Source organism: Cupressus sempervirens, chromosome 4, assembly GCF_028749045.1.
Source record: "Cupressus sempervirens isolate cs-2001-9-10 chromosome 4, ASM2874904v1, whole genome shotgun sequence".
NCBI classification, from domain to species: domain Eukaryota; kingdom Viridiplantae; phylum Streptophyta; class Pinopsida; order Cupressales; family Cupressaceae; genus Cupressus; species Cupressus sempervirens.
Window position 1 is genome coordinate 38,431,858 of NC_143121.1, and position 72,089 is coordinate 38,503,946.

The window sequence follows — 72,089 nt, forward strand, 5'->3', positions numbered from 1 at the left end:
TCCTCTCCTTCTCTCTTTTCTTCCCATGGATCATTAAGCACAACACAACATGCTAACTTGTTGGATTCATGGTATCTCTCTTCTTTTCGTGCTTTCATAGTTATGCTAGTGGTTTAGATCATAAAGGTTTCTTATGCTAGTTGTTTTGAACTTTCTTTTAATACTAACTCCTTTTGGGTGTTATCTCTTTTTCTTTACTTTTATTTTTCTTTGTTTTCATGCCCTTATGCATAGATGTGCAGTTGAGATCCTTTGTTTGAGGGATTGCATCCTTGAACTTAGTGTTGTCTTACCTCTTTACAATTTCCCATGATCATCTCTCTTTCATCATCCTTAGTCTCTTCTATCTCATCCTTTACCATGAGCACAAGCTTGTCTCATACTCCCACTAAAATGGAGGCTAAATGTATAGTTGTAAAGTGTAAGCACTTAACTTGGGCTCAATTTGAGGATTATTTTGTGCCTACTTTAGTGTATTTTCTATGGTAGGACCTCATTTGACACTTAAAAGATACTTAAATTCAAATACAGATCCTCCAACTCCTTCAATCTTGCTTCAACTCATGGTTGGTCATCATTTGTAGGAATGATTTCTCATTTTCCATCCAATCCCATACCTATTCATTTACTTTTGGTTTTCATTATCTCCCATGGCCCAAAAATGAGTTGTTCTTGTTGAAGTTGATGAAATATCAACCCCACAACTCCCAATAATCACCTGCATGTAAACACCTATCATAGAAAGAGAGAAACAAAAGCTACAAAGGTTGAAATTCCCAAATCCATAGATGAGACATTCTTGACGAGGAAAAAGAGAGATTGCTATTATCAAAAGTGAGTGAATGAATGTCAAAAAGAGAGATCGTCCTTATAAAAGGAGATCAACACCCTAATAGGTAAAACCTAGGTTGCATGATAATAATTAATAAAAGAAGTAAGATATGCCCAAAGTTTAGCTTAAGTAAACTAGAGATAATAAGTAACTTAATAATTAAATCAATATGATTTAATTAACAAGAAAATACTTTATTACTCTAATAGCCCCCCTTAAGATAAACTTAGGGAGTAGCTAAAAACTTACAAACTACTACTAAAAGTATATTTGGGTCTTGAAAACAAGGCCTGATGAGGTACCCAAGCACAACCAAATTTTTGAAAAAAGGAGAAATAGAGAAAACCACATGGGAAAAACCCCACTCCAAAAAGAGATGAAAAAAAGCTAAGAAAACTAGTAAAGGATAGAAAAAGCCTCCAAACTAGGGAATATCCCAAAAGTTAGGAACAAAAGATGATCATGAAGAACAACACTGAAGCATGAAACTGCAAACACTACCAAATTGTTGATCTGAAGAATCTCCACTGTATAGAATATGACCAAGTAGAGAAGATTAAGTCTGAAGACTTGATCAATCAAAGATGAAAGATATCTTCATGGCCTCCAAAAATGAGAATGAAAGAATGTCTATATGGTAAATAACCCATCTTACCAAAATGCATAGGTATCCAGCCACTGCAATCACATAGTACATAGGATCAAACACTGAACACATAGCTCACTCCATTGAACCAAGAAAGCAATAAAACCAACATAACCCCATATATGCTAAGAGGTAAGAAATGAACACTAAAATTGAATGCAATATCTCTTACAGAAAGAAGAACTAGGAACATCGGGAGTGCAAAAGAAGTAAAAACACCTATAATGACATGTGTCATCGACATGTCATGAGGCTAATATCGTGGAAGGAACACTCACTTGACCAAGGAAGATGACAAATATGACCAACATGAAATCCCCCAAGACAATTTATCGTGTAGTGCAAGTACAACAAAACACAAAGATGTGCAAGATCTTGAAATGCAATAGAGTGACACTTTATCTCAGTGCGTTTGCAAAAATACTACAAAAGGATGTCAACAAAAATCAAAAGAGACATAAGGCTAACACAAGAGATAGTACAACCCATGAAAAATCATCTGAAGCAACAAAATTGATCTCTAGATCTAAAATAACCAAGATATCCACCAGAATGCAGAAAAACAAAAAATTGAATGGGATGTGCTTGGAGAAAAATCTAGAAAATAGAATGCCTCAAGATATGTCTCCCAAAGTGCAAAATAGAACTCCTTAATTTGACAACCAAAACATGCCACCAAATAGAATCAAAATTCTAAATAAAATGCACCATCATGATGGACTCATAACTAGCTTTCTAGCGATATCTCATTTGTGAAAAATGGAGTCCGGTTGAGCAAGTTATGGCCAAAAAAGTGTTAGAAGGGAAAAATAATTTTTACCACCTTGGGGTCCATGCCAAATACCTTAAAAAGTGTACCCACTAGTATTAGAAAATGCCTTGATTTGCATGCCAATTTTTTTTGATTTGCATGTTAAAAATATTGATTTGCATGCAAACAAATCTTGATTTTCATGTCAAAAACACAAAAGTGCCACCTCGAGAAACATGCTAGAAATCTCAAATTTTGAACAAAAAATCTCAATTTGCATGTCAAAAATTAGAAAATCGTCGCCTTAGGAAACATGCCTAATCTAGAAGCAATATTATTTTGTCTCAAATTCCAACTGTGTCCAAATTAGAATTTTTTAATATGAAAATAAGGATCTTTGGGCGCTTTGAGCTTAATGGTGAGGACTGTTTGGGCTCATAGTGCACCAAAAAATGGTGATCCCTTAGTTTCAATACAATGTTTTTTTTGAAAAATGAAACCCTTTGAAAGAAAAACACAGATGTGAAAGCCAAACCAAACTTCTCATTAACAAAATAGGGGCATGAAGACCAAGAGCTCTGATACCATGTTAAAGTTGATGAAATATCAACCCCGTAGCTCCTAAGAATCACCTGCATGCAAACACCTATCACAAAAAGAGAAGCAAAAGTTATGGAGGTTGGAATTCCCAAATTCATAGATGAGACATTCTTGACAAGCAAAAAGAGAGATTGCTATTATCAAAAGTGAATGCATGAATTTACAAAGAGAGATCATCTTTATAAAAGGAGATTAAAACCCTAACAGGTAAAACCTAGGTTGCATAATAATTAATTATTATATGCCCAAAGTTTAGCTTAAGTAAACTAGAGATAATAAGTGACTTAATAATTAAATCAATATAATCTAATTAATAAGAAGATATTTTATTACTCTACCAATGCTTTCTTTTCCTGCACCTACTCCATCTTTCACACCCAGTTCAAATTTGAGCCCTTATTTTATTTTTTAGGTCTAGCCTCTAGTACATGCTGACACACTTTCCTTTATATCATTTCATTTCAAGGTTGATTCCTAAATAAGGGTTTGCCTGAGCCATTTTCCTTTTTAATCTTCTTCCCTTATTTTATGTGTGTAGGAATAGACTATAGAGCTATCTAATATTTTTTCGGCAGTACAAGAGCTATAGTAGAATTTGTAAAATTTTCACATGAAAGTGTTGAGAATACATTGTCAATGTTGACTTGTCCTCAACTATTATCATCTTTTTAGTGACTTTCTTAATAGATCAACAATTTTAGTTAGACATTCTTCCACTTCTATCATTTTACATATCGAGGAAGAACATATTTTATCCACATCAAGAGCTTGAATCAACCCTTGAGCCTAGTGAGGATATCCTTTCTTCCTAACGTACAAAGTGCAAAGTGGGGAGTAATTTACATCATAAAATTTTTTCCCATTCCCCATAATTCATTTCTTATTAGAAGATTTGAACCTAGAGCCAAGAAAACAAGCCAATCTAATTGCTCTTATAATCTTTTTTTAAAATGGAATAATGAACAAATGTAATATCCATCCCTGTATTTGCATAAAAAATATTGTATGATTTTAGTTTTATACATTTTTTTTTTGTTAAATTTTTATATGTGGACTATTAAATAGATTAGTAGGAGATATTTCCCACAGAAAGTCAAGTTTGTGATATTGCCATTAAGATTCATTACTAATAATAAAAATAGACACACCCTCACACTCTAAATATAGCCATACATCCATAGGATTTAGGTGTGAGGACCCCACAAAAACAATCTAAAAGAAAACTACACATTTGGAGGGGAAATAATTCCTCTGGTTTGTCTCTGTGCCATAAGGTACACACAAATCGTTCTTGCGGATAAGCTTGCCAGCCTGGCTGCACGATAATTAAAGATAAAATATAATAAATTATATTATTGCGTAAGCCCAAGAATATCCATTTCAGGGGTCCCACGCACGCACTTACCTTTCCCGTCCCTTTCGGCATCTACTAAAATAATATTAAATTATTTTCTTCCTTTTTGTGCAAGTCTTACTTATCGTTTCTTACTAATATAAGCTACCCCACTGCATGATTTAACTCTCCGTGAAATGGTAATTTTGGGAGAGTGTCAATTTATTTATAACTATCTTGTCAGGAGTTTTACAGACCTCTTGCGGTATGCATGAGCAGGGTTAAAAAGCGCCGCCGTTCTTAACCCCCTGTTAGACGGTAAATGAAGAGTGAAAAATATTAAAAAACGAAAAATCTGAACAACTTGTTCATCAGCTTTTGTGCATATATGAGCTGAAAAAAGATCCAGTTTTTTATGGCGGGTACAAACGTTTAGATCGTTTTCAGGCAATTAAATGCACGAATGCTGCTTGGATTCCACCGCAGATTAATCAATTTGTTCTATTTGTCAAAATCGTAGAAAGATCTTTCAATTTGAGCTTGATATGGTGAAATTCAACCCAGACTTTGTCATTCTCGTAATGTATGCTGAAATTTCTGTGCATTTCTGACGTATCCGTCTCATCGTATATCCTGCAAAGCTTCTCGCACAAATCGTGTGGATTCGTGAAATTGGACCCTGATTTTGTGTTTTTCAGGGGTGCTCGAATTTCGGTCTGGATATGTCTTTATTGTCTGTCCTCGGGAATTCTGCATAAAAATCCTTTAAATTGACTTAGATTTTCTACATATTTGCAAAATTCTACACAGATACTGTGAAATTTTGCCTAGATTTCCATTGAAGGCTGGAGTTTTCCACGGTCCATGAAGATTTTCATCTCTTTGTAAATAATTCCAAACGTTTACTGACTTCCGTAGCAATACCTGCACAAAAACCGTCTTTTATCCCTTAAGTTTAGTCTAAAGAGATCCTGTACTATAGTACCATAGGGTTTTAACAAGTTGCATTAAGATCTGTCTATAAGCTGTATAAAGTTCTGCCTTAAATTGTCTCTAATTCTCCTGTTGTGTATAATTCGCGAAGATTTCTTTCTCTTTTTAGATTTCCGAAGTCTGAAAGGGTCACGTGTTCGACTTCCGTAGGTAAATAAATATTCTGTATTCTTTTCCGTTATGGCGGCTTTGCAGAGTCCTGTGATATGTCCGTCCGTATGCGTAAAGCAGGAGATGAATGTTTCAGCGATGCCTCCGAGAATAAGTTCTTTGAAGAACAGGTTCTGGGGATCCGTTAAACAGGATAGCTGCAGGACTGGGATTTTTAAGGCCAATTTCGTGAAATTGGCGTCTCATAAAGGATTTGTGCAAGTTCAGTGTAGGTCCAGTATGCCTTCTAATGACGGAAGCGGGAGCATGGCGGAGAATTTCAGTGAAAAAGATGAAGATTATATCAATTCTAGCGTTATTGAAGCAGGTTGGTTTTTCGTCTTTTGAATCCATTTTACGATTTGCTTGTTAATGCGATTTTAGGTGGTTTCGATTATTTTGTTATCAATTTTTTTCAGAGATTCCGTCTCCTTAATTTAGAGTTAATATATCTCTGAAAAAGATGTGAAATAATGACATTTTATTGAGTACCTGCGACGGATTTCTGTATATTGAAACTTTTGAATAAGTTTAAGTGGAGGTAATAATTCGAAAAACTAGAAGTAAACTGTCGGTTAAGTACAGGGAAAAAGGATATCGAGACGGATATTGTTAATTACTTTCTAAGCTAGGAATTTTGGCCGGAGATAATGATGAGAAGTTAGGGGAGTAAAGTGGTGGTTCCATGAGGCTGCTTGCACAGATGGCTTTGAGGTAAATTCTGAATTAAAAACAAAGGATTATGTGGAATATCATAATGGTGGAGCTGCTGGTTTGGGTATTTAAGTCAAGGTGTGAAAAATCAGTGAAAATGGAGGGAGGCTCAGGGTTGGTGGGGATGGAGGTGGTGAGATAGGGTGTATGGGAGAGGAGGGGATGCTGAAAGTATGCGGCTGCTGTATAACAAAGAATGCATTTAGGCACATGCGTTTTTTTCTCTTAGTTTTCCCAACATCTGCTTCCAAATTTCATCACAATTTTTTTTAATTAACACAAATAAAGATGCATATCTGCAATAATTAAGTAGAAAAATGAAAAAATTATAGAACCACAAGATTCATAAGAGACACCGTAAATTTGGGAAATGATCGTAAGCAAAATAAGCTGCACAGCTACATGGGATCTTGCCTCAGGCGTTGCCAAAAAAAAAGGAGTAATAGTAACAGTCTTTAGTGCCTGTATCTCATACACACACGCACACACAAAAGTATTGGTATTGCTGATGTTTTTGTGAGCTGGGATTTTTTTTTGGGAATAGTAATGTGAAAATTTGGAGTATTAAAGCCCCTGACCGTAACTGTATTTCTTTCGTTTTTTTGGGGGTTTTCTTTGGCTAAGATAGGGTTTTTCCTTTGAGATAAATAAGTCAGGCAAACAAGTTAATAAATTCCGGTGATTTTCTGAATTTCTGGAATAAGAGGTGGGTAGGCGAGTCAGCATGAGGTTTTGGGTTTGAATATCTTTTTCTCGGGTGTGAAATCTTTTTTTGGATCTTGGAATAGCACGGGGATGGCAAAAAATACTTTGGATATTAAGGATGGTGGGACTACTATCAAAATAATATTAAAAAATAATAGTTAAAATTTAAAATAAATTATTGGCTGGAAGCGAAAAAATAAGCTGAAGTTTAAATAATATCTATTATGTGTTTTTGTTTGTGGAATTCAATTGGTTCAACAATCCATTTGAATATCATAATTACATGATATCTTTTTAAATTGTAGTCACATCAGCGAAAGTCTCAAGGTACAAGAGAGTTAAAGCAATCACATTTGCTTTTCTTGGTCCACATCAATCTATTAGAGCATCCTCAATCTCTACATAGCAACATTATACCAGGCTTTGCTTGTAGTCAAGTGTCCTGTGACCAGTGAGACCCCATACATTGTGTACAGTAGCAATCTTAGCCACTTAAAGGGATCAATGGAGCTTTCCTTTTGATTCTTGTTATTAAGTAAACCTAAGCCACCACCTAATTGATCAGTTAAGCTTTCCTTTGGACTATTCATTTTCTATTGGGCTTTAATGAGGCCATTTTTTATTTCATTTTTGTCAAGGAGAACAACTTGCCATGTTTTTCAAAATGCCACATTTGATTCAATGCATATGCAACCATCTGCCGATGAGTATTCAATTTCTCCCACTTGGTCTCTCATGAATGTGGAATGCTGTTTGGTCAAGCTTGCTATCAATGAACTCATATATCACCCCCAAAGCTAGGATTGTCAAAAAACTTAAATATGATGAAGCAGAAAACAAATCCTACAAAAGATATGATGCATCTCACCCTTGACCAAAATGCACCATTGACCTTAAGTTACAAGGGCGTTTTGCAACTTAAGCATCCTCTTTAGTAGAATGGCGTATGAGGAAAGTTTGCTGATGGTTAGTTTGAGATATTCCTATACTTGAAAAGGTACCGTAGTTGCAAATATGTCACGTCTGCCACTGACTTTTTGACTAATTTGATTTCGCCAATATTCTTGAGTGGGTTATTTACTAAATGCATATATCAAGGGGTCATGTAGGTGGACTAAATCAGTTTGTAAGCTGCTATATAAGCATTTGTTGCATCAGTAACCATGTGTGTTATGCTTAACATTTGCAATTCCTCTGCATCTGTCACAAACATTTTGACTCGCTTGATTTTGCCTGTGTTCTTGAGTGTATAATTTGTGCAGTGCATGTAACAAGGGGTACACTAGACGAGCTTTTAGGCCGACTAGTTTGCATGCTGCCCTGTAAGCATATGTTGTGTCAATAACTATTTGTATCAAACTCTTCAAAGGAATCTCTTAGGCGTTAGGGTCTAAACTAAATATCAACATCCTCACATTTTTGTCAGCACTGAACTGCTCCAAGGGAGTAATATTCTCTCCTATATATGACTATAATCTTGATGAATGTGTGGTATTTAACGTTCATCTGCTCATCCATTATCGTATTGTAGCCATGTGATAGCAATTTGGTCTTAATGTCCTCTATAAATAGTTTAACCTTGGAATAACTTATATTCATGTGGCCCTCAAATTGTCCTTGCTAAGAGGCACACAAAGGGAATATGGAAAGGATTACCTTGACTTCCAGCTTTGCCTACATTAACCATATCACCCTTATAGTCAAGAGATCAAGCATTATGGCATTAGATAAAAACAATTGGCTATTTGCCTGATATGCTTCATGTCTAGTTAGTACATGAAACATATTTGTATCAGCTGCCGGCCCTACATTTCCCCTTGTTCTGTCGCTTAAAATGTCAGAATTACAGGCATTTAATCTCCATATGTAGAATTCTGAAGAAAGTAGAATCTCTCTATGCAAGTTAGATTTTTCCAAAAAAGCCAGCCCTCATGATGCTTTATTTCCAACTGTGTGGGTAGATGTTAGATGTCCAATGCTTAGTACTCTTTGATTTAATTGCCTTGTTAGTAGTAAGCAGCACTATAAATGGAAAGAAAAGGCTTTTCTTGTCAAAGGGACCATTGGCATATGATGCTGACATATTGGAATGCACTCTCAATCAAACTACTTTTCAGGTGCCCAGCTGCATCATTGTTGCCCTCACATTTTCCTCTTGCATCGTTGAAATTAAGGTTGCTCGTTACTTAAGCAATCTCATCTCGAGCATAAAATCAAGTAGTACAAAAATCAATAATATGTATTCAATACCAACAAATTCTTTAATGCTTTCTAGCAAATTTTAAGTGCAAAGAAGTAGAGTTTAAAATCTGTTCAGTGTATTATAAGTGCCAAAAGAAACAGATATTAAAGGTACTAGTGGTGCATAAAGCAATGTTTTAATGCAATGTTGATATTTGACCAATTTCAATCATAGCATTGTTGATGCGAGTTTTGTATCACTTACATAACATATTAGCAATTGAACATTTGATACAGAGTATCAAACATACAATTCCTCTCTTGAAAAGTTATTGCTCATGGGACATGAGTATAACTCCAATGTTCCTTACACTGTTGGATACTTGCTCAGTTTTATCAATGTGATTTGTTGATAATCACGTAGGCGGCCTTACGCTATTCTTTCGAGGATGACTTGGACTTTAGTGGGATGAATGTGATGGTGGCTCGGTTTGTGAAATGTGCAGGTGGCAGATAATGTTGATGTAGTGATGATGGAGGGTGTGTTTGCCGATGATGATGTTGATGGAAAGAGGTGGTGGTGGAAGGTGATTGGATGTATTCTAATACTTGACCTACTCTAACTTCCTTCTCTAAACTTCGACTACCTAGCTACTCACTATTCTACTCCTACTTCTATGAATGAAAGGTTAGCAAATGGACGGGGATCGAACCTAATGAGAGCTGACCAGCAACCTCACTTCCAGAGGTGCAATGATTCAAAGGAATAATAAACTAGTTTCCCACACAAGGCTTCCCAACCAGCCGCTAGGATGCTAGTGGTCTAGTATTGATCCCTATCAAACATTTACCAATGCTACCATACAACTATCCATCTTCTTCATTCTCACTTAAACAACTTAAAATAAAATTTGCTTCAACAACTTGAAAGGAAATCTAAGTAAGTGGAAGTAGAAAACATGCAATAATACCCAATGTTCTTAATCAACATGCAAATCGCAACAATGAAAAAGAGAGCAATTTTGGTATTATCTTCGCAACAATTTCTCCAACACTTTACAAATGAGAACAAATGGCCTTTTATAGGGGCCAAAAATACAACGGACGGTGGAGATCAAAAAAGATTAATGATCCAGATTGGATCCTCAAAACCCTAATTAGGGTTGCCACCCCATCGGCCAATGAGAAGCTGCCACCTCATCAATGGACCAATGAAAAAAGTCCAAAAAGTGGCAACCAATGAGAAGGCACCAAAATGGTGGCCAATCAAAAATAGACACTTGTCCTATTCTAGAAGAAAGAGGAATTTGCCACTTAGGCTTACATCAAATGATCTTCTAATATAAGTCTTCCCTTTTCTTTCATTTTCTTAGCTAGGGCAATGAACTTAGCTAGCCTTTCATTAACTTCTTCCATAGGAGGACAAGGTGTGTGCTTCGCCCTAAGTTCTGCTGACTTCGCCATGCTGCTCGCTGCTTGTAGTATCCTTTCGTGATCCTTCTCATATTCCTTCGCAAATCCGATAAAAGCATTGAGAGAGGAAAGGGTGCCCAAATGCTTTTTCTTGATAGCAACCTTTCCCAACTCATCCAACCTCAATCCAAAATCTGTCTTGTTGACATCCTCTTCTCTGATATCCTCAAAATCAAGTGCCACCCCAACGTTGCTCATCATGGTTGAAATGGAAGTGTTGACGCTTGGGTTGTGCCGTGCAATCTCATTATGTATTTTTTCAAGTGTTCTAAATTTGGTAGTCAATACAACAAACCAAGATTCAACTATACTCAATCCTCTCCCATCAACCAACCTGGCCCTTTGCAAATATGCCTCTGTAGCCCAATGAACGCCTGTAGCCTAGGAATAGCCAAATCTCTGATGGGAAGGAAATCTTTCCACTCCTCTTTGAATAATCTGAACTTCTCTAACGACCACTAATGACTAGAATGTCAAGATGAAGGAAGGCAAGAAATTTCGCCCATCCTGGATTGTATCATGGATCCAATCCCTAATTTCATGTAGCTGAGCTGATATCTCTTCTGAATTGCTCCTGCTATCTTGAGGAAGGGCTGCCTGGTGCAATTGTTGGATGGGCTGGCAATCTCTCCAATATTTGTTCTCGGCCTCCAACTTTTCTATTCTTTCATTTGCCTTCCTCAACCTTTCTCTGATTGATGCTATACACCTTTCTCTGATTGATGCTATACCTTCTTAGACCTCCTCACACTCCATATCATCAGTATTCCTTCCCAAGTTATGTTCTACTATCTCATATTCCTGGGCCACAATCTCATCCACTGCCTTGTTGACTGTTGGAATAGCAATCTGAACCTTTCGGTGATCATCACTGTCGCTCCTGATTACCCTTGCCACTGTTTTTGCCATTTGTTTTTGGTTCTCACTATCACCCTTTTCCATTAACCCTTGGATGTCCTCAACTATATGGGCCATTACCACATCGCCTCTTGGCATAAGCATTTGCCTTAACCACAGTGGTGCAGTGCATCTCCCTAAATCTGGATTTGGTTTGACTAACAAAGCATCATGATGGGGCCACAACCCAAGAACCCAAAATGGACACAACAAAAAGGGAAAATTATATTAACTGAGAAAATAAGCTAATACAAACAGTACAGGAAAATAAACTTCGAAAACCTGCCCTAAGGGCTTACAATAGCATAAATCTGGAGATAATTTCTCCTTTCAGTACCTCCTCTCAAACTCCACTCCGAACTGCCTTTTACAATGCCCGAAATCTCCTTAAATAGACCCCGAAGGGTTAAGGACTAGGAGTACATTCTAGAAAGTGCTAGTAGGCATCCACCGACCAAATAGAAGGTTCCAGAAGCTGCGTTAGAAGTCGGTGCAAATCTAGAAAAATTCAGAAACGGTAACCGAACTTCCGGGAGGCACAACTTTTGAACCGTAGCTCCGATTGACGAACCGTTTACATTTTCGGAAAGCTCTCGAAGTGATCTATAGCCTTATGGACAAGCTTCGCTCGTCCCCCATTTTTCGGCCCTTTTCGAGGTCATTTAATGCCCTTAACCTGACTTTGAAGCATTCTTAGGAGGTCTCTAAAACCCGAAAAACTGCAATAACTTTCAAACCGTGGGGCCTTTTGACCTGTTTTTTTTCTGGAATGCTCTAAATCACGATTACATTCATCTGGCCAATTCACACCTTCTAGGTCACCAAAATGATGGCCAAATTGCATGCTCCTATTTTTTCGGGATTTTCTAGCACACTGATAGTTGAACTGTGAGAGTTGGAACCTTTATTTCACCCAAATGGGTATCCAAAAATGAAAAGACATGAAACAAAAACTAAGTCTAAGTACATTTTTTTGGGTGACACAGGATTGCCCTTATACCTCTGGATGCTTCTGCATCACATCACCAACAGCCTCGGGTGCCTGACTTATTGCCTCGCTGTCGATTGGTCCATCTTCTTCTCTACTAGTTTCTACCATATCATTTCCTTGTTGGTTCTCCGAGAGAGGGGAGTACTCGATGCTTTCACTATAGCCACTTGATTCCGAATCAGAGCTCACATCCACCGTGGCCCTTTTATCACTTGAATTGACCTCTTGGCTTCTAGCCTCAATTATACTCTCTCTTGATGGCGCTGCGTGCTGTCTCTTAGCTGGAGGCTCTGGATGTTCTTTGCCCTTCTGTACCTCCCAAAATTTCTTCTTGCTATTTCTAACCATTTCTTGTTGCTGGCCACTTCCTTCATTCCTCTGTCCGACCAATTTTGCTTGTCTCTCCTTTGGCCTCATCATCTAATAGGTAAGGGGGATCTTTTGCCTTTGCAGCTTCCTTAGTCTTTATTTATACCACAACTCAGTATCTAAATCCACTGCCCTTGCGACTGCCTCCAAGGAAGGATCCTAATGGTCATCCCAATACACTGGATTCAATTCTGTTCCTTCTACTGTATCATAGTCTTCTCTCAGCACATTTCCATCATCCTCCAGTTGATCCAGAATATCAAGGCCTCTCCATTTGATAGCCCTCATCATATTCACCGATAGCCTTGAGAAAGCTAGCTTTCTCACATGAAAGTCATCTTTGGCGTTGGCCCAAAAATCTTCTATGGTGGGAACATGCTTGAATTCATTTCCATGAGATATCTTGATAAGACCCTTAGGATCAAACCCTTGCTTTGCTCTGTACCATCCTAGATGATACCATTCCAATTCTTTCTTTGTAGCTTCAAAGGAGGCCCGATTTGGGCAACTATCATTGCCAATTATGATTGAGAATGTAACGCCTGTTTTCCCTTCATTTCTCATCATTCTATCATAGTGCTCAAGTTGCCTAGCCAATTCCATTAAAACTACCTTGCCGGGTGGGTATCTTGGAAGCCTCTTAGGACAAACTACACTTCTTGCCACTCTAATGTATGTAAATTGAGGAAATTGGATGAACCAACTCCCATACTTCTTAATTCTTGCTTCTGCTTCTGGTGAAAGTCTCTTAGCAGGTGTCCTTTGTAATACCCTTACTGTCTTCATGGCGAATGCATCACAAAATATCTTGTAATCCTTGTTATTGTGCAAATGGAGCTGTGGATAGCATTCATGTACCAAACATTGCCCTAGTCCACTACCAACTTCTCCTAAGGCCTTAAGTCCCAGACTCTTGTACAATCTAGCAATTAGGTAGAACATATAGGAGCCCATGTAGAATTGCCTTTGGTTTTGCATGGTTCTGAGTTGCAATTCTAAGTTCTTGCTTATGATTTTAGCCCAATCAAACCTTCTTTTCACTTTTTTCAATCTCATCAATGAAGAAGTATATCTAGTTTTCAAATTGCATCCCTTGAGCTAGGCCCATGATTTGGCTGAGAAGAACAACGAGATCACCATATTCTGGTTTGAAATTTGCCATTGTGAACCTTGTTGATCTGCTAACACCTTTCTTTCCCTTGTGAATCCAATTTTGCTTTAGGTGCATGAAATAGGCCTCTTGGTTATCTTGAAATGATTTGGTTGCCTGATCCATCATCACAACCGTCATGCCTTTGTACTGGGGAATGTTAAATGTTTCTTCGATTGCTTGTTCGCCAATGCTAGCAAACACTCTCTTCCCTTCACAAAAAATGATGGATTTACTGTTTAGATCAAATTTGGATGCACAGTCTATGAACAAGTCTGGACACGACAATGTAGGAGGAAAAGCTACTATATGTACAATTCCACTTTTGTATATCCTCTTTCCCAAAGGGGATTGTCCTTCCTTCAGTCTTTTCTTCATCCGTATAATGTCCACTGTACCGATATTGGTGTTAGTTATTCTCTTCATTTTCGAGAAGAAGGGCCTTTTGGGCATCATATCCTCTTTGTTTTTCTTAGTGTTTATCCGCTTGGGATTCTTACTTGCACTAACATCCTCCATGCTCATTGCCCTATTACAGGATGGTAGAGTGGTGGACTAGAAGGCAAGTAGAACCAAGGGAAGCAATCCTAAGACTAGAACGAAAGAAGGATGTTAGATTAAGGACCCCTTGCAACGCTAGATGATGAAAATTCACCTTAACCAATAATTTTACAGCGATTTTTCGGAATTAGGACTTGACCATAAGAACTTCAAATCCTTTGCAAATCAGAAATTTAAACATCTAATGCTATCCTCCACTTATTCCCAAAGCAAAAATCAGACTTTCTCATGTATCTTCTTTCCCAACAAAAATCGCCTAAGTCTGGTATGAAAAAATCAGACCCTTACACAAATCGCTCATGGCATGCAAATCAAGTCTCTTAGCAAAAAGCGCCAAAAAATAGAAGAAATCTACCCTATTGCAAAGTCATCAAATGATGAGAAATCAGTCCCAAGAGGAAAATCGCCAAGGAATGGAGAAAATCTGCCTTGAAATTAAATCGCCAATCACCAAAATCTGCTCCCAAGGAAATTCGCCTAAGCATGGAGAGGAAGAAATGAAATATGAGGAAGAAATGGGAGAGAGGCCTCCTCTTATACCCAACTTCCCTCTCCCTTTAAGCCAGCCGACTTGGTCTTGGAGAAGAGAAAAAATAAAATTAAAACAAAATTAAGGCCCACAATTAAATACTTAGCTTAAAATTTAATTTTGCTAAAAGGGAAATTGCACTTTTAAATTGCCATTTAGCTCCAAATTGTAAAAAAGAAATTAAATGATGCCTTGGAGATGTTTAATATTTCCATTTAATGAGGATTTAGTAATTAATACGTCATTAAAATTGAATTTTGGCTAACCAAAGGCCATTTTTCAATATTAAATTACTAATTTCATTAAAAACTAAAAGTTTTCAAGGCAATTTAAATCTATTTAAAGCCAAATTTTTGCAATTTTTCTCCAAATTGATTTTGCTATGCCAATTAGAAATTTTTGACAAAAATAAAATAAAATTGCTCCTAGCGCCAAAAATTGACTTTTGCAATTTAGCCCCATTTCTACAAAATTAAAATTTTCACCAAAGAAAAATTTGAGATTTTCCAAAACTTAAGTCTAACAAAATTTTTTCTTTTGAAAGATTATTCAAATTTACACAATTATATCCAGATTTTCAAAAGAAAACGTTGAAGTACAAATTTACAATTTTATCCTGCCAAAAATTGCTCGTTTAAATTTTGTCCGGCCTAAGGATGAAATTGGTGGCTCTGGAAAATCAAGTGAAGCGGGGTGAAAATAAGCTAAGCCTCCCCACATTTGGTCCGAAGGTGCCAAGGCTCAAAATTTTCAAAACTCAGAAAATTCTGGACAACCCAAAAAATTCCCGAGGCAACTAAAAAAAAGGGGGTTCCCAAAGAATTTGGGGCGATGGTGTGAGAACCTGACAACAAGCGTATTATTGATTTCACTCATAGCAGCTAGCAATTGTTATTTGTACAATATAATATAAACAAATTGAAATGAAAAACAAAAGAAAACTTGTTACAAATGGTGAATACCATATAATTGTACAAAATATTAAAAATGAATCGATTGATTCTTTCAATACTTGTCTCCTCTTCTGTCTTCCTTTTCAGATTCCCTCCTTGCTTGTCCAAATAAATTGACAAGATGACAAGTGCAAACAGTGAAATCATAAATCTTTAGGTTATGGAGCCTTGTACGACTGTCGCCTTCACAAAAGTTTTAATTTTCTTTCTCTGCCTTGATGGGCATTGTATGGCATCAAGTCTATTAGGTATTGTGGATGATAAACCATCTACAAACAGTAGTTCAGAAAGGAGCATACCAGCCTTAAGAATTAGCACCAAAGTAGGGGGATTGTCAAATTTAGGATGTTCTTTTCAGTTTCTGTGCAGTGCTGCATTCGTGGAGGGGGATACATTTTGGTAGCCGCAGTGATGCATTCCTGGATGAGGGGGCATCTTATTAGGCTCAAAGATGCATCCCTAGGGTACATTGGGGAGTTTGGTAAGAGATGTCGAATACTAACATTGTATATTGTGCCTATAATTGATTTTTTTTTAATTGGTGAATTTGCCTTGTAGGTTAACCTTCATGGTTGAGAAGTATCCCTATTGTCAATTGACTCTGAACTTGAATTTAACCTTGTTCGTTGGGTATCTCACATGTAGACTTGGATGTGCTCATGTACTTGATTCAACCTACAACTTTTGTTAGAGTAAATAATTAATTATTTATTAATTATTTATTCTATTATTTAAGCTTACTTAGGTAAATGCATTTATTTAATATTTTGTATTTAATGCATGTAGTGGTTAGTTGTTGACAACATGGAAGTTTGTTCCTTTCTAGCATGTTCCACCTTTTGTGGATGTATGCTTAGTTGTCACACTTATCTCCTAGCATCTTCTAGCTTGTTCTAGAAGATTCCTGGAGCTCTTTATATTCAGGCTCCCTCATTGTATCACATATCACTTCTCATTGTAAATACATTTTCTCTTGTGTTTGCATACTTGTGGTCTCTCATGTCCGTTTAGGGTTTTTCCCTTGCTCCATTCTCTTCCTCTCCTTGGCTTCTCTTTGACAGGTTTTTGCATGCAGGTGATCTTGGGCATCTTCGGAGTTGGCTTTCATCAACTCCAACAACTTTCATGTGGTAAATCATGTAAAATGTCTCCCATGAATATGAATATGGGCCTTCACTATGAAAGACCCAGTCAACTTGATTTCATTGTGTTTGACAAATTGTAAGGATAAACATTGGAACAGATCCCATGGAGAACATGGGGGTAGGCCTGGATCCTTAGGATGTTTACACCTGACCATACTGCAGTGTGCCCCCATGGTGACATAGGGGGTGCCCCAAGTGCACACCTTGACATAACTTGTTACTTACTCTTAAATCAAGGTGACCGTACGGACACAACAAGGTGTCCCGACACTAGGAATGGAACTTGGTTTTGTAGTATGAAATTCATTATCTTTCATAACTTGTTCCAACGTTATTGAGGGTGACAGATACGGTTTTTCCTTAGGAATAATAATGCAAAACATTGAGCAATAAATTGTGGATAAAGATGTGCCATAATAAAACTGTATTTTATTTGTATCTGGTGTTATTTAAATTTTAATTTTTGGTAAGCTAGTACTTCATTTATTTATTATGGAGGCAATAATTTCAAAGACTGAATCAATATATTTTTGGGATAAAGCGTGAAATATCAACACTGTATATTAGTGCTTGTAACTAATTTTTCTTATTTGAATATTTTTCTTATATAAATCTTTGTGCTAACATCAGATCTAGTACCGAAAATTATAGGTCCAATAATTTTAATGTGAAAACATTAAGGTTTTATAATTTTATTTAAATTGAGCTTTCGCTTTATTTTATTTTTTTCAAGTAGAAGATTGTGCTGAAGATTGTTTGAATAAAACTCTACAAAAGAATAAGAGTAGTAAAAAACTGCATTTTTGTTCCTTTTATTGTTTTTTCGTAATTTTGTATGTATTGATGGAAAATGCAGGTTTGATTATTATTATGCAAAAATAAAAAAATCTGAAATTGTAGATTCCTTTTTGTTATTTTTCTCTTTGTTTTGGAAAAGTTATTATTCATACCTATCATAATTGTAATTTTTACCCCTAACTTTCATGCCCCTTTGAGCTGTTCTTGGTTATTCATGCTATTGCATTTTTTTTTTTGGATCGGTAAGAGGCCGAAGCCAAGATTATGTGTTGTGATTAATTATTAATATTATTTATTAAGCACAAGTAGATTTGAACCCAAGACCTCTTTGATAAGAGGCTCACAATTTACCATTGTGTTGTAGGCTCTTGCCTGAAAGCTATTGCATTTTTGAGGTAATAATATTTGGTCAAATTATTTGTGGATTGTTGTAATATATTTGGTGCCTAACTAATTGTTTACAAAGATTTTTGACATGTGAAAATCAATGCTCGGTTGCCTTCGTTACAAATGAAATGATATCGCATAAGAGGTTTTTTTTGGGTGAATGTATGGGGTTTTCTTGGAGCCGATACTAAAAACGAATTTCATATTTAGAGTTTATTTTTGGGTGAACTTATGGGGTTTTCTTGGGAAAAATATTTGGCACAAGATATTGACTAATAAAAATGTAACGTGTGCCTTAAACTGATTAGCTAGAAAAATGTTGGCATTCAATTTTATGGCTTTGACCATAACAGCATGATTCTGAATGAGGGATTAACTTGGTAAACCTAAGTATAAATAGAGTTCAATTCCTTGGGAGAACTTGGGAAATATCAGAAAACTAAAAAATGCTGAAATATTAAAAATAATGTGTTCATTTTGTTTCATACCAATTAAAGTGTGCATAGATAGATTTAACTGTTAAATTACCGCTTCCTGAAACCCATGACTCCTTATTTGTTAGGCTCAACTTTAGCTTACAATTTATTCTTCTAATTTTTAATTAGAGGTACTACTTCGCAAGGCATGTTACGATTATAAATCTATAATTATATTTCAGGACATTTTTGTGACTTCATTGAAAAGGATGCTTGCTGAGTGTCAGACTTACAAACAAGTCTCAGAGTCAAAATCAAAAGGTTTTTAATCTGCCACGACACAAAATAAATTAAAAATAAAATCCGAATAGGGTTCTAGAGATGGCAAAAACCCAGTAAGGTTGAGAGGCAATGCTGTCAAGCATAAATTAATGCCTTTGATTGCATAGGAATCTTCATGACATGTGCCATTTTTTATAATCTCACTGCTCCAACTACGCTTTAAATGCTTAAAAAAATTCAGGTTCAAGGCTACAGGTAGTTGGAATTTATTAATGAGGATTAACAGATTCTCGAAAATGATGCTCATTTTTTCAATGAAAGTTTGAATTTTGAAATGCACTTGTTCTGGGAGGAAAATCCAAATCTATGGTGTAAAACAGAGGGAACATTATTTCAAAAACGTATTTTATGGCCAATGTGAAATAAATGATGGATCTTTGTTTCAAACATGTCTAAAAAATTGTCTCCTTTTAAATGGGCCGATTAGATCATCTATACTTTTGGTTTGTGATTAATTGTGATTTTATCCTGCACTCTGCTTCTAATTTTGCTTATGGTTTTTTTTAACATTTGCATCTGCAGCTGAGGTGAAAAATGGGTCAGATGGCTTCTCAATAATTATGAAAGATGGCAGGCATCTAAAGTGTGTATTCAACAATCCCAGTGCTGGTATTGTCACTGAATATGGTCCACAGTCCGCAATTGTACTTAAGATGGAGGATGGAAGTGATCTTCTTCTTCCTATACTTGTTGGTATGTATTCATCATGATTGTTTAGTTTGTTTAACAAAATTTCGACTTAATAAATATTGTTTCCTAAAAAATCATGCAATAATAGAATTTACCCTACCAAAATCTCTTGCACTCAGAATTCCAAAAGTGCGGCGATAGGTTTAAGTGGTTGAAAGACATTTTGTGATTTAATTTGGTCTCTTTTCATTTTCATAGTATTCTCTGAATTTATCTTTGTTCATTTTGTGTACGTTTTAGAGCATTCAGTGTATTGTTTGAGTGCTGCTTGAATTCTGCTTCCTGCTTATCATTTGAGTTTGGTTATAAGTCAGTGCCCAGCTAATCTGAAAACTGTCATCGTACTGTAGCATAAATAATAAATTTTAGTTTCCTTGTTCATTAAATTGAAGAATGCTAATGTTTTCATTTCTATGCATTTAAGGATTTTTTTCAAATTTATATGGACTTAATTTTACAGTTTTTGAATCATATTTTGTTAATGTTAATTCAATTTCATTTCCACTTTTAGGTATGCTTGTAGCCAATTGGTGACTTCCAAAGAGGATCACTTGATTACATTGATGGGTGGATTCACTTTTAGTGGTTCTATGATATTATAGAACCTTTCATTGAGAATTTAAACCCTTTGGCATGATTTTTCTCATTTTTTTATTATAAAGGGAACACCAGGTGCTATGTGCTGTCATTTTCTAAAGCCCTTTCCTGATTTCTCTGTTCTGATTTATTTGCTTACTAATACTGGCTAGTGGCTATAGCCTATCTATAATGAAATTATACATTGATACTGTTATCGACAAGTATTTTAATTCTTGGTAGGAAGTAGTGATCATTATCTGACCACCACAGGGCTAAATTGTGAAGCAAGTGAATGCTTCAAGTGATTTCGAGTGCAAGCTATTGTTTACAATAAATCCAGTTGATATGATGTAGTCCAGGCAAGTGACAATTCAACAATTCATGCACACACTGGATGAAAGCAAAAACAGCATTGCTTGCTTAAATTCCAAAGTTTGGCTGAGATAGGCTTACATAATTCATGAGCGAAAACAAGGACTTCTCCTTGTTTGGGAGCAATGTGTTGCAAATTAAGTCCCCAATCCTGGATCCTTCAGTCTACCCTCTATCTGGCGCATCTACTTGTCTTGTTTTGGTTCCCCCTCTTCTTTGTTGTAGCAGTCTGTTGAGACAATTGTCTTATTTTATTTATTTTAAACATTTGAAGATGCTTCCTTCTCAAGTACTCTTTTTTTTAATTATTAAGAGTTATATATTGGCTCATCAATATTCCTCATATACCCACCCCTCAAGTCCAAGTTGATGTTGGGTTAAAAATTTGCCCCTTGCCACAAGCAACATTGTAATGTATGAGAAGAGTTCTTCCATTGGATATTTTTTGGTATGAGATAAATTTTTCATCTCTCAAGTTGTAACCACAAAAACATAAAGTACATGGAGATACACACACACACACACACACACACACACACATTCTGAATCAATAATGTAAAGCAATGTATTGGCATGTGCAACATAAATAATGACAAGAAAAATATTTTCAGTGTATGCTATATAGTATATACAATATGATAGCAAATATATAAGCATCGTCACAATAAATGCTTGAAGATCAGTTCTGGGCTCTATCAAAGCCATCAATTTGATTTTTTTTATGGTCCTATGAGCCAGAGGCGAGAACACAAAAAGTCTACTGAAGTTTGTCACTTGCTTGGAATCTGAATTTTTAAAATCTCTCAGTGATGTCACAATAAGTCATCACACCATTAGATTTAAATTAATGCGTCCTGATTGACTTGCACAAGGCTCCAATGTTTGCTTCTAAACATTGAAGGTTTTAAAAAGTAACTTGGTAAATTCATTTTGAGAATGTAAATCATAAATAGAAAAGCTTATGTAATTAACATGGAGCAATCTGAAACTGAATTTAGATTTAAAAGTCAAATAGCAACATAAATTCAGATACTTGCGACTCATCAGTTGTCTGATAAGGAGCTGGGCTATATCCATCTTTAGAAGTTTTAGAGAAGCTTAGGAAATTTATTAATATTCATTTTTATCAGTCCTGTCAGACTTAACACATTAGTTTTAATATGATTTATTTTTGAAATTCCAAGGGAAGAAAATGGCTCATATTCAGCTTACAAAATATGCTTGCATGACTTTATCCTGAAAATTATGAGAAGTAAAATTTAAATGCCTGCAATAATTTTGTACCATGCATTTGCAGTGGTATCTTGAGACACATGTTTCATTTCACTGATCTCTCTAAGCAATCCTTGAGGTTAAATTCTCTGCAGCATGCCTTGGCATTTGGATTCTTGAGAATGTTTACCATTCTGTTTCCAAATTGTTGTAAAATGTGTTCTAAAATTGAATGTTTTACACACTTTAACTCTTTTACAACAGTCGAACATTCCGAAGGCTTATGACGTGTTTGATCAATTTGTAGTAGAATATCTTTAGGCAATTCCATTCTATGAATTAGTCGATTCCTTGCATCTGACTCCTAATTGGGATAAAGTATGGAGTTATATTGTGCAGGTGGGTGATGGACTGTGTGAGTTGATTATGTCTGGCTATGGTTCTGTGTAGAGAGTAGGGGATGTGCAATGGAATACTATGAAGAAGTTGAGCTTGTAATTTTGTTTGTCAATATATTGCCCAATTTATATTACCGTGAACTGAGTTTTGCTGAGTTTTGAGGAAATGGAAGGTCTTACCAGAATATTATGCTGCTTCATTTTCAGGAATGGATGACCTATAATGTGGCTCTTTTTAATAATTTTCTTGTAGGGAACTGATTGTTTATCTCATTCTGTTCTGCAGTAGAGTCATCATGTGTGATGTTGATGGCAGCATTGCGCGGTGTACATGTTGTGAGTTCTACAGTCGATAGAATTTTCTTGCTAGCTTTGGCTGATCTCATGTTTATAAAAGTATTTGTTTATAACTTAATAGAGATGAACTACCAATTTGCTGCAGGCTAGACCTACTGTATATCATATTCTGAAAGACATGATTGACAAGATGGGATACGAAGTAAGTAATGAGGAGCATCTAACTGCGAGGGCCATGCATTTCCTTTTTTCATATGCAGGATTACTATTGATTTCCTGCTGATATATCACTAAAAACGGCATGCCAGGTGAAGCTTGTTCGAGTAACACAGAGAGTGAACGAGGCCTACTTCGCACAATTATACTTGAATAAGGCATGTGCACAAACCATTGATCATCTCTTTGTAAAATTTATTATATTGATTTCAGGAACTACAAGTTTCTTTTTTTCCTTCTGATTTGATGTTCCTGAAAATGCCAGATAGGAGATGAAACACAACAAGTAAGCTTTGACCTTCGCCCTTCGGATGCCATTAATATTGCAGTACAATGCAAGGTATTAGTGACCCACTTAATCTTTTTTTTTATGATGATTCATAATGTAAGGTTGAAGTTGTCATCATATATAACTGCTTTTGTGTAAAGATTGCTGTATTTTATGGAATGTTCTGGTAGGTAGGTTCAAGAATCATCTAATGCACTCCATGGATATGCGATTACGTTATTCATGATGTACTTGAAGTGGTGTTTGCCAAAAAGTGACATGTTTTATCTGTTATCATTGTTATAACTGAATCTGTATATGAAGCCAGTATCATTTAATAGTTTGCCAATGCATATGTAGAGAAAAAATTCAAAAGTACAATGCAGGTTAGATCTATCTGCTGCTGACATTGTGTAATTATAATTACCAACAAAAAGTTGGAGAATGTGAGTATTAAATAATGCAGCAAAGTGATGAATTGTGGAACTACATATGAGTAATGGTCCCAATATATAAGGTCTGGGGGCAAAACAAAAGACGGTATACTGCATTGCCATGAACAATCATATGTGACAGAAAACCATTGTGTTTACTTCTTAACTCTTCCAGTTACAGAAGCAAGCGGAATTACAGATCCAGAGCAATTATGTATTTACATCAACAAACAAAACATGCCATTCTTGTTCTTTATTGCTCAATGATATGCAGTGATTATGATATTCATGTCAGATTACCAGCTGATACTTCATGTTTATGTGCAAGTGAAGGTAATTTCCACTTTCCTTGAGTAGTAAAATTTCTGGTATGGTACAAACGAAGCTTTTTTCAATTTATCCTTCGAATTGGCTGAAGCAGTGTCACTTTGTGACCAGAAAACGAATATAAGATGTTTTAGTGGGAAAGGGGCATCTAAAAAATACATTTTAGGGACCTTTAAAGTCTCTATAAAGAAAAGAAGCGAAACTTGTTAGAACACATTTTCTTATTGATAAAAGAAATTAAAACATCTTGTCTGTCTGATATTTTTTATTAACCTTATAAAATGTCAAGATACAAGAATTAAGGTATTCATCTCATGTAAAAGATCAATATGAAAGTTCTAATATAATGCTTCATCATTGCATGAAATACTAAGGCATTTAGTTTGTATCGTAATATCCTGCATTGAGATTTTCCTTTTGTACTACTAATCCTCAAGGATCAAGAAACTTTTGAGTACTTCAGTGAAATAAAATCTGCAGAAGATCAGCAACAAAAATTTTCAGGGTCAGATCAAATCTGTACAGTTTTGGATCTGCACCTGCAGTATTGTCCCCGACTGTGACCAAATAGAATATAAATGAACAGGCATTGTTTCAATGCTTGTTCAAAGATAATATTTCTGAGAGGGATGTTCTTACACTACATTACTAATTTTTTAATGTCAGGTAAACAGTTTAAGCTTATCAGTGATGCTGGCATGGCATGCCTTCTGGTACCACGTGAAACGCTTTTGACTTGGAGCTATGAACTGTTTAGGTCACACATGAGGGACCTCATTTCCAAATATCAATATTGGGTCTCAAACTCATGAGCATATTGGGTCAGTATAAGTCGACCACCACCATTTAACCAACACACTATGGGATGAATTCCAACACTTCCTCTCGACTCAAATATAGGAGAGTAGGGATGTTTTCAAGAATGTGAGGTGAGATCGATTACTGTATTGTTCAATCAGATGCTCATATTTATTTAGAGACTTGACATAGTGGTTAAGGAATGAACTCAAGTTGATATGCAACTATTTTTTCAGTTAATATCATGCTAGACATTACTGCTTCCAAGCTGTTTTCTTTGCCTTGAGGGGTTTGGAAGGTAAAATTTTGGGTTCTTATTTTCTTTTTTTTCCATCATTTTGTCACTCTGACTTCAACAAAGTTACAAACATTAATGCCTCTTTAAATTTGTTATTTGATAACTCAAGTCGAAAAGTAGGAGTTTTTTATATTTTTGGTTTATTTTCTCTGCTACAATATGGGAATTTATGGATCATTTTGTTATCAGATTAGTATTTTCATTTTTTTATCAGATTAGTTTTGATCTCTGTGGAATTGTGGAAGTAATTTGTTGTATTCAGAGGTATATGGTACAGAAAGATAATGAGATTCTGCCTTGCAGCCCAGAATTTAGCTCTTACAAGTGGAACCAAGAAATCAAGACAAGATTTAAATGCATAAACGTAATATGAAGAGTGTGATGAAAAATCAACAATTGTTGGGCTACCAAGAAGAGCACAGATGCAATAACAAATATAAATAGCATAGGAACTGTCAGTCCATGCAAAATTTGGTAAAGGCTTCAGCTAGGAAATCAGGCACTGGAGAAGAAGAAGAAACAGTTAAAGAGGGATTCTTAAAAGAAACATATGAAGTAAATGAAAAAGAGGAGAAAACCCCTTTTAAAGTAAACTAAAATTGAGATAAAAATCATTTGATGGACAATTGAATGCTGAAGTTGTAAATTCTTGGATATAACAAATGGAGGTTTCTTAAAGAGGAATTCTTAAAAGAGACATATGAAGTAAATGAAAAAAGGAAGAGAAAACCCCTTTTGAAGTAAACTAAAACTGAGATAAAAATCATTTGATGGACAATTGAATGCTGAAGTTGTAAATTCTTGGATATAACAAATGGAGGTTTCACACAATGTACATCATACTAATGGTACATAAAAGATGTTTTTGGTATGTCTCAAGTTGGAGATTAATGCTCTTGTATGGTGGGAAAGCTATGGAGCAAATTGTGATAAGAGGGGGAAATTCTGTTGTCAATAATTGTCAAGAATTTAGGGATTTAATTTGTATACATTTCTATCCTGTTTGAAATTTACTGATTAAATAATAAAATACATGTACTATGGACAGAGTGTAGGATTATGTAGATAATTTTGGAAGCAAGCCATGTTGAATAGCATGGCATGGGCTTGGAAAAGGAAGACGTGCTCACAAAGTATTTATACTTATTGGCTTTAAAGAGAAACCAATGTACTATTAATTAGAGATTTACTTAGCTGTCAGAGGATGTCTTATTTATGATGGAGAATTATATGCTCTAGCTCAAGTGCAAGGTAAATGGAGACATTATTTGTTGGAAACAACTTATTCTGCAAAATGATCATCAAGCTGTGCAATGTTTGCAAGCACAAAATAGATTACAACAGAGGAGACTTATGCATGGATGAGATTCTTACAATGATTTTATATGGTGATCAAATATAAGAAAGGAAGCATTAATGCAGTGGCAGATATGCTCTCCAAGATAACTATTTTAGAACCAATATCAACAATGGCTATGGTGGTACAATTGGCGTCTTTTATTAAAGAGGCTTACATAGAAGGACATACTCAAGATGAATACCTTGGGAAGAAGTTAGAAGATTAAGGGGTTGCAAAAAGTGACGAGAACTTCTTAGAGAAGGGCTACTCTATAAGGTAGGAAAACTATGTATGCAAAGGGCACAAAGACCTCTTCTCATGAAGGTACATATGGCTTTAAAGTGGAAGGCCATTTGGTGCTTGGTTTTATTTACTGAGGTGTGTATTGGCCCAAATAGAACCTAGAAATATTAAGGCTTGTCAAAGGGTGCAAAATTTGTCGTTTTAGCTGATCTAAAGCTAGAAAAGGAAATTAGAAAGTGTTTGCTATTACACTAAGTAATTGGTAAAATATTTGATGTATTAACAACTGATTGAAGAGATCATTATAAAGAATTTTACAAATGTACAAAATAGAAAATTTTTTAAAAGAAACTGAAGAAGATCATAGAAAAAATCTTATCTATCTAAATTACATTATATATAAAAGATGACCATTAAAGTAATAAGATAATAATAGTCTAATACCCTTCCTTAATCGTTAATCTGTCCACAACACCAAGCTGTCCCTGAATTTAACACACTTATCTAGACCAAGAGGCTTGGTGAGAATGGCTGCAGTCTGATCCGCTGTTAACATACTGCAAATAAACTATCTTGTCTTCAACTAACTACCAAATGAAATGTCAATGAATGTCTACATGTGTGATTCTTTCATGGAAGACTGGGTTCTTGGCAAATTTGAGAACTAATTGATTATCAAAGAGCAAGGGAGTCAGGCCTATTTGAGATTAATGCATATTCGCAAGCATCAAACAAAGCCAAACTACCAAACAAGCTTCCTTAACAGCTCCTCGATACTTCTCTTTTGTAGAGGAGGGTGAGACTACATGTTTCTTCTTATTAGTCTAGGTGACTGCACCAGAGCCCAAACTGAACACATCCAAAATTTGACGTCTTATCATCAACTAAACCTACCCAATTGGAATTTTTGAACCCATTGAGTCTGGAATCACGACTCTTAGTGTAAAGAAGTCCAAAATGAGAGGTGCCATTTACATAACGCAACAAATTCACTAACACCCAATGATCAACCTTGGGGGCTGTCATGAATTGTGAAATATAACTCACTGCAAAATTGAGATCAGGTCTTGTGGCAGGGAGATAAATGAGACTACCTACTAGTATCTTGTAAGTGGTTTCATGAACAGGAGTAGAAGTAGGCTTGGCTGTCAACTTGAGTCCTTTCTCCAAAGGTGTGGAATTAGGTTTATAATCCCGTATACAAAACCTGTTAACCAAGTTCTTAGCATACATAGAACTAACCATTGTGTTGCCAAACCTCAACGCCTAAACAATAATGGAGAAGCCCCCAAATTTTTCATATCAAAATCCTTGCACATCTTGTTTGATTTTTGCAATCAAATGTGTTGAATTGCTAGTAATGATCAATTCATCCACATAGAGAACAAGGAAGAGAATATCATCACCAGAGAAGCAACATTGGAAACCATGAGAAACCAACTACTGATCAATCTTGATATACCAAGCTTGAGGGGCTTGTTTCAGTCCATAGAGTGCTTTCTTGTGTCAACATACTTGGTGGTCTTTTCCAACAACCTTGTACTTGGAGGCTGCATCATGTATACTTTTTCCCGCAACTTATCGATGAGGAAGATACACTTAATATCTATCTAATGGACTTTCCATCCAAATTGAGTTGCAATGGGGAGAAGAAGATGAATTCAACTTATCTTGGTTGTAGAAGCCAAAGTCTCCTCATAATAAATGCCCTCCCACAGTGTGAACCCTCGAGCAACTAATATGGCCTTGTATTTGTCTAAGGTATCATTTGCATGATACTTGACGTTATACACTCATTTGTAGCTAATGGGCTTCTTCCTTGGAGAAAGATCAAAGAGAACCCACATGTTCTTCATAAGACTTTGGTATTCCACATCTATAGCCTATTCCCACTTTGGAATCCTTTTTGCATCTTTAAATGTTTGAGGCACATAAATACTATGAAGGTTGGCCATGAGAGAAGTTAACTGTATCGACTGCTTCCCTTATTTCTAGAAGATCTACCCTCAATGTGTTCATTAGGGCGAATAATGTTGATGGTCTTAGCCCACCATTTTGGTTGGAGAATAGATGTGCCAACATCAGATGCAGGAGTAATAGATGGAGTTGGAGGTAGAAGAGGACCTGTAATAGGTAGAAGATTAGCATCATCTAGATGAAAGACGTGTAGTGCATCATCAAATCTAGATTCTGCATTATCCCCCCCATTAGGTGGATGTACCAAAAGAGGGACATACAAATTAGAGGGCTTCAAAGGTTGGTCCTTAGAATTTTTCTTAGATGAGGAAGAGAGAAATGGTCCAGCATCTCGACTAAAGATAAAATGATCAGTATCTAGATCAATAATCCTTATGGTTGTCATTATATCCTATAACCACGAGCTCTTGACTCTTGGAATCTAACTTGGAGCGTTGGGAATCTAAAACCCAAACATATGCTAAAGAGCCAAAAACTTTTAGATGGTTGATCCTAGGTTTTTGATTGGTCGAGGTTTCCTCAGGAGTCTTCCCCTCAACAACATGAGTGGGAGATCAAGGAGATAGAGTGCAGTAAACATTACTTTTGTCCAATATTTATTAGGAACATTTATGTGTTCAATCAAAGACTTGGCCATTTTAGTAATGGTGTGGTTGCAATGTTCTATGATGTTGTTTTGTTGAGGAGTGTATGGTGTGGTTAATTGACGTTTTATGCTATGTGTATCACAGAAAGTGGAGAAAGCAGAACAAAATTGCCCCCACTTTCCCCCTAATATTAGATGTAAGAGATATAAAAGAACAAGCAGAGTTTTTTCATACTAAGACCTTAAATTTTTGGAATACACTAAACATGTCTAATTTTTGTTTAAGAAAGTACACCCACATTTTTCTACTAAAATCATCAACAAAAAGTAAGAAATACATGCACCTAGTAACAAAAGGAGATTCATCAACATGGACCAACTGTAGTACCTTAGAGGCTTGCCGTGACTCACCATCCTTGATTGATTTCCTGTGCCTTTTTTTAAGCTTGACAACCTCCACAAACTTGTGATCTTGAGTTTGAGTTTCAGTAGACCAAGTACTAAATCATCTTGAACTAGTCGAGCAAGATAGTGAATGTTTAGGTGAGCATATCGCTGATCGAGAAGATGATTTTGTGGCGAAGGCAAGAATCATCAATATCCACAAGTATGTATACACAATGATTGTTAATGCCAACAACTACAATACTGAGTGTCGCACAATCAACAATTGAGCACTTGTGTGTATTGAATATTACATCAAGTAGAGGAGAATACTACATAATTTGACTCACTAAGACTAGGTTTAGTTCCATGCCAGGAACATAGTATACATTAAGGAAAATTGGATCCCTCCCACCAAATTGTAGCCCTTGATGACAACAATATACTCCTCACGTCCTCGAAATATAATTGAACTAGTAAAGGGAGAGAAAATTGTAAACCAATCATGCTTGTGAGTGAAATGCCGAGAAGCACCAGAGTCTATATACCAAGAAGAAGATTTCACTTGTTTGATAGGTCTTTTAGCCATGAAGGCATAAAAGGTAGATTCTTTCTGCTTTGTGCTCTCAACAACATTGGCTTCAGGTTGAGACCAGTGCAACACTAGTACTGGGGTACATTGGGATGCTAAGATGAGTTGTTAGGATGCAGGGAAAATGGGCCTCATTTTCAAGACAAAGGGGCAACCAGGGGCGGATAGAGTAGGAAGGGTGTTGTATAGTATACATTTAGAGGTTGAAATGCTATTTATGAAATGATGTTTTAGTATATCATACCAAATTAGAATACTTAAGCATAGTGAAATTGCAACATGAACTAGAACCATTGAACATTCAACATAGTAACACATTGCATACCCATTACTAACATTCAAAAATCAAAATTCAAATAGAAATTCAAGTACCCATCCTAGCGGCAACATGGTTGTGGAATGGCAGAGGTGGGCGTAAGTGGGTACTCAAGTCTCCGGTACGAGGATGTCTCGAGGAGGGGTACTTTGAGGTTTGGGAGGGGGTGTGAGTCCCCGTGTTAAACCAGTTGAGAGGGTCAAAAGCCAACCGATTGCAACAATCCTTGAGCAAATGGCCATATTTGTGATAGTAGTTACACTGCACCTACTTTGAACCATCTTGAGACTAATTGAAGCCCTTCTGCTAAGATGATCGATGAAACTGAGATTTTCCTTTATTCTCGTGAAAAGGATTTGGTTGCAAAAGCTTTCTCTAAGGAGGATGAGGTGGCACTGCTACCAAACTGTTGTTTCCAATGATCCTATTGCAGAAGTTTGGTGCGCAACTCTGGAAATTTCAGAATAACATTAGTAAAAGTAATGTTGAGAGTCTCTATAAAGTGCTCATAAGATTTAGGTAGACTTTCAAGGTAATGACTACCATATCGTCTTCCTCCAGTTTTTGACCAATAACTTCGTGCTGATCTTGAATGCCCTTAATCTTCGTGAGATGCTCTTGTATCAACATGTGTTCATCCATCATTATGGAGAACAATTGGTTCTTTAAAAAGAATGTTCGATGCTTGTCGCATGTCTCATTCAACTCCTTCATATGCTTCTAGATGTTTGCTACAGACTTGCTTGAAAGAATCTAAGGCAACTAATAATTTGTAATAGAGAGCTTGAGAAGCATGGCAACTTCTCGAATTCAGTAATCGAAATTGTCCTAGTGTGCTTGGATTATGGTCGAACAAGTCTTTGTGCCCAAAAAAATTGTATCAAGGTGGCAATATTCAAATATTGTTAGCATGCACTGCTTCTAGGTGTTATAATTTCTGTCGTTGAATTTTTTATTTTCCTCCATTATTACTTGACCTATGACACCACATTTCGTGTTTCCCAATGCATATAAAATGAGAAATAAGAAGAGGTGATAGCATGAACTTAGAAACACAAACCGCTATATGGAAAATAGAGGCAAATGTAGGTACGAAGTCTAGACCTCAAAAAAATAATGTATTGTTGGTATGAATTTTGAGAAAATTTTCCATTTGACGCAAAAAAATCTGAGAACCTTGGAGAGATCTCAAAAAGTCTAGAAAGAATCTGAAATCAAAATGAAACTTTGACTAGTACAAAATTCAAGGCACAAAAACTGAGTTACCCAAAAATTTCCGACGATGAACAAGTTGAGATTTGAAAAATCCATCAAGAATTTGGAAGTAGTTTTTCAAATGGGCATGAGAAAAGAGAGTTTCAAATGAAATGCTAGCCAACTGAAAAAACTTTTAAAAATGGTAAAATGCAGCAAAGATGGCTGTCTTTTTTTATAGAAGCGACCTTAGAGGAGGTTGAAAATGGTGGAGAAGGCCATCCGAAAGAAACAACCAAGTATAGGTCATCCATTCTTAGGTTTAGATCTCGTCCAAAAAATAGTTGCAGCAATAATGGCAACCATTGGTTTATAGAAAAATGCCCACAATGACATCATAATTGGACACCTAATGGAAACATAGGCTAAAAAGGGCACCCAATAATGGCATTCTTAGCCTCAAGCAGAAAACATGGATTAGAGAGAGTCGTCGAGCTGAAAAATGATGATAAAAGAAGCCCAAAAATGGTTGTCCAAGAATGGGTTTTCTTGTGGAAATAAAGGACACAAAAAAACCTCAAAAAAGATCCACTAATAGACAAGAACCGTGCACGTGATTCGAAGAAGTAATGGTGATCAAATAAACCCTTGTTGGATTTGTACTAATGCAAGGAATACATAGTTGTTTAAAAAATTTGAACAAATAATTTTGGTGAGAAAATCATAAATTTTCAAAAAGAAAAAATAGCCAAGGCTCTGATACCACATTACACTAAGTAATTGGTAAAATATTAAATGTACTAACAAATGATTAAAGAGATCATTATAAAGAATTTTACATATGTACAAAATAAAATGTTTCTCATAAGAAACTAAAGAAGATCGTAGAAACAATCTTATCTATCTAAATTACATTATATACAAAACATGACAACAAGGTAGTAAAATAAATATATTCTAATATTTGCCACTTATTATCCCTACAATATTATGGAAAGAATATCTATGAACTTTTTTGGAAGATTATGTATGACTAGGAATGATCATGACTACTTGTCTGTCATATTAGATAGATCTAACTTGATATTAATGCCAACTCTATGTAAAAATACTCTTACAAGGAAAGTGACAACTGAGATGTTCGTTCCTAATGCATGGGTGCCCTTTGATCTTCTCAGATGCATTATTTTCAACAGAGGTAAAGGATTTGGTCCACTTTGTGGAGTATGATGTAGATAAGGATCAAAGAAGTATTAATTTCCATTCATAGATGGATGGACAAACCTAGGTGGTTAACATAACTCTGGAATATAATGAGAAGTCTTCCAAAACTTAGAATGGATTTGATCGCTATGTTTAACACTCTTTTAATTGGGGAAATTATTCCTCAATGATTGAGTCCCCTTTTGAAGCATTTTTTATAGTATTTTCCCTCAATTCCACTTGATCTTGCTTTTGAACAAGAAGAAAAACAAGGACAAGGCTTGAGAGGATCATACATTGTTGGTGTAAATAATTATTCACTATTTACACTTGAGTTTACTTAGGTTAATGCATTAATTTAATATTTATTTATTAGTCACCTAGGAGTATGCGCATTCTTGTGAGTTGTCATGTTGACAACACTGGAGTTCACATCTAATTTATGCACATGGTGTCTACAACAGAGGAGTTAGCACACTAATTAAGCACATGGTTTCTACATCATCTCCACTTGAGATGCACCTTGTCATTCTTATCCTTTCATCTAGAATGATAGATAAGACGTGTGCTTAGTTGTCATGCTTATCTCATCTCCTGGCTCTTTCTAGAGACATTCTAGGTGCTTCCTGAGAGGCCTTTTTATACAGGCACTCTTAGTGTGTACGTTCATCATATACAATACAGAGCAATGTATGAGGACATACTCTGATAAATTGATCATACTCCTTTTTGGTTTACAGTTGTGCTTGTGTTTGAGTTCTTAGTTCCTGGGTGAATTTTGCCCTGAGGCAAATTCTTACATGGTATCAGAGCTATACCAAATTCTTACATGGTATCAGAGCTCTTGGAGAATTTCTCTTCACATAGCCGTTCCAGACCATCTTCTTGCTTCAACACCTTGGCCCGAATCCATAGTATTGCAATCATTGGGAGCATCTAGAACCAGATCTAACCTCGTCATTGCATCCAGAATGCTGATTCGGTGCAAATCGGCTATAAAGTTGCCTACCCTAGGCCAAAATTGATTGTGAAACAAATTTTTTTTGCAAATTGACACCCGAAGGACCGATTTGCAGAATTGGTATGATCATTTCAGATTTTCTTTTTTTTCCTCTACATCTCTATTATTTTTTTCAGATTTGCATTATTTTCCGGAAATTTTTTGGCCATCGGGCCATAGGAGAGATTTTTTTGCAGGTGAAGATTGGTGCTTATTGGTGCAAATCAGATATTTGCATCACATTCAGAAGGTCAAAAAACCCCCAAATTGGATTTTGTTTCATCCAAATTTGACATCTAAGGCAAAATCTAGAGCCATTTGATTTTTGGAGGCGCGATGGCGATTTAGAAAAAATAACGGCAGCAGCGATTTTCAAACAGCAATATCTCCCTCATACGGACTCCTTTTTGCAAGCAATTTTTTTTGTTTTGAGGGTAGAATTTCGTGACCTACACATTGGTGCAGGTGGTTTGAGATCTTTGTTCCTGAATTTTTCTGCAACTCGCAAATCCTGATTTTTGCCACTTAAAATGCTTAATACGGGCTCATCTGGACTCCAAATCAGGTTCCATTTGTTTTTTAAAGTGCATATTTTTTTAATCTACTTTTCAGATTTGTAATCATATTATAGGTTTCGTGGACAGAAATACTGCTTTTAGAAATAGGCCCTAAATTGGCAAGCGGCTACAAAGTGCCTAAATCATTCTTTGGGGGGGGGTTCTTTGATTCTTTGAGGGTTCATTGATTGATCTCATGGAGTTTTGTCAGATTTGTTAGTCTGGTATTAGACCATAGTTGACAACAAGGAACTATCATAAATGGAGTGCATTGATACTTGATCATCTGAGAGACCATCAATAATTGCTTCCTTATCTTTATTCATTGCCACCACATTTTAATTGGACATATCTTGTGCACCTTCGTCACTTTCTGTATAATAGTACGAGTAAGGAATCTTTTGCTCCTCTTAGAATGACAAGTTTTCCTTATGATATTTGGATGTCTATTTGGGAAGCATATGGAGATCCATGTGTTCCTCCATCTCCAGAGGACATTCTACATCCAGTCACTCCAGTTATGGTTTCTTCAATTCCAAATATGATCACACCTCTAGATGCTCTTGTTGCTTCGACTGATCCTATTCCAGCCATAGATGCTTCGGATTCAGTGCAGTAGGATGTTTTCCTACTTTACCTTCATGCAACGACTTCCTTCCAAACATTGAAGGTCTGTTCGTGGAGTCTCACATTGAAGATGTGGGAGACATCATTGATTATATTCCTCTTCTCTTTATTGAGGCGAATGCTTCATTCATTGCCACAGTGATAGATTCATGTACTTCAGGATAGCAGGGTACACCTAATCTTCCAACTCCAGCATTGAGTGATGACTTCTTGACAGATATTTCAAGTTTGTTCTGGAGTCACACATAGCAGATTTGTGAGACATCATTGATGATGTATATCTTCTCTTTGATGATGAAGATCCTTCTTTAGTTGTCACGAGGGTTCACTCTGACCCTCTTGTCCATTCTCTACATGATTAGTCTTCATAGATGGAAGTGATTGTGGATCCTTATGTACAACAGTTGCAGGAGGTCTCTTTATCATTTGAGGAGACAAATTGTTCTTTGAAACAGGTTCTACATCAATCCTTGCTAGATCTGCACTTCTTCTTAGCAGTTTTGGAAGGAGCCATCATCAGTATCGACATAGGGACACTTGAACAGGTTTCAGAGATACCTTACATCATCGAGATTCTTTCACCATATAGTGGACGCGTCTCACCAGTACCTTTGCCATTGTTTCTTCCAAAGGGGAGGAACATCATTCAACAGTCATGGATCAGCTTCTACATTGGAGCAATTCTCATTGGTCGGCACCTTACCTTTTTTTTTTGGGGGGGGGGGACTACCTTGTCTCTTTCTTCTCCTTTTTTGGGGGGGGGACTTCTTCCTCTTGGGGGTTTTGTCCTTCACCCATTTCTCTCTTGTATATACTCGATGTATGTCATAATGGGGGGGTCTTGATTACTCCATCCATCCATGCATCCTTTTTCATCTCTCTTTTCGGGGGAGGGTTTTTCCCACAAGGTTTTCCCTCTTTCTATGCTTTATGAGAGATTGCATTTTCATTATGTACATGGGTACCTAAGATGGCCTAGTAGTCGGGACCCATTATGCATTTCATCCTAGTTCTTGTGAACTTAAGTGCATTTCCCTAAGTTGCACTTAAGGGGGGGTGTTGGTGTAAATAATTATTCACTATTTACACTTAAGTTTACTTAGGTTAATGCATTAATTTAATATTTATTTGTTAGTCACCTAGGAGTATGCACACTCTTGTGAGTTGTCATGTTAACAACATTGGAGTTCGCACCTCATTTATGCACATGGTGTCTACAACATAGGAGTTAACACACTAATTAAGCACATGGTGTCTACAACATCTCCACTTGAGATACACCTTGTCATTCTTGTCCTTTCATCTAGAATGATCGATAAGATGTGTGCTTAGTTGTCATGCTTATCTTCTGGCTCTTTTTAGAGACATTCTAGGTGCTTCCTGAGAGGCCTTTATATACAGGCACTCCTAGTGTGTACATTCATCATATACAATACAGAGCAATGTATGAGCCTATGAGGACATACTCTAATATATTGATCATACTCCTTTTTGGTCTATAGTTGTGTTTGTGTTTGAGTTTTTAGTTCCTAGGTGAATTTTTTCGTAAGGCAAATTTTTACATGGTATCAGAGCTATACCAAATTCTTACATACACAAATCCAATTCACTATGAAAGATCAATTGGAGGAAACTCAAAGCATGTAAAAAGAAAGAAATGATTAGCATAGAAACATAAGCTCAAGGAGGGAAATAAGATATGAACTTCTTAGACAAGGAAAGAGTGCAAGGAATCAGAATATTGAGCCCCTCAAATATGGTCCATTTAACATCTTGCGGAGATAATGGAAAAATGGTTTTAGAATTGATCTACTGCCTTGCATTAAGATGCATTTGTCTTGGTAGATCGATGATGTTGTAGTTGTATTAAACAAACGAGATGAAAGCACCTTATTTAGATTTACAAAGACTATGTTCCTAAAAGGATCAATTGTGAACTAAAGACAAAAAAAGAAACTACTTAATACACTAAAGACTAACAAAGATGACCATTAAAGAAACATCATAATATTCTAATACCCTCCCTTAATCGTCATTGTCTAAATATTGTTTTTTGGTCACAAATTCTTCAAAACATTCGGTTATTGCTGAGACCCTCCATGGATCTGCAAAATGTTAATGACCAAGAAGCCAAAATCCATTCAAAAAAGAATAGAGAAGGGTGTCCCTTTCTGAATGCTTTACAACGAGAGACAAGAGCCTTCCACTGAGATAAGACTGTTACTAACCCTCCCAGAATCAGCAAAACATCTAACCAGAAATCATCAAAAACCTGTAACAAAGCTGCTCTTTCCTAGAGATAGAGACAAATATTGAGAACATCTAGCATGATTTTGAGGAAATATTGGGAAACCCTCTAAACTTCATGGATGAGTGCGATGCCCCAAAACAGAGTACAAAAAGTCATGGATTTTTAGGAGAAAAATCAAATACAATTTTTGGGGTGCAAAATCGACCAAATCTAGACAAAAGAATCTAATACGTGAATCAGAGAATACAAAGCTTCAGTTTTGAGGAAAAGCATTAAAACCCAACATATAATTTTTGAGGAAAAAATTGTAAACCCACAAAGGAACCCCATGCAACTTTGCGAATTAGAAATTTTCTTAGGGAAAAATAATGAAAACCCATGAGATAATTTTTGAGGAAAAATTATCAACCCACATAGGAATCCCATGGAACTCTGCGAATTACAAAATCATAAATTTTTTTGAGGGAAAAAATTATGAAAACCCATCAGGAATTTTTTAAAGAAAAACATTATGAAAACCCATAAGAAAAATTTCAAGGGAAAAAATTATGAAAACCCATCAGAGAAACCTTCATGTGGCAAAACATGAGACTTGGCATTGTAAAACAGCACATGCAAGCAACATTGAAGAACATGCAACTCACACACAAATACACGCAACCTTCGAAAATGAGTGACTCTTGCTGAAACCAAGAAATAATGTAATCAAAGCCTTCAACTAGGCTTGCGAAGAAAAACCACTAATTTTATAAAATACCTCATACATGTTTATTTAAAAAATTAAATAACAAATTTCTGGAAAAAATTCCAGATTGAAAGAGTCTCGAGTTAACAAAGAAAAATTCACCAAATTATATGAAATTCTATCGACCTTCTTTGATACCATGTTATGGTAAATCAATGATGTTGTAGTTGTATTAACAAAGGAGATGTATGCTCTTTATATAGATTTACAAAGATGATGTCTCTAAAAGAAACTACTTAATAAACTAAAGACTAACAAAGATGACCATTAAGAAGAAACATTATAGTATTCTAATAGCATTTAATAGTAAATTGTGAGTACTTGTGTCTTCATTAGCCTTTTAGTATTGGAGGAAGAAGAGCAGGAATGGTTGTGACTCCCTTTGAAGTCCAGAGAATTTAAGTGCGGATGGATAAGCATAGCCATACATGCAGAGGATGTAGTATTGCAGTGAAAGACAAGGAAGGCCAGGAACAAGATTCAGGAATCTTGATAAGGGAGACTTAAAGGTCAAAAGGTGAACCAAGCAAGTAGTATTCCAAGGAGATAGTCCGAAAACTGTTTCTCCACGCAGTGTCTCATTTATAACTCTTCATTTGATGCTCATAGAGAACCTTTCCTCCAACTACTACCTCGTTAAGCTTTTGTAGGACCAATAGCGTTTTTAAGAATAAGGGTGTGATCTTTGAGAGGATCAAGGAAATTCTATGCATGATTGATTAGATGCATGAGGAAATATCAGCAACAAAACTATGTAGAATTGAAACTGCACTTGCAGGGGGTTGGATCCACATTCATGGGATCAAATTCGTACAGGGTTGGATCTGGTCTTGAGGCATAGAACCCACACATGTAGTGTTGATCTTGATTGGTCAAATATAATCTCAAATAAATACGCATTCTGTTCACTTTCAGTTCCAAGAGGATCTGTCCAGGGCCCAAGAGGGATCCTCTGAGACTTCTTGCACTTGTAAGCACGAGATGAAAGCATTTTTTAAAGCATTAGAGGAAAGATTAATTGTTGTATTGATGAAAATGAGGAGAATTCATTTGTTAATAATATAGCCCAGATAAACTGTTGTTTCTATTATCTGTATTTGTTTTTCATTCAATTAGCATTGGGGTAGATCAACAATTCCGCTAGAGTAAATTTATTGGATTTTGTTGATTTCTTTCATTTCCAGTATGTTACTTAATGATTTTCAATATTATTCATCCCAACTAAATCTGTCATTTGATAAATCAAGTAGAACACTGGATATACAAGTTCTTTTTTTTATTGCATTTCGAGAATTTATGGATCATTTATGCAGAAAATTTATTTCTATTGGTCAGAAATTCATTATTTTGATTTAAGAATTTAAATTTCTGCCATTTTGCATAATATTTCTAGAAAAAACAAGAGCATAATCATATCTTATGTGTCAGTTATCAAAATCTTCACTGCAGTATTGTCCTCTGCTTATTACTTGCCCCAATTGGAATAACAAGTTTCGACATTAAATATTGGTGCATCAACAATTCATTCAAGATTTCCCAAAATTGTCAATTGTTTTAGGTAAAAAATTAACATCAGTTGAGAGTTGAGACACCTGCAGATGCTACTGGCATAGATATATTAAATATATGTATCTCAAAGATGCTTTTAAGTGTCAACCTTGATGCATTTATCTAACCTGTATAAAAAATTCATTGTAGTTCCCTTGAGACTAATGTTGCTCATAGTCTTCTAGATAGATGTTTTTGAGTTTCTGGGCTATTCATTATTTTCTTCCAATAAGATTTAATTAAAAGGATTCAGTACATCGCCATTTTTTGGCCAAAGCTAATCTTTGTTTTGAATTTTTCTGTTCTAGTTTCTTGCACGACATTTTCTCAAACTTTTGTCTGGTCTGTGTTTTTTTTAATCCTTCAGTAGATAGGAGGTGTCAACATGATTAATATGTTAGTTTCAGCTCCTGTTTGTTGAAATTGGCAAATTCACAGGGTATTGTAGGGTGCCCTTTGGTTTGAAACAATGTGGTAATAATCAATTTAGTTTTGTGCTTTTTGGATTATCTGAAGAATGTTGCTTTCACCCTCAATAGTGAAACTGAAAACTCATCATCTTATTATAAGCATGTGCCTGAAGCTTAAATCTCTTAAACAAAGTTGATTCTTATTTAAAATGTTCAGTAGAATTCTCACTAGGAAATTAGTTTTCGGTTTGCCTTAGGAAATGAAGGGCACCTGTCATGAAAATTTATCACCTCTGCCATCTGACTATGTCTTGGTAATTTTTTCTTTGATGCAATTTCACTCTCTAAAAATAGTCAAAGAATAAATAATATTCCTATGTGCCAAAAATTATTTTAAAATGCTGCAGGGCCCTTGTTTCTTTATTATAGATTAACATAGTCAACACTATTAAAGAGAACAAATTTCCACAATCCATTATATTGTACTGATATGTTTCTGGATTCGATTGTGTTAAGATTTTTACCATCAACGTTTCGAATCACACTACGTGATCCATCATCAGGATGAAGAGCAAGAGATGCAAAAAACAATATGATGATGGATCACGTAGTGTGATTCGTAACGTTGATGGTAAAAATCTTAACACAATCGAATCCAGAAACATATCAGTACAATAGTCAACACTGCTAATGTCTCTGTGACGTTATACCCACTTTTGCATGCAAGTTGGATCCTAGAACATATTTCCAAATAACAGGGACACATAAAGACAAATCATCTTGTTTTATGATTTTGTGAATGCCAAAATTGAATTGTAGGGAGTCTGAAAGGAGTTTTTAGACCCTTTGAATGCATGGGTCATTATTAGGGAGGCTAAATGCGACCTCAAGTTATATAAGATTCAACTATTTCCTTTATGGTCAAATTGTATAGCCATATAATCATCTTGATGATGCTCTTGACCATGAAAGTTTCCAAATCAGGTCTTATTTATTTTGTTTTCATTGTTCTGCCAAGCTTCGCAAGCCTTGCAATAATGCGTGACATCATAAAGATGTCTTGACCTATGATAACTGCATGAGGTGGTTGGTGCAGGTTTTGCCAGTCTGACCTTGCTGAGATGTCATTTCTAACAAGTATACAAGGCCTTATCCCCTCGGAAGTCCTTGGCCTATGTCATGCACTAAGATACCACTTGTGAGAAAATATTAATGGTTTTATCTTCATTTTTAGTAGAATAACATGTGAATCTTAGCATTTACATAAGCCACGTGTATGTTTCTTTAGCTGGGGTTTCAGCTTACAAGTGCCAAGGGGAAGACAACATTTGTCTTTTTGGATTATAGGATACAACTTACTTATATATGCTTCTGCATTTACTCTATAGATGTCTTTGATATGCTTAGATTTTATTTTTCTATAAATAGATGAAAGGAGGAAGTTCCCAACTTACTTTATGAGGGCATTATATAGTAATGCATGATGTACTTACAAATTTTGGTTATTCTTCTATGTCTAAAACCATAATAACCTATTGGCCGGCAATGCACTGGAAAAAATTATTTTGTATTTGTTCTGTGCATTATTGCTTCATGAACATATGGAAAGTTATCATTTCTGTGGTAGGTTCTCTTAGAAGGCACAGTATTAAAAATGGTAGCAAACTTGCTTTTATGGATTTGTTCTCGTGCAATTATTTTCAACTTACCGTTCCACTTTTTATTTTCCATCAAACATCTACACCTTGCTTACAAATTATTGGGGGATATGAGAGCTGGAGGCATGGAGCCAAGTAGATGAGTGCTATTTAGTATTTAGATAAGGGATCAGGCTTGCTTCCATCTTAGATCATTCATGGTGCCTTATAAGGAAGCTTTGGGTTTGGGGTTTTACCATCTCCTGTGGTCCTTTGTTGAAGTTTCCTTCAACTTCAGAAAGTACAACATTTTGGGACAGTAACAAATGTAATTTGTACTTTTGTCACCAATTTCAACTTGCCGGTTCATGAACTATTCTTGTATTCAATATTTATACCTGGTTGAGAAAATATTGAGACAACTATGGGGCCAAGATTATGGAGCCAAACAGATGCTTAGCATTAAAAAAAAACCAAAAAAACCTGGCTATTTTATGTACTTTACTGTCCAATCAGTAGTATATGCAAACTTTTCAACTTAAATGCAATTTAAATTTCTTAATCGTCAATCTGAAATCTGGAAGTAACTCAAATTGAAACCAAAAACGTTATACTAGATTTTACATGGAAACCTGGGTTGGAAGAAGTGAAAACCACGGTGAAAAATGCTGCTGATAGGATCTACTATCTTAATCAAGTCCTGGCAGTTGAAGAATATACAAGATTTTAGGGCACCAAAAAATCACCAATCCCCTTATATGAACACCAACTCAATCAAGATCACAATTCAATGATCTGAACACGAACTCAGAATTCTCAATGCACCAACTCTAAAAGACTTACAAGGGATACAGCTGATTACAAGTTTTGTGATTTTCTCTTCCAAAATGAGTGAATGATCATTTACACTTCAGTAGATTTCTGATGTACGAAAACAGTTCCAATTAAATCCCTGCAATCTAAAAACAATCTGAAATAGTAACTTTACTTTGTAAATGTAATTGCTCTCTGTTATCCAAAACAATTTTGTTGACATATTTGACAGAACCATAGTCAGACTTTACTGTAAGTATAGATTCAAAAAATAAATTCCAAAACAGAGCACTGTTAAAGCAGATTTAGAGAAATTGCCACTGTCATACCTGATATTTACGTTCAAATGAGTAACCTTCCTTTTCAACAGTATTAGAATGACATCACTTAATCCTAGATTTCAGCCAGCATACTGTATTCAGAATAGCACCACCAAAATCGATGCACACAAAGTATCTATCAACATTCAGCTCTTTCTAACAATCCGTATTTGATTCCTCAACTCCAATTGTTTCTCTGAATATTTTAAGCACATAATATTAAACACTCCATCCCTTCACATTAAAATCTCTTTCTGACTTTTGGAGCAACCCATCTTTACTTTCACCTTTTTATCAAACACTTAAAGACTCATATACCTCTCCTCATCAAACAAATAAAAGATTGTACAAATAATGCATCACGTGGATTGGCTAACTGTATGAAGTTGAGGAGTTATAAACAAGTTACAACCAACAATCTTACTACCGAATGCCCCCAACTTCTTTCCTTCGTGGCTTTCCAGCAGACTTATTTAGAAACTTATAGATGCATTCATTCGACACAGCTCCTGCCAATCATTACTTTCTAATGAATTCTTCTTGAAGTTGCACAATGATCTATTATGATCAATCTGATTAGGAATGAAATATCTGAAAACTATCTACAAGAATTCAATTTACAATAAGAAGAAAAGTGATCAATCTGAAGCAAAAAGTTCTAGAGTATAAAGCCCAATGATCTCCCAAACCAGTGATGGAGATGGTCAATTCCATAAATGTCTTCTGTGCAGCCTGATGATGAAAAAGAAGAAAATGATCCATTCTGAAGTACATATGTTTGAAACAAGTCATTTCAAGATTTTCTACAGCAACTACCAGCTCTGATTATTATGCAGGTCTGAAACAAAACATTCCAAAGTTTGAATAACGCAGACTATTTCTCATCAAAACTCCACAAACTCAACACCATGCTTTGAAAATTGACTACACTTTATACATATATACAATCAACAAGATCAGGATTGCTGGCATACGTTTTCTCTGTTAATAATTTTATTAATGCATTCAAATGTAATTTTGATTTGACATCAATAACAAACTAGTGTAACGCCATTGCCCCTCTTAATGGAAAACGGACAAGCCGAAGTAAAAGTGCATTGAATTTGGATTTCTGATTCCAGTTATATATATATCCACAATTTGTTTTGAAATTCATGAAAATAATTTATTTTTCTGATATAATGCTTGACAGGTTCCAATACAAGTGAACAAATACATAGCATATTCTGATGGAATGAAAATAATTGATGGTTTTGCTAAAGTATCTTCACGAACTTATAGATCACTGGATTTAATAACCAGAGAACTAGACAGGTATCCTATAAATCTATGCGTGTTCTATTGTAAATGAGTATACGATCTGGCACATGAAGTCTTACACCATGTATGGCCTCTTACCAGGCCTGATGGTAATCCCTGTTTTGCTACCATGGAATTTGATCTTGTTCGGAACATGACAGTTGCTGCTGACGAAGAAAGATATGTTGATGCAGGTAATAGAGACTTAATAGTTATTTTGATAAGTGCAGTAATTGCCACTGAGTGCTATACCATTTGATATATATATATTTGATTCTTTCGTCTCTCAGCCAAGTGGAGAGATGAATTAAATCAATGGCGTACACAGAGAAGTGACCGAACAAAGAAAGTTTGATCCTTCCCATTGTGCAAGTCAGGTGAGTAGTAGTATCCAAGCTAAAGTTTGTATTTATAGTTGTAAATTCTGGGCTCTACTGTGGCTTTACTTTATAAGCTAATGTCTTTGATAAATTGAATGCTTCCTGATGCAGAATTATTTCGAAGGCAAAGGCAACCTCTTGTACATAGGTAGGATGTGGGAATCACGTAGTTGAAAGCAGATTGTATCTATTCGTGCTGTATATCATGTCAAAAAGATCACACAATCATTAGGAGCTAATTGTTTGCCGTATTTATTTAATATTTACTATTTTTGAGCTGAGTGAAAATTTTGAAAATTTTCACTGCTCCGATCTACTTGCTCAAGCAGTCTTGAATTCTGTATGTATGCGAGATTGCACAAATTGCAATCTGTCACAAAGTTTCTCATTTTGGGTGAGTAGACTACTGTAAATTCTAGAAGCTGTCCTGTCAGAAAGATGCTTTAATTTCTATTAAAGATATGGGTGTTGTTTATATCAAACTATGTTTAGCATTCAAGTTGCATGCTTTTACTTTGAGCCAACGCTTATGTAAATTTTAGAACAAAAAAACTTAACCATTTGCGTTTTTCTCGAAGTTTCAACATTCTAAGTGTTGTCTGAAATGTTTGGAAGTATAATTGGCTGAATTTAAGAATTCAAATATATGATGTTAGAGAATTAACCATGGATACGTAGGATAAAGAAGTGATATATTCCTATAGAGGAGCAAAAGACTAAAGATACCTGTTAGTTATACATTAAGGGAAAAGGTGAAAGTTACATATTGTTTCTTGATCAGCCAAGCGATACCCAAATTTGGGAAAATGAGACCCTACTCCAGTAGAAAATTGGAAATTCCCGCTAGTTATAAATGAAAAGAAAAAGAAAAAGTTTTTTTTTTTTGTTAGCTAAGGGAGACCCAAATTTGGGAGATGAGAATTCTTACTGCCCGCGATGTTTTCATATTCCATTCAGCATATTAAGTAAACATTTGGCTTTTGACACCTTTGATAAGGCTTGTGGTAATTGCGAGTACTTGTGGTTCAAACTGTGAGCTTTTTACTGGAAGCCTTGTGGTGCAAATGTTTTTAAGTCTTGTCTTTTCGAAAGCCTGAAATTTGCAACTGCAAGGCATACATATGGAAGGGTATTGTTTAGAAAGTTGCAGATCGGCATAAATCAGAATTTAGGTTTTATCTGTCAAGACATATGCCATTTTCCCCACTTAATTTTTAACAAAATAATTAGATATCAATATATTTTTGATACATTATTCTTGTAGAAAAGTTTATTTGAATTTAATTTTCATCAATATTTCAGATCACATGCCAAGATATATTGTTATTTGCTCTAATTGATGACAGATTGTGATAGTTAAATGCACTATTGTCCAGAAGCTTCATTCAAGCTATAATGGATTTTGAAAAGCCTTCCCAGTGTTTAATATATTTAAATTTGATAGATTTGCTGAAATATTCATGAATCAGTACTGTTCTTTCTTGAGAATAATCTGATGATGTTTACAAGTTTGAAAATTTCAGACACCTCCATACAGAGCTAAAAGACAACTAATTGTAGTGAGCTAAAATTTAACTAATTGTAGTTGACTAACATAGATTCCTTGAATGTATACCAGCCATTTGGATTGAGATCTTGAAATGGTAAATTTAAATCATGACATCCTATTTCTTCTCGAATAGGGTTTAAGCTCGTATTTTCCTAGAGTCTTTCAAATCTTGAACCATGCATATGAAAAGTTGAGAGCACATGAACTGCTGCCTTGGAAGGTGGAAATTTTTCTTGAATTCACGAATGTACAAATTTATAATTGCAGAATTATGGGCTAGCAAACAAGGGTTTGACAATTTGCTAGGTAGATTATGTGTGTGCAACATATTTAAAGAATAGTTGTTGTTGAGAGATAACAATATAGGAAATCATCATTTATTCATAAGATTGTAGATTGTAGATTATCTATAAAGTTTGCAATATTAAATAGTAGTTGATGAAAACTAAATACATGTAAATCTGTCCTTGGTCTATTGGTGAAGTTGAAAGGTTCTTAAAGAGTCTAGTAATATCAAGTCTCGCCGAGTGTAAGGCTTAGACATTGAATAAGGGATGAGGCTGGCATCGTGCCCATGGTGAATTTCGCAGAATGGATATTCTTTAGTCCTTGTGTCTTAGTTGAAGAGGTTCAATCATAAGGTTTGTGCTCCACTATGAGGTAGCTAAAACAATTTTTTTTAAAGACCTCTTTAAAAGAGAAATTGAACACATATTCTTAATGCATAAGTTTGAATAGTCAACAAATATATAAAATTTTATTGCTCAACTTATGAATTTAAGTCACTTTGTTAGTTTAATTATTTTTCCCTTGTATTTATTATCAAATAAAATTTATGATCTTAATACTGGTTTTGGCATTAATAAGTTAATAATAATTAGTAAGTTATTTTATATATTATCATTTCCTTTTTTGATTGGTTTAGAGATGTTTAAGTGTACTTTTCAAAAAAAAATTTAAGAGAATAGAATAAGGTGATAAACGTATAATAGATGACTTAATTAATCTACTTGGTTGCATGTAAGTTATATTCTCGAGAATTAATTATAAGCTATGCTCTTAAATATCAAATATTATCTTGTAACTGCCTCAGTGCACTTAAATATTAAATATTATTTTTTAATTGCCTCTGAGTGCATAGGAGGATGTAGTTAAAAAATTGATGGTGCATAAAATAGTGTGATGGGTTGCAATCAACAATAGGCATGAGGTTCAAAACTAGTCATAAAGAAGAATTAGAAAAACTAATGTTTGATCATGTGATTCTTAAATATACACGTGTTACACAAAAAATATTTAATTTAACCATGTTATTCATTACCATACACATGTTACTTAAACATTTGTGTCATTACTATTCTAAAGTTGGATCAAATGTTACATATTAACTTAATCAAGTGCAATAGGAGAAGTTTTAACACGTGAAGATGATGAACACATAGAGTACACAAAATACAACTCAAAGCATCATAATGCTTTCAGCATGAGATGAAATCAAATCTGTTGCAAAAGCTCAAAACCAAGGAATTAGCATTTGGATGATAAAATAATACAATAAGGACTAAAATCCCTCATAGTGAAGCTCTTGGTCTTGACTTATATCAAACCCTCTTCTAATTGAACCAATTTTATCGCTTCAATCAATTTTCCAAAAAAGCATTGACTATTATCCTCTATATAGATGTCATCGACACCTTCAGATACATTGAGTTCATTATAAAATTTATTTTCAAACTAAAGACATGTAATGAATTGACATTTATTTCATATTTTTTTTACTATCTCCACTTTGCATTGTGTTTATTATTGTTGTTTGATTAATATCAATGAAAGATGGTTCCACATATTTTTGAATGTTTTGTTGTTGATCTAAATTTGAAAGAGCATTAACATTTAACATATATCCTGAATAAATTTAAATTACATTTATAAATTAAATACTCAAGATTATGTTCATTTCATAATTTCATTATCATATCTAGTGTCCATTGCATCATTGCATTGTTTTTGTTGATGTCTGATTGGATTTAATGGAAATTGGTAACATGTGTGCTTGATTTTTTTGTTGATCATCTAATCATGCAATAACATGAACATTTAATTTGTCAACTTCAATAAAACAAATTTACAAACCAAAGACAAATTATTAATAGATTTATATTTATAATGTCATTACCATATCTAGTTTGTATTACATCCATTATTGTTAATGTTTGGTTAAGATCAATAGAAAAGGGCAACATAAGTTGTTGAGCTTCTTGTTGATCATCCAAATCTACAACACAATTCATATTTAACATGTTAACTTGAATAAAATGCTCAAGTATAAAATTAGTTTATGTAATTAATCTAAACAATATTAATTGTTGAAAGGTATGGGTAGGGATAATACCAAGCATTGATAGTGGATCTTTAGAAATTGCATCTTGTTTGTTTGTTGAAGTAGATAGAAAAGTGGTTAGAAATGTGAACTAAGTATTTTTTCATAAAAGTAATAAAAGCATTTAATAGTTAAAAGCTTACCATTTGTAAATTGCACTTCATCTATTGTTGTATGGTTTAGAACAATTGAGAAAGGTAATTGATGTCCTTAAGTACTTTCTTGATCACCCAAACCTACAATAAAAAATGCACTCACCTTGTTGTAACTTTTTTGCATTTTTCTTGTACTAAACCATGTTGATATTTGTCTCATATGAATTTTTATTAATTATCATTATTTTGATGGATAAGAGGCCGAAGTCAAGATTAATTATTATTATGCATTGTGATTAATCATTATATATTAAGTTTGAGTAGTCTTGAGCCCTAGACCTCCCATATAAGAGGCTCACAATTTACCATTGTGTTGTAGGTTCTTGTCTCTACAATATATTGTTATTATTATTATTTATTAAGTTTGAGTAGACTCGAACCCAAGACCTCCCAAATAAGAGGCTCACAATTTTCCATTGTGTTGTACGCTCTTGCCTCTCATAGATGTTATCTGATCCAGGGATTGGTTTAAATTTGGAAGATGAAACAAGAGATGCATGAATATCTCTATTTCTATCAACAAATTGATGAAAAATATCTTTGTCATCATCACCTAGTACTAGATGAATTCCAACCATTTGTAATATAAAAAATATGGGAAAGTCAAGGATATTGAAAAAAAGGAAATTTCATTAAAAATTGATGGTTTTTAAATTTACTAGTTTTGTCACATTCACCAACATTAACAATCTCGAGCATATCTTGATTTTCTAAAAATATACAACCATCTACAATTGAAATATGAAGTAATTAATATTGAGAATCATAAAATCATCACTACCAATCACATTAATTTCATGAGTAGAACTTCATTTGACTTCCTCATCATCAACACCAATGGAGTAAAACCTTTTGTAATTTAAAATGAGACTTAAGTATATAATTTTTTAATTTATTAAAATATAAATAAATAAATCCTAAATCTTAAATGATACTTATCAACAACTTGAGCATGTCTATTCCTCTTTAGAATATAGGAGATCTTGAACACATGCTTTCATGTGTTTCCTCTTTTTGTCTAGTCATAATCATGCACATGCAAATTTGGTCTGAAATTCCTAACAAAGCACCATTTTGTCAGAATAGTTTAACTTCTAACTTTATATGTGTCTGGTAGGTTACCAATTAGATAACAGTCTGTATCTATTTGTGTTTCTCTCTCTCTCTCTCTCTCTCTAAAGTAGTTATGTAATATCTTTCCTTTTTGAAGTTGGTTAAAAATCTAGATAGTTGCAAATATCTTTTATTTTTATGGAATGACTCCACCTTGTAGAGAAGTGTATAAATGAGCCAATCCATTCTTCTTGTGCATTTCCTAAATGATCACTTAGATAGTGACTCTTGAAGTGGGAGTGATATGACATGACCCTACCAAAGCATTAGTTTCTTGATTTGCATGAGGGAAGCTTCCAATTTATTTTTTCCCACATCACTATACAAATAAACATGATACATTAGCATATAGAATAAGAAATTTAAATTTTATAAATATATTATAACTATAAATAATAATTTTTATGATCTTACCAATGCGACTCTCATCATGACACCAATAATCTGGAAGTAACCAATGAATTTATTCTATTCTTTGAATTCCTCCATGATTTCTATTATTGAACGAGTAATGACATCTTCATTTTCTTTCATTGCATATACTATCTCATGAAATCTATCAAATATTCTTGTTCCAACATCTTTATTGCTAACAAATCTGGATTACATAACAAAACATAGAGTTATGATGTGATGTATGCAATTTTTCATAGATTCTAATGAAAGATTAACTTACTTATACACATTCTTCAACCTCACCCTTTGTACATGCCAAATGCATAACAATACTATGCAATTAAAGGACAATCTAAAAAAAATACATTATCAAAGTTCATAAGTAGCATTCTAATAAAATAATTGTTAAATTGAAAGCAGTTTATGCTAAAAATTGGGAAACATGTATCTTTATAAACTAAATATTAAGAAAATACACTCTTATAAATATACACTAAGGTTTGGAAAAAACATGTTTGCTTCAATCTGTCAATCTCATTTTGGTTTTGACAAGGTAATGACAAAACAATTAGTCATTACTCAACAAAGAATAGTGCAAGTTGAATGCATAGTGCATGCTAAGTGAACAGAGTGAGTTGAGTCACCTGTGCAAGCCAAGTGAATAGAGCATGCCAAGCATAAGTCTCCATAATCATGCCGAGTAATAAGACAAGCAATGCCAAGCAGACAGTGCATGCCAAGTCACTTAGGTGTTGAGCAGTCAGAGTGTACCAAGTGATTCAGGTGTTGAGAAAACAAAGTGTGCCGAGTTATTCAAAAGTTAGTTATCAATAAATAGAACACAATGAAGGCCGAGCATCAGAGCCTATTGATGTCGAGTAAATAGTTTTTGTCATAGATGTTTGTAATGACACAAACTTCTATGTAAACCATTCTTGGTTGACATAAACATGAATTTTCAATTATAAGGAATAACGAGGGAGTCATATTATGCATCCCTATGCTATGCATGCAACCAATCAAATTAAGGGAAGATTTAGGCAACAATATGGATCAACCACAGTCATTGATTCTAACCTAATTTTGTCTCCATGATGTTTATAAAAGAAGGAAATGCTAAGGATAACCTAATGTTATGAAGGAGGATACTAAGGAGAGTATTTGGTGTGAAGGAATCATGGAGAAGATGACTGAGACATAGTTTTTCAACGAAGAATTGGTTTGAGAGGAATAGAGACAAGTAGTGAAAGGTTAGAGAAGATAGATCTGATCAGGAGGACCAAGAGATAACCACTAAAGAGGATATTTGAAATCAAGCAGTAAGGTGCTAACCAAAGGATTAGGTGTTGGATCATTCTAACATGTGATACATAGTAAATCTCTTAACAAAGTAGTCTTAATAAGCTTTTGTAAATCTCTTAACCGAGTGCTTACTTTATTGTGAGTTTAAACCCTCTAGCAAGGTGAGACCTAATAGTCTTTTGTAAGCCTTTAACAAGGCAGACCTCTCACAGGGTAGATCATAGTTTATGGTCAAAATATTGTAGCTATAATAGGCCACACTTTACAACTACAACAGTGAAGATTTGTGGGTGTCATCCCCACCCCAATTTTACCTTCTCCTTGGAGGGTTTCTAAGTAACCAAAATCTCATGTGTTATGTGTTGATTTATTTCATGTTTTAGATGTGATGAATGGTTACATATTTTAGTTTACATGTCAATTAATGAGATGGATGTATGGTGAAATGTTTTAGAGGTAAAAGTTTTAAGTGCTAATTCACCCCCTCCGCCACGCCCCTCTTAGAACTTACTTTCCCATTGTTATTTCGAACACAAAATCTCAATGCTAGCATCATATGTCATGAACAAATTGACATGTCGATCTTCTCTATAGTATTTCTCTCTTTTGTAAATCTTTGTTAACCATTCATTTATATCCTTAACTTTATTTATTGAGTATATGACTCATGTAATAGGTACACCAACTTATTGCTCATCAAATACAAGCAAGTACATATATTTGATATTGCACATGAACAAATCAGTGACAATTTTTTTTTAGACAAATAAGACTAATGACTAAATTAAAATTCATAAATCAAATTAACATTCAATATTTATTTATTGAGAACGTGGAATTCATCCCAATAATTGAGTCATGTGAATGATTCACTATCATCTCTTCCATCCATGGTGTTTGGATGCATATGATAAATGGAATATTTTCCAATTTTTTAGATGTTTTATAGTAGAAATCTTTCTTCTCTTCATGCCACAAACATACACTTTTTGCATCATCTTTTTTTCTTAAAATGTAGGGAGAGTACTCTTTTCCATGCATTTAACACATCCTTTCTTAACAAGCATGTATCCCTCTTATTCATCAAATTTGTCAATCCTCACACCCATCAATAGTAAGGATTCAATATTTTATTTGCATTCATTTGGAAAATTTGGAGGAAAACTACTACTTGGATCACCAAAAGGGCCATTCTTTCCATGAAAAAATTCACCATTAGCATCCCAATGACTAAATTCATTATATTTAATTATTGTAATATTTGGTCTACCATATATAACCCTAACATGGAAGTGGATTTCACAACCCTTTTTTGAGTAAAATTTGGTATTATTTCCTTATTTTTTGGTCATTTTGTTTATCTAGTGGCCCAAAAGCACAATGATGATTGTTTATGCATGTGACATGTTGTATTAATTTATCAAATCTAGAAAAACCTTGAATACATCTTTATGGCATGGTTAGTAGGTTCTATCAAATTTCTCTCCACAAATATTTTACGTATAAATATTATTTCAATACTATCCAATAAACCTTCTCCTTTGACAAAGTGAGAGAGTTTCTCAAGAGGGATATCAACACATCAGTCTATATGTTGACTACTATCATCTCCAATAGGTGTCCATTCAAGTTCACAACTTGAGAAATGACTTCATTCATTTGGGACATCTTGCATGTCTAACTTGATAAATGATTCCCACTTATTCTTCTACCCATGTTGAATAATATTAATATTGTTAGTGACCCTTTATATTGTCCAAATATATTGTAATTTTTTTTTTTTATAGAGATACTAAATTTATATCTATATATTAATATTCTCAACAAAACATTTTACTAATGTCAAAATCATATAAACACCATCATATCAACAATAAAATAAAATTCAACATATCCCATGGTTCAAATATTTGTTTGATATTATTGTAAGTGAATCTATATGAGGATGTTACAATGATATAAGTGGTTCTATATGTGTTAGAAATTTGTTCAACACTCCTCTCGAGATTCATGACAAGGGCTTAACAACCTCATGCGTACTATAAGTTGAGTGGTTGTATTGGGCATTAATAAATCAATATTTTGGTGCAACAACAACTCCATTCTAACAAGTGGTATCAGAGCTTGGTCACAGGTTCGAATCCTCAGACCCTCAGGTAACGTTGAGGGGGAGATTGTTAGAAATTTGTTCAATGCTTCCCTCTAGATTTGTGACAAGGGCTTCATCGCCTCCTATGTACTATAAGTTGAGTGGTTGTTTATTTTGGTGCAATGACAACTCCATTCTAACAATATGTGTTTGAAGATGTTATGTGACGAAGGATAGTATGGTGGTGTAAACCTAGGAGATAAATATTTATAAATATGTTAAGCTAGGTTGTAGATACAAGAGTAATTTTCTTTCTATAAGTATGGACCAAAAAGGGAGACAAAGCTATAATTTGCAATACACTTCCAATAAAAATGAAAGTAAAATTGATAGAGAATTCCATTTGAAATTATAATATTAGGTATTATTTAAATTAAAATTGACCATAAGGTAGTCATTGTAAGATCATAGTCATGGACATCTTATAAAATTTAGGATAAAAGAAGAGTTCTAAAAACTTGATGTAGCTATTAGAGATTGTAATAATCATATGGGAATACATAATTTTATCAATTGATAAGGGAGATAACTAGAATAGAAATTTAAAATAAATTTTGCATATTTTTCATTTGACATTTAATACCACTCTAATTAATCCAATTAAATTAAGTTATAAACTAAAAATAAGAGTCTTATAATAGAAAATTAGAGATAAAATCAAATATCTAGATGTTAGATAGTTTTTAATAATTTAATATAGTTTGATTTTGGATGTATGTTGGTAGGATAATGCCATTGTTTAAATTGTGTAGTATATAAAATTTTGTTAATTAAAAAAAATAGTGGAATAATTCGACTTGAAATTATAAGTATTATTTAAAGTAGAGTTTATTGTGAGGTAACCATTGCAATATCATACTCATAAAAGGAAGTTCATTGACCCTATAACTATGGAATAAAATAGAAAAGATGTAGAAATGATGTAAATGTTAGAGATCTAACAATCTTATAGAAATGTAAGCATCTTATTAGGACAAGCTTTTAGTTGATAGTAGGTTTAGGGTTAAATGTATAACATTAGAAATTACAACAAATAAAAGTATTTCAATAGTTTCTATTATTTTAATTAATTTGATTTAAGATACATTGATATCATATAATAAAACAATTTATGTAAGTTGTTTTAAAAATATGTTTATAATTTAGAGATTTAAGAATATAATTCAATGTAATTAAAAAATGTAACTTCCAATATATTATTATCAAACTATTATTCATGTATAATATTTTAAATTATAGAAGATTGTATAATATTACATTGACATAGAAATTATTTCTAAAAGATATTTTAATACATGATAGCAAAGTGTAAATGTGATGAAGGGTGCTCCCCTTAATACAACAATAAACAATAGAAATAGAGAACAACACAAATTTAGAGAACAAAATATGGACTTCCTATTATTGTCATAAATGAGGAATTATGAAATTACAATATTCAAACCCATATGGGTGCCTTCCTTACAACAATCTGCAGGATAGAGCTATGACTATCACCCATAACTTCTCTAGATAACCTATGAGCCTTCCTTATATAGGCACTTTTAACTAGCCAGGAAGGTTCTAAACACAAAGCCTTAACCCTTAAGGTCAACCAACCTCATTTTATATTATTTCATTACACTTATTATATAGGATTGACTCAAGAAAATTTATGAATTTGATTTTTGGACGGGTCTAATTTTGGAGACCATAACTAGAAAATTGTTGAACCGATGGCCTATTATAACCCCAATTGGAATCCTTTGCTAGAAATCTACAACAACTGCTAGTGCAAGCATCCATTTACCTCATTCCAGAGCCATTTAGACCTTCATTACTAGACCTAAAGCTTGGATAACCAAAACCCACAACAAAAATATGCAATAATTGCACCAATACATATGATATGACAATAAAACTCAACTGGAAGGCTGATATGTCAAAGATGAACCTCCACATATGATATTAGAATAATCTGAGCACATAATACCAACTTACTAAAATTACTAAGTTTCCTCAAATAAAAACTCTATACAGGAATGACCCTTATAAAAAACACAAAAACTGAAAAACTAGAAATAGAAATATTTTTGAGTGATACAAGATTTCCCTTACACCTAGTATGCTCCTACATCAAACACTTGGTGTAAATTGAGAAGTGTCCCTATCACCTCTCAGGTAGTTAGAGGAAAACCAAGACAATGAACCTCCTCACGTGTTAGCCATGATGAATCCTCTACTGGCCTCCCTTTCCATTCAACTAGACACTCCTCATATGTTCTATTCCTTGTGCTTCTTTCCACATGATTGTCAGTATCTCCTCAATCTCCTTTGTAGCTAAAGTAGATGTTGAAATACTCCACTAAGCTTCTACAACTTTATCTCCATCACTTCCCTCATAAAACTTTGTTAAATTTGAATGTCAAACATTGGTGAAATGTTCAATTCAAAAGGCAACTCTACTTCACAAGCATTTCTAGAATCATGCTTTTTCACTATCTTGCATGGTCCAAACTTCTTCATTTTCAACTTATTATAGGTACCCATCAAAAATCTCTCCTTCCTCAAATACACCATGTCTTCATCACCAATATGAAATTCCTTATACCTCCTTTTCACATTTGCCTTAGCCTTATACTATTTATTCATCTTTTTAATGTGTTTCCTCACCACCTCATGGATGTTCTTCAAATGTTCAACAAAATCGTCTACTTTAGCACTACTTATTTCTCTTTTATCCAACAACCTCAATTCAAAAGCATTTCTGGGACTGCTCCCATATACAATATGGAATGGTGATTTACCAATACTCCTATTGATAAAATTATTATTTTGGCTTATCTCTAACCCAACATCTCAACAAATTCCCTAAGCTCTAATTCACAACTTCTACTTGTCCATCAATCTGTGGATGATGTGATGAACTAAACTTCAAATCTATCTTCATTTCTTCTGTAATGTATGCCAAAAATACCCAAAAAAAATAGTATCTCAATCAAAAACTATACTCTTTGGAAGATCATGTAGTCTCACCACTTTTCTGAAAAATAACTACGCCACATGAACAACATCACTAGTCTTCTTGTAGGGACTTCTTCCCACATGAACAACATCACTAGTCATTTTAAAAATATCCATGCTAACATCTTCCCATGACTTCTAAGGTATAGGTAATAGCTAATATAACCCCATACTTTGTTGCACCCCTTTTTCCATTTGACATACTCTGCAACACTGCAAAAACTTCTTCACATCTTATTGTAATTGTGGCCAATAGTTTCAACAATCAAAGAAATGGTTTTATCTCTACCAAAGTGTCCAACCAATCCTCCACTATGCTTCTCCTTGATGATATTCTCTCTCACAAAACTTCTGGGAATGCACAATTGGCTTCCCTTGAACAAGATACCATCTTGGATTATGAAATCCAACCAAGTTGTCATGTCAAGTGTAACAAGCTCTATACAAGCTTTCCAAACTTTACCATAATCAAGATCCTTTTAAAATAAATTCTTGAGTTCCTTGAACCCAACCACCTTAATATGCATTTCTGTTAGTTGTCTTCTATAAGAGCATATGCAACTCTATTAGACTTCCTACTCTTGTGTCTCAAAACAAATTTATAACTCTGTAAAACATCAACCCATTTTAAATGCCTTTAATTCAATTTTCCTTGACTATTCAAATATTGCAAAGTGTGATGATTAGTATATAAAAAAATCCTTAGGGAGAAGATAATGTCTCCACTTATTCAATGCTTGAAGTATAGCATAATACTCCCAATCATAAACATGATACTTCCTTTTTGCATCATTCAATTTCTCACTGAAATAAGAAACAAGTTTACCTCCTTGGCTCAAAATAACTCTTATTGGAGCACTACTAGCATCATGGTCTACTTGAAACACCTTATTAAAATCTAGAATTACTATAATAGGTTACTTTGTAACTTTTTTCTTCAATAGATTAAAACTCGTATTTGCTCCTAAAGCCCACTTAAATTATTTTCTATCCCCTCTCATTGTTTCAGTCAAGGGTCTATAGCTATTACTAAAGCCTCTGATAAACTTTCTATAAAAACTAACTAGTCCATGAAAATATCTTACCTCTATTGCACTCTTTCGATTAGGCCATTCGAAGATAGCCTTCACTTTCTCAAGGTCCATTTTGAGACCTTCTGTAGATATTACAAATTCCATGTACACCAACTCCTTCACAAAAAATACAAATTTTCAAATTTATTATAACTTTTCCTCCCTCAACTTATCAAACACCTTGCAAATGTACATCAAATGATCCTCCAATGCCTTACTAAAGATCAAAATATCATCTAGGTAAACAATGCTAGTCTTACCCAGAAACTCCTTCAATGCCTCATTCATGAGCCTCATGAAAGTATTCAATGCATTGGTTGACCCAAAAGGCATGACTAACCACTCGTACAATCCTTCCCTTTTCTTGAAGGAATTCTTCCACTCATCCCCTTCTCTTATGTAAATCTAATGATACCCACTCTTCAAATCTATCTTTTTAAAATATACAACTCCACTCCAGTAGTCCAGAATATCATCCATTTGTGACAATGGAAATCTATACTTGATCAAGATCTTGTTGATAGATCGAGAATCTATACACATCTTCCATTCTCTATTCTTCTTTGGCTTTAATACCACTAGTACAACACATGGACTCCAACTCTCTCAAGTCAACCCCTTCTACAATAACACATGCACTTATCAGTTCAACTCTTTGCTTTCTATTGGTGTCATTCTATGCACTATCTTATTTGGAAAACTAGCTCTTGGAATTAAGTCCATCTAGTGAATGATCTTCCTCATTAGGGGTAATTCACTAGGTACATTATTTGACATAATATGAGGAAACTCTCCCAACAAATTTGCAACTTCTATAGGTACCTCCTCTACTTCTTATTTTACCATCTTTGGGGATTACAACAAAAAAGATATGTTCACATATCATACCCTTGAGAAAATCCTTTCCATCAACAAAACATATTTAAGAAGCACTACATTATTGGTATCTCTAAGTTTTGTTTATTAGTGTCAAACACTTAGTCATATATAAAGTGTTTGAATTCTTTAGAATAATTGAGATTGGGGTTGAAACAATTATCCAAGTTCCAAATGTATAAATAAAACTTTTCACAACTTAGTGAATCCATACAATATTTGTCATCATGCATACATCCATAAGATTGTGCACTTAAAAACTTGTAGGTTACTGTCAAATCAATTTGCATAAATGCAAATATGAAACATCATAGATTCATCAACACATTTGACACAATAATTTTATGTGGAAACCCAATTTGGGAAAAACCACCAGTAACATGCTACTCTTTTTCACTCTTTTGAAGTGATGCCATGTGAAAGGCCAACCCTATTAAAGATTAAAATACACACTGTTAAATGTGACCTTGTTAAAAGATTTCAATCACCCTATTAGGAGTGAGCCTTGTTAGAGGACTTTAGACCATTCACTTGGAATGTAACCCGGTTAAAGGATTTACAAATGATGGTTAGGTCAACCTTAATCCAAAGGATTTACCCTAGATTGATACAATTATTAGAGAGTAGTAGTAAGGCTTTGATCTGATTACAACTTACAACTCCATTTGTAGATTATAGATCTCTATTTCAATCTTTCATTCTTATTGGCTTTCACACATTTCAACACTGATAGCTTGTTCACCCTTCAAGCATTCATACCCTTAAGCCTTCTTGCTTAACATGCCAATGTAGATTTTTCACTTAGGTCACTTGATGAAGCAATACTCTTGACTCCTTGTCTTCCTTAGGTTCTCAGACATGGCAACCCTTACTTCTAACCAGTGATCCCTATAAATAGAGAATTAATATCTTTTTTCGTTCATTCTCCATCATCAAATTTAGGGTTAGGATATATTAGGTAGGATTGAATGAATCTACCCCTCATTCCATATCACTTCTAAAAACTTCTCCTTTAATCCTCTTTGAATTTGCCTCAAAATAGTTTACCATAAATTTTGTGCCACTAGCTCATGAATCTTATCTTCCACCTAGTTCACACAATCCAAGAAAAAAAAAATTCAGCTCAGATCTGTCAAATTCTCAATCTTTCTAATAACACTGACACTTGACATTAACTTGTTTTTGATGCTTATCACATACTACATTTCTTGGCATGAACTAAAGTTTACTGGTGTTTGACATCAACTAAAATTTACTCAACATCCATTGTTTTGCTCAATATACACTAAAATGAACTTTTGCTCGGCTCCAACTAATTTTTTGCTCAACTTGCACTAACTTTTCTTGGCACCTATTGTCCATTCAGTCAAGCTTGGTAGACAAACATTTTTTAACTTATTCTTCTAAACTTGCTTAGTGTAACCATCCTTTGTAACCTTAAGTAGACTATCAATGCATTATGATATAACTGTCTTAGCTGATTCTTGTACTCCTCTTTTATATCATAACTCAACCTTTCCTCTAGGTGCTTTTGTTACATCTTTTTGATCAAATCCTCTTCATCAATCAAGCAAGTGATAGTACTTAAATCATATAAGTAGTTGTCTTACTAGCAAAAGGAAGGTTTGATAACAATGAAAAAATAATGATTGAAACACATTTATCGTACTTGTATCAATATAATTTCAACATTCTCCCTCTTTCAACATAAGGTAGAGTCAATTGGTCATTACTACAACCAAGTTACTCTATAGAGGTTGGGTCATGCAAAGACTTGTAAATAATTATGTATAAGCCAAGTTCTATAGGAGTTGAGAAAGTCTTTGGTTGCTGAGTACTTTTGTACAAGTCGATCTCAATGAATGTCAAGTAGATATTACACATAGATGTCGAGTTATATAGAAGGACCTAAGTCAGTTAAGGTCGAGAAACAAAAGAAGAACAATTATGATTGAGCATCAGAGATAGTATGTGCTGAGTAACATGGATTGAACATAAATGTCTAAAATGGTACAAATTTTGAGGTAAACCATTTTAAGCTAACATGTACATACCATTTAATGATCATAGAGTTTGTTACAATGGTTGTTACACATTTTGATGTGGATCACCTATCCCTACGAGGGATGAAAAACCAATAAGATGAAGAGGCAAAAGGGAAATGTCTAGAAGAATCTATAGATGCCTTTAAGTAGGCAAATCCAAACCCTATTTTGATATAGTGGATGATAATGTGAAGTGTATGAAGGAAGTGAAGTATTGTGTGAAGGGACTAAGTTTTGGAGGCTACATGTGATAGTTGTGAAGCAACAGAGTTAGTGACCTAATGAAGTAGTGAAGGACATAGTAAAGACATTTTAGATAAGAGATCAGATTAGAGATTGGAAGGAAGAGATCTGTGATCAACAATTGTAAGTGTGAACCTAATGATTAGGTATTGAAGCAATTTTGATAGATTGAATTAGGGAAAATTTCTTAACAGAATGGTTTTAAAAGACCTTTTTAAATCTCTTAATAGAGTCCTTACTTCATTATAAGTGTTAAATCCTTTAATCAAGGTAGAACTAATAATATTATATAGCTTTTAACAGAGTAGACCCATCACATGGTAGATCATAATAAGTGATAAAATTTGTAGTCCTATTTGGCTAACTTTGTTACTATAGTAGTGAAGATTTGTGGATGTCATCCCTACCCCAGTTTTACCTTCACCTTGGAGGGTATGGCTTACCAAAATATTTTTTGTTATGTGTTTACATTTCATGGATGTGATGCATAGTTATATTTACTTCAACATTTGATATTTCAAGGTATGTTATGCATAAACTAGATATAAGATGGTTAACATGGTGATTATAGTAAATTATTTTTGAAGGATAAAAGTTTAATAGATCTCAATCCACTCCCCCCCCTCATTATATTGTCTCCCAATAAAGACTACCAATAATTGGTATCAGAGCATAGTTCTCTTGAAAGAAGTTTAACATCTTGGGAGTTCAAATCTTGGAGATGGAGGCTTACAAATTGGGAAAGATAATTGACAATCAAGTGATTGGCATCCAACTCATACTACAACAACTTGAAGCAGCAAGAGACAAACTGAGGAAATCCCTAAGAAAGAGAAAATATATGGCTATTCAACATAATGAAACACTTTATCAAGAAGTCGATACACAAGGATTGCTTGCTGATGAATTATAGTGAAAGTGATGCAACCATTGCATATCTATTGGAGAAGAACAATATTTTGAATGAAGAAGTTAGAGGATTGAAAAGAGAACATGAAATCTAGTTAGAAAGGCTATCTAAAGTGACCAAATAAAAGAAGAAATATGGAGAAAGCAACTTTATGGCTAAAGAAGACAAAAGAAAAATGGCTATTAGACTTGAAAAAAGCTCATATGATGTACAAAAGATAAAAATATTCATCTAGACATGGTGAATCAATTGATTCTTGCAAATTGGGAATTGAAAAGGAAATTCATGGAGATAGCAAATCAGAGATCATAGAGTGACCTACTAAGGAATAAGTTAAGATCTGAAAAAGAACTTATGGAAAGGATAAACAAGCCCAGTAAAGTAATAAGATATTTTAAAAAATTGATGAGATCACCTAGGTCATTTGACATCACTTCTTGACTAGGACATATAAAGAAACATTCATCTGCTGAAAAAGGAGAATGATCCAAGAGTGGAGAGCAAAGGAATCCAAAAAAATACTTGCTATAATTGCAGTTAACTTGGACATTCTACAGAATTTTGTAGAGGTAAAAATGGTATGCAAAACCCTAAACATAAGTTTACTGGTAATTATTTTTACTGCAAGAAGTAAGGGCATCAAACATATGAGTGTGGATTAAAGATGAACAATACACCTATTGCACCTATATTTGAGGGATATTCTTATAGTTGTCAAAAATTTGGACATAGAGCATATGAATGCAAATCACAGGAAATACCTAACTAGACAACTAGAAGGCAGGCCAATGTACCTAAGAAAGTTTGTTCTAACTATCACACAGTTGGACATGTGAGTAAGAACTACAAGACCTAAGCACTAGTACCAAACAATGAAAACATAAAAGGTAAAGACAAAGTGGATGTTGAAAAATCAAAGAAGGAGATGAATCAAACTTGAAAGAAAAAGGTGGAACTAAAAGTAGTGGAACATATGGAGTCAAGATCACCAAAATTAATGGAGAAGATGATCACACCACCTCAAATTGATCAAGAAAGTTATGTAAGAAACTATATATTTAATGGTTTATCTTACATCGATTCCTAACATAAATGTATAAAAGTTCATATCTACATGAGATAAGATTCATTAGAATAGATTTATGAAAAAGATAGTGCAATAGAATCATTTGCATTTTAGGTGCTAAGTATCAATAATTTTATTTGTATTGACTAAATATTGCAATATGAAATGAGTACCCTCAATGAAAAACTAATGTATGGGCTGAGCTAGATGGAATTGATTATGTTGTATAATGAAGATTGAGTTCAAAAGGTTAATGACAACTGAGACAGTTGGATTCCACCTAATAGAGGACACATCATTTATGAGAATCCTAATTTGAATAAATGAAAGTATATATCAAAAATTTAAAAGCATTATACACACATTACATTTAGATTTCCAGAGCATAGAGCGATTAGAGAAATTTTTGAAGAAAAATTTAAGGCTATTGAGAGAAGATTTGTTGTTGAAGTGCAATCGAGTAGTGATCGTTAGTCATGCTCAGTTATTTTAATAGAAAGTTTCAAAACCCCAATGAGGAAAATGACCTCTTTATCAACATCATCAAAGAATAATCAAGGAGAGGTATACAATGTTCAATTGGTGAAGAGTGACACTTGTGTTGGAAATATAAGAGGAGTAACTAAGAGGGGAGGGGTGAATTAGTTACCACTAAAATAAATCCTAGATCACTTAGATGTTAGTACACACTGCAATCAAATATCTGAGTACTGTTGAAGCTCGGTAAACAAATAGAATGTTGTAACTCAATAATAATTGGATTAGCTCGGTAAAAGATTAACATATAAGCCATTAGATGTTATCTGTGATTACCATTACTTTAACTTTATTGCAAACACATAAAAAAATAGCATGAACACATTTGACACCAAGATTTAATGTGGAAACCCAATTTGGGAAAAACCACCAATAGCAATTAGTTACTGATTTTCACTCTTCTGAAGTGAGCCCTATTAGGAGCCAACCCTGTTAAAGGTTACAAAACACACTGTTAGGTGTGACCCTATTAAAGGATTTAATCACCCTATTAGGAGTGGCCTGGTTAGGAGTCTTGAGAAAAATTCAATGGAACTGCCACCTCGTTAGAGGATTTGCAAATAGCTATTAAGCCAACTCTATTAGGAGATTTAGATCACTGCTAAAATGGTTAGAGAGTAACAATGAAATGGCTGATTTGATTGCAACTAATTTTTTGATTTTAGATCTCTATTTTGGCTTGTACTTGATCCTTCCTGACTGAATATGGCTTTGCTGTACCAAAAGGATATTCTACTTATTCTTTAGATTTGCTTCCTCAGCTCATTAATGTTAGTTTGTGGTGACTGATCACATGCCCAACATTGTGGCCGACGTATGGCCGACATATGGCTGACATGTTGTAACCCTAAAGTAGCATAAAAATACTTATATAAAAGGGCTTACGGTTAGGGATTGTTTCATTTTTGTGATGCAAAATTGCTTCTTGCAACGGTATTGAGTTGTAAGGGATTACAGATTATAATTAGGTTGTAATCACTGGATTGTAATAATATCAAACTTGCTATTTGGTGGACATAGCCCAGGGATTCGGTGAACCACATTAAATCTTGGTGCCTTGTGTTCTTTTCTATGTGATATATTATTTTCTATTATTGGTTATATTTGCATGTAATTGTTATTTCTGTCTGTGGTTTAATCCTAACAATCAATAGATCTTTAGTCACATCATCATAATTTGAACACTCTCTTTCTCTTTTTTCACTCACACTTGAAATCACAACTTGACCTTATACCTTCCACTTTATCAAGTAAGCTCAAATTTAACTTACAATAATCAATATTCATCACTTTTGTTGGCTGGAATCAAATAGATAAGTCAATTAAGCTTAATACAACAACATAAGAAAATCCTTTGTTAACCAACCCTGCTCGGTAGAAACTAACTCTGAAATGATTTCCTTTGTTAACCAACAAAATCTTCAATAACACAGCAAACTTACAAAAATCCTTTGGCAACTGAGTGAGCTCGATTAGCACTGGTTCCATCCAACTTTCCTTCGTTACTCGAGTGAGCTCAGTTAACACTTTCTTTCTGCAACTTTTCTTTCGACACCTGAGTGAACTCGTTAGACACTGCCTTCTAAACTAGGCAAACATAAGAACATTTTGTAGACACTAAGAATTATCTTCATTGCCTAAGTAAGCTCGACATATACTGACTGATAATGATTATGACATCGATGTAACATCAAAGACAACACATAATTAATCAGTTGTATCCAACAATATCCCTCTTTGGCATTAATGGAAACACAACATATTATAGTACAGTGAAATTTTGGATTTGATTTGAGAACTCCCTCTGTTAGTATGAGATTTTTCTTTCATTGAATTTTGTCTACAATGGTTGTTACCAAGTGTATATGAGCAATGTTAGTATGCTAATAGAAACCAAATTTAAATAAAGCTTCTACAAACTAAACAAAATTCATAAACTTCAAGATAGACTAAGATGAGCTCTCAATTGAGAATATGAGCCATTAATGGGCTCTCTCAATGAGAAGCTCTCTTGTTGAGTGGCTTTGTCTAAATAGATAGGATGTATGCTCAAGCTTATGCTTCAAAAAGGGCTTCAAATGGAGTTAGAATTTGGGTGTGAGTGTATGGTTTTGATGTAAAGTGGCTTCTTAAAATGGCATTATGACTTTACTTCATGGATTGTGTTAAAATGGCTTGGGAGAGGATTCCTTAAATAGGCAAAAGGCTTGAGGGATGGAGGGATAAGATGCAAGAATCAGGAAAAGCTCATGGAGGGCTCATATTGCATGAGAGGAGAGCACATGGATTGTGCTTCCTTACAGCCAATCAGGGAGTGACACATGTCACAGGGTGAGAGGATGGAGGAAAGGGGAAGGATGAGTCAACAAAGGAGGTTCAAGGGATAAAATCTTCATAAAGACCCTCATAATGGCTTGTAAGAGCAATGAAAGGGCTTGGAAGAGTCATTGATGGCCTAGTGGGCTTCATAAAGTTTTATGGTTGGGATATTTTGAGGGAGATGAGAGAAATTTCGACTTGGGATTGATTAGAAAGGTCTTAAGATTGCTTAGGATTGTGCAAATGATTAGAGGATGGATTAGGATGGTTTAGGATTAGCTTAGGGATAGGCAAGTGGATGGCATTTAATGAGGGTGGGTGAAGGAGGAGATATTTGTTAACTTTGGCTTGAGTTAGTAAGTCTTAACCCATTTTTAGGAAATGTGACAAGGTTAGGAGGGGATTAAGATTATGTTTAAAGACATATTCTAGAAGAGTCTAGACTTTTGAAGAGGATAAAGACTTTCTAGAAGATGTCTAGAACTTCCTAGGATGAGGATGAAGACTTTCTAGAAGAGTCTAGAACTTCTTAGGATGAGGATGAATTAGATTTTTAGGAAATAAATAAAATTTTATTTATTTCAAGGGTTTGGGTTGAGGAGATATTTATTAAAACTTTTAATAAACATGAGGATTAATATTTAATCTTAATTAAATATTTTGAGTTGGGATTAGGGGTAGGAAATGATGGGATTAGCCTTTAATCAAAATTAAAGAAGGATTAGAAGATTTTGGAAGAGGTTAGTGGGCTTAAGGAAATTGGCCAAGTTTTGGGCAAAAAATAATTTTTTAATTTATTTTGGGTTTTTTGGTCAGTTATTAATTAAATAATTAATAAATAAGGAAATAATATTTAAATAAAATTTAAACATTTTTGGAAGGGATTCCTTAATTAAATATTTTAAATTAAGATAAAGGGATTTAATGGCATAAAAATAAATAAATAAATAAAATAATTAATTAATTAATAAATGATGATGTCATCAGAGACTTTTTTTAGAAAATAAAAATATTTTATTTTCTAAAGGATTTTAGGTGTCTACATTTTGCCCCTCTTTGATGTGATGCCGCAAGTGGCATGGCATCAAAGATAAGAAAATAAGATGCCCAAGGCTAGAGCAGAAGAGGAGAGAATGGACTACGAGATACCCCCTCAAGAAGGCGGCGGGGAGAGAAAGCGAGGCTCGACGGCTTCTTGAAAAGTACAATAATCCAAGATGAGCAAGGAGACTCAGATTGGCTTAAGTGAAGAGGTTTAGTTAGCTCAAACTCTCACTATGGGAGAATGATAAAGGGAGAATCAGAGGCACAAGAGGAAGCAAGCTTAAGATCTCAAGGATTGCAGAGGATGAAGGAGCAGAGCGCTATAAAAAAGAATCCAGGATAGGGAGATGGATGATGGGATGATAAAGCTGATGCAACAGGATTTTAAAGAGTCAGATTGGTGGAAGATGGGTTTCGGAGATCCCTAAGACTAGGATTGTGGAGCTCGAAAGATGAGGCTTGGTGGATTGATTGGATTGGTGGATCCCTAAGACTAGGATTGTGGATCCCTAAAGCTAAGAGTGATGATTGATTCTGAGAGATACTGATGCATAAGCTGGGTAAGGAGAGACATATGTTGGATATGTATGGGGGATAATGGAGATGAAGGAAATCCATTGAAGCTTATTGAGCAGGGGATACTTCAAAGAGAAGTACCACCATGTAGTTGAAGATTAAATTTTCTATAGGACTGTTGGTTAATTGCCAAGGTTACCAAGAACATCAAGGCCTTTTCACCAACCGTCTAGAGGACTGACAAAATGACTCAAAAAATATATGCAAGGATTGCCCTAGCATCACACATGAGTCCCAGAGGAAGCAACGTGGAACCGACACTGGGTAACCCACAAGCAAAAAAATAAATAAATAAAAGACTTGATCAAAATCGTACGCTCAGAGTGCCCCATTCGTAGCATACCATGTTATGGAAGATCGTGGCAACCTTGAGGAGGGAACAAAAAGATTGCTTGGAAAAGATACTTCAAGACCCAAAAGGGAAGATTCCAAATAGAAAGAAAGTGAAAATCCAAAAGAGAACTATTTGCCAACGAGATGGGTAGGATGAGGTACTAACGGACCAAGATTAGACATGAGGAAAGCTATATCCTACAAGGATCTATTGAAGAGCACCTAAGCTGATGGATTTGGATGAGTTATGCATCTGACAAGTTGAACTAAGAAGGATAACACTTTGGTGATAGGAGATCTAGCTAAAGGATGCATTGGAATAGCTAACCAAGGGTTGTGCGATGTGTGCAAGATGCTGATCAAGGAGGAACTGACATGAAAGCTAGATAGATACAATGGTACTAAGCTAAAGAGGATGTACAATCTGATGGACCAAGATATGTTACAAATGTACAAGTTGTTCATGTTTGGGTTTTGTGAGATGGAAGTGTTTGTGAAGGGTGGGATGTCTACAATAGTTGATAGGCAGATAGGTAGATGGTTTGCAAAAAGCTTAAGTGAAAATGGGGTTCTTTGCGTGCATGTGATAGGATACCAACTAGGATTCAAGCTTTGGTATATAATACAAGCTGGAATATGGTACAAGCTTTGGACAAGATTTGGATATACAAGCTATGATACAAGGGATGTTACAAGATTTACAAGCTGGGGTACAAGATTTACAAGCTGAGGTACAAGATTTATAAGTTGTACAGGAGGTATCTACAAGCTCCATTAGATTTTGGATATTGGGTTGGAACACCAAGGGAACAAGTAGGTGTTTTACGAGATGGTGGGCAGATGGATTAGGGATAGGGTAGTGATAGATAATGGATTAGTCTTAGTACACAAGGCGCTTGAATTACTAGGTTTTCACCAAGGTACCTATCCAAGGAGCTTGAATTGCCAAGTTTTCACCATTGGACGCTTATTTCTCTTTACTATTTTTTTTTTGTTTTTTTGATTTTTCAAAAGTTGGGTATACCAAGGATCTTCAAGCATAGAACTTCTTGAGATGAATGATGTTAATAGGATCATTCAAGAGTTCTCCTTCTAGTGTAGATAGCTGATAGGCTCTAGAGCCAAAGGATGTAGTGACAATTTAAGGACCAAGCCATGTAGGTTCAAACTTGCCTTTCTTTTCTCGATCTGCTTGGACTTTCATATTTTATTTGAGGACCATGTCGCCTGGCTGAAAGTGTCATGGAAGTACCTTCTTGTTGAAATTATTTTTGAGATGAGTTTTATAGAGGGTGAGATGATCATAGGCTTGTTGTCGCTTCTCATCTAAGAGATCTAGTTGGGTGAGTCTGGCTACTCTGTATTCTTCATCTGATATTTTCCCTTGCAAAGATATGCGCAAGGAGGGAAGTTCAACCTCTATGGGTAGTACTACTTCAGAAACATAGACTAAGCAGTATGGAGTTGTGCCTGTGGATGTGCGAAAGGAATTTTGATAAGCCCATAGGGTAGGATTAATCTGTAGGTGCCAATTGCGGCCAGAATCATTGACAACTTTCTTTAGGATTTTGAGGAGGGTTTTATTAGTTGCCTCTGCCTAGTCGTTACCTTGTGAGAAATATGGGCTAGAAAAGCAGTGATGGATGTGGAGGGAAGTGCATAATTCTTCCATTTTGAGATTTTCAAAGTTACCTCTGTGGTCGATGAAGATGCTGGATGGGATGCCGAAGCGGCAAACAATGTGGTACAAGATGAACTTGGAGACCTAAACTCCTATAGCTGAGACTAGGGGGACTGCTTCCACCCACTTAGTGAAATAGTCTGTAGCTGTTATTATCCATTTATGTCCATCAGATGAGAGAGGTGTGATAGTTCCAACTAGATCAAGGCCCCAACAAGCAAAAGGCAAAGGTGGTGCAATAGGCTGTAGATTTTGTGCTAGAGCGTGCATGAGATCTGTGTGCTACTAACATGGGAGACACTTTCTGAAAAAGTCATAGGAGTCTTCTTCAATGGTAGGCCAATAGTAGCCTGCTCTAAGGATTTTTCGCGCTAAGAAAATACCACTTGTGTGGGCATCGCAAAGTTTAGAGTGTACTTCTTTTAATGCCATCGTGGACTCATTTTCATCTAAACATCGAGAGAGAGTATCGTGATAACCCCAACGATATAGGGTATTGGATATGATAACATAGCGGGATGATTTTTGAATAAGGTTCTGGCGTTGGGTACGTGTGAGGTGAGGGGAGATGATACCATCTTTAAGGTAAGCATGAATCTCATGGTACCAAGGGGATTGGGGACCAACCAAGATAAAAAAATAGTTTGAGTCATCATTCGCATAGGTAGGTGTGAGGAGCTGCTCGACTAAAAACTCATACTGTGTAACTGCTTGGGGAATTTCCAAGAGTGAGCCGATAGTAGCCATAGCATCTGCTGCTTTGTTCTGTATTTGAGGCACTTGTGTAAATTGAAGCTTTTTAAAATGCTGGGTTAGCTGATCAACTAGCTCTTTGTAGGGTAATAGATTTTCATCTTTGATTTGATATTCATTTAGGGCTTGCTTGATGATGAGTTGAGAATCGCCAAATATTTGTAACTCAGTGATATTCTATTCTACAACTATCTTTAATCCTACTATGAGAGCCTCATATTTAGCTATATTGTTGGTGCTAGGGAATTGTAGCTCGAAGGCTTTTGGAATGTAATCTCCTTGAGGTGTGACCAAAAATATTCTTGCCCCTGATCCATGAGATGTATATGAGCTATCAAAATAAAGTTTCCATGGGGGTTGTTCTTCAATTAGACAGATATGTTCATCTGGAAATTTTGTGATCAAAGGATATGCATCTATTAGAGGTGCATCAGGTAGGTGATCTGCTATAGCTTTCCCTTTGATTGCCTTTCTGTCCACATACTGGATGTCAAATTCACTAAGGAGCATAACCCATTTGGCCAAACGACCTATAAGTGCTATTCTAGAGAGCATATACTTGAGAGGGTCTATCTTGGAGACTAGTTGGATGGTATGACTTAGCATGTAGTGGCGAAGCTTTTGAGTTGAGAAAACAACTACCAAACAAGATTTTTTTGTAGGAGTGTAATTGAGTTCATAACCAACTAGGGTTCTATTGATGTAGTAGATGGCTCTTTCTCTGCCATAGTCATCAAGCTGTGCTAGAAGTGCCCCTAGAGTAGTAGGCATTGCTGATATGTACAAGATCAAGGGATGACCAGGAACTAGTGTAACCAAGATAAGGGGATTGACGAGGTACTGCTTGAGCTGATCGAAGCCACGTTGACATAAAGGATCCCACTTGAAGTTTTCATCCTTCTTCAGTAAATGTGTAAATGGCGTACACTTATCTAAGAGCTGGGAGATGAAGCACTAAACAGATTGGAGCTTTCCTTGAAGAGAGTGAAGATATCGCAGTGTCTGGGGAGGAGGCATGTCTAAGATAGCCTTGACCTTCTTGGGGTCTATCTCTATACCTTGTTTGGAAACTATAAAGCCTAGAAGCTTTCCAGATGTGACCCCAAAGACACACTTCTTGGGATTCAACATGAGATGATATTTGGCTAACCTATCAAAGACTTTCTCTAGGTCAGCAAGATGATCCATGAAGGTGTGAGATTTAACCAAGATATCATCCACATAATCCTCCAAAATGCTATGGATAAGATCATAGAAAATGGCTGTCATAGATCTTTGATAGGCAACCCCTGCATTCTTTAGGCCAAAAGGCATCATGTTGTAACAAAAGGTTCTCCAAGGGGTAGTGAATGCTATCTTATGTTGATCCTCTTATGCAATCTTGATTTGATTATACCCGAAAAAACCATCCATGAGGGACAAAATTTCATGTCCAGCTGTAAGATCTACAATCATATCTATGTTGGGCAAGGGAAAATCATCTTTTGGACAAGCTTTGTTAAGATCTTTGAAATCAGTGCAGATTTTGATGTCACCAGAAGGTTTAGTGACAGGGACCATGTTGGAGATCCACTCTGAGTAGTCGATAGGTTGAATAACCTTAGTAGCTAACATTCTTTCTAATTCAACTTTGACCAGTAAAGCCACCTTGGGGTGCATTTTCCTAAGCTTTTGTCTGACGAGCTTTATCTTTGGATCAACTGCAAGATGATGAACTACAAGCTTTGGATCCAGCCTTGGCATGTCCTGATATGACCATGCAAATCAGCCAATGTTCTCTCTTAAGATCTCAAAGAGGAGATTAGCTTGGTCTTGTGATAGGGATGCAACAATGTGAACAAGTCTGGGGATCTCTGAAGAACCGATGTTGACTTCTCTAGTATCCTCAATTAGAATAGAAGACACCTCTAGTTGATTATCTTGAGGAGGCAATGCTAAATCCTCATGTTCTACTTGTGACTCTAGATTTTCTTTCTGAGGGGCTCTCTTCACTACCTTAGCTAGTCTCGAATTCACCTTTGTTCCAATTTTGGGTGTATCAAAACTAGGTTGGGGATTTTCTCCAAAATACCCCTTGGGATCTAGCTTATAAATATAGGCAGAATCTGGATTTGTTTTCTTGTGAGGAGTTTTGGCTCTCATGAATCTTAGAAGCACTTCCTTTGATGTGAACTCATCAATGTGTATGACACTTAGTTGGTCCCAATCTATGAGTTGTGGATGGGCGAGTGGTAGGTCGATGAAATGGATGGATAGTTCTTGGAGAATAGAGTCTCCCAAGGAGATTTGGTCTGGGATATCATCGTAGGCTCTTTTTTCAACTTCCTCAGGAATGTCTTCAATTTTGACAAGGTTGCGAT

At 34.9% G+C, this 72,089-nt stretch overlaps 1 protein-coding gene across 1 annotated transcript; it reads left to right on the plus strand.

The window, feature by feature from the left end:
* Positions 1 to 4,577: 4,577 nt before the first annotated feature.
* On the plus strand, positions 4,578 to 44,708 carry LOC149559830 (Wound-responsive family protein). The gene is made up of 10 exons (XM_089824324.1): positions 4,578 to 5,633; positions 19,439 to 19,609; positions 22,454 to 22,503; positions 22,610 to 22,666; positions 22,773 to 22,838; positions 22,946 to 23,020; positions 43,740 to 43,861; positions 43,949 to 44,040; positions 44,137 to 44,223; positions 44,338 to 44,708. The coding sequence occupies exons 1-9, from the start codon at positions 5,336 to 5,338 to the stop codon at positions 44,199 to 44,201; spliced, it is 996 nt and encodes a 331-aa protein (XP_089680450.1). The 5' UTR covers positions 4,578 to 5,335; the 3' UTR covers positions 44,202 to 44,223; positions 44,338 to 44,708.
* Positions 44,709 to 72,089: the final 27,381 nt, after the last annotated feature.

Bases quoted from the DNA above. Each gene is read 5' to 3' on its own strand.
- LOC149559830 (XM_089824324.1), top strand. From the start codon at position 5,336: ATGGCGGCTTTGCAGAGTCCTGTGATATGTCCGTCCGTATGCGTAAAG. The intron at 5,634-19,438 runs GTTGGTTTTTCG...TTGCATCTGCAG, and splicing joins TTCTAGCGTTATTGAAGCAG to CTGAGGTGAAAAATGGGTCA. The intron at 19,610-22,453 runs GTATGTATTCAT...TCTGTTCTGCAG, and splicing joins TCTTCTTCCTATACTTGTTG to TAGAGTCATCATGTGTGATG.